Below are 71,682 nucleotides of genomic sequence, written 5' to 3'. Positions count from 1 at the left end.
CGTGAGTTCAATGAGGAAGATTTCTATCCTCACACTCTGCTGTAAATATCATGGGTAAATGTTGCTATTTCCTTCCCCTCTATTTTCTCATCACTTCCACTTTCCCACGCTGCCAAAATCCCCTCATTCTAATCATGAGACCGTAACTGGGAGACTACTCCATTTTTGTGGGTTTCCAAAACAGAAAATTCAGCAATCAGGCACACTTAATGCAGCGACAGGCCAGATATGAGGAGGTTTGAACTTTCTTTACATAACAACATCAAAAACTTTGTGTGTGCGCAATCAAGTGGAAGACCATGAATGCCTTCAAGAAGAGGGCATCAGTTTGATGATGGGCTTTTGTATGTGATCATTTAAAGCAGTGTTTGCCTTTAAATGTGGTTCTCATTCAAGCCTTCCTTTACTACTTAGCTATGATCTATGCATTGACTAAAACAGGTTTTTATAATGATGAATCCATTTTAAAGCTATAAAAATAACGTCTTACTATAAAAGTCAACATTTGAACAGTGGCTTCAGTCATGTAAAATGCATTATAAATGGGATCTGTTAAACCTTGAGCCCCTTTATTCTCCTATCTCCTGCATGTCTTCATCTCTCTCCAAACTGTGACTTACTCTGATTTACTCTCGAGAGTGAGTTAAGTCTTAGCAAGTTAAAGAGCACAACAAACTCTATGAGGGAAACTTTGTACTTGTGGGCTCAATGCCAGTGTGTGAATGTGGAAGTAAGTGAGACGGGTCTTTATATAGCAGCACTATAGAATGAACTTCTCTCAGATTTACGAGGGCTGCCCCGGGATCTGGAGGGGCACAAATGAAAGGAGCCATTTTTCACCTCATGTATGTGTGACTGTGTGTTAATGTGTGTGTGTGTGTGTGTGTGTGTGTTTGTGTGCGCGTGTGTGTGTGTGTGTGCTCATTTATGTTAGAAAAAAAGAAGAAAAAACAGTTTGAGACTCAAATCTCAGCACTCGCCTCACCTGCATGTGCTCGGGTGAATGTGTGGAATGCACACAAAGCCCTGAAGTGAATGTAAATAAATAACCGCAAGTTTAATAATTACTGACACACACACACACACACACAAACGCAGTCTGACTTGCCAGATTGGATGTGTGTTAGCTAAAAAAAGCTCTCAACTTTTGGCTTAGAAGCCAGTGTAGTAGTGATAATGATAGCTGTAGTAAAAGTGGCGGTGGTTTTAATAATAGCTCTGACTGCAGAAATAACAGTACTAGTAATATAATATGTATCATAAAATAAGCAGCAGTAGTAACAGTATGAGTAGCAAAGTATTAGAAGAAGAGGCAGCAGCAGTAGTAGTAGTGGTAACTGTGTTATGAATCAAGGAAAGAAAAGAGTGTTTTTACTGAAGTGCTTGGCACCAAAACTATTTTATGATACTAGTACTTTACTTGAGTATATCCATGATGTGAGTTTTACTACATTACTTGCTGCTGGACACTTAAAAGCTGCTCACAAATGAATACATCAATAATTGAACACTATAAAAGCAAAGCAACAGTCTGTTAGCATTAAAACCTCACAGTTGTATGCCTCCACCAACCAGTGGAGCTGCAGTTTAGATCCATGTCTGTCCACACTTATGTAATGTTTGTAGTGTAGACTTGTGAAGAAATGTAATAAAAAGGTATTAAGTGCATTTTTCCGTGTGTGTGTTCCCAGGTTTTTCCAATAAAGCTGATTGTGACTGAACACAAAGTTGTAGTCGTGACAGTAGATGACAAACATCTTCAATTCAGCAGCACAGAAGAGTCACAGTTTCAATGTGGGCAGCAAGATTAGTGTCACCAAATGTGTGATATGGTCACAGTTATGCTGTTGAATAATTACCAGAAAATAGCTCCTGCGGAACATAGGGTTATCACAACGATGCTGACCTTTGACCTCTTTGATATAACATCTCAGCACTTCCTTATTTTATCCTGTTAGATATCTGTGTGAAACTTTGTCATCACTCGCTCATGAATGTGTTCACTGTAATGATAGTAGACGTTTAATTAGAACTATTATTAAATGGATGAAGGTTCAAGGATTCAGGATAGAATTTCTTAACATTCTCTCTGTATACAATATTCAGTTTACAAGGGAACAAATTGGTGAATACATTAAAGGTAAAGAAAATAATAAACAGACTACAAGTAAAAAGACAATAAGGTGTGAGTAATACTGAAAGAAATTAGAGACTGCTTAATGAAATGTGCTTTTAATATTATTAATTATAGTATTGTAGTGATAACAGCAATAGTCATAGCTGTAAATGGTAAGTAGCAGCAATGATACCCAACTTCTCACTGAAGTTGTTTAAGCGTTTCCAAAAATGTATAATCTAATAATGATAATGTATGTTTCTCACCACATCATTGGAGGCTTCGTTCTCTGGCGTCTGGGCCGGTTCGGCGGCAGCAGGACTGTTGGACGGCATGGCAAGGAGCGGCTCGGTCAAACCAAGTTTAGAAAGTTTTTTTTTTTTTAAATGGAGGAAATCAAAACATGGGAAAGGCCCTCAGAAGCACCAGGTGCAGCTTCATTCAATCTGTCTGTCTGTCCGTCAGTCGCTGAGTCGGTCGGACGATCACACGCTCAGTCAGTCCTCTCCCTCTCCTGAGAGTAGAAAGAGAAAACACACAAACACACACACACACCGTGACATGCGTGAATATGAGAGGACATTTGTAAAGTCTGAGTGAGATAGCATTCTCAGTATGAGGCCGACATTTTGCTATCCTGTTTTTTTCCCTCCTCCTCCTCCTTTCTTTGATCTCTCTTTCTTTTGTTCACCCTTCACACACACACACACACACACACACACACACACACAGCACTGAGGTTAAAGCTGTACTACAGGTGTGTGTGTCCATTGACTGTACTGTATGATGGATGGGACTCCTGCACATAACGTAAAACAGAAAATATTTCAGTTCTGAGCTGTAGCAGGTTAACACACACACACACACACACACAAACATGCAGGTGTCCTCAAAGGAATCTGCACAAATCAGGGCAGCTTTCAACATGGCTGTCACAGTGTGATTGATGGAGCCGGATAAAACTGTCCCGTTTCATTAGACAAGATGGCTTACGTTCAGGCTGCAGGTGAACATGAACAAAATACATTTTCCCTCAAATGTGACACAGATTTGTTTTTAATAATCACATCACATAAAAAATGAGTTTTTAATCCTGATTTTGGCCACTTTCATTTATGCTCCTAAATCTGTTAAAGCTATCAGATTTTTTTTGGGTGAAGCAGCTTCAGTATGATGAGTGTGATAATTATGTTCTTTTAGGTTTTTGATTAATTATTGAATCATTTAATCTAAAAAACATAAAACCATAGTCAATAAATCTCCACCACGAGAGTTCAAACACACACTGTTAGTGGTGTATCACCTGCTGGGATTTCATTTACACTCATATTTTTTTCAACACCTTTGAGGAAGTGTGACCAACAGATGTTTTGCTTTTTTTCTTACATGATAGGCGATTAATCAAAATGATTGTCGATTTTTTTTTTTTGCCAATAGAAAAATTCAAGAAATATCAGAATATGCAAATACTCAGTTATTTTCTTTATTAATAAATGAATCATTTGTTCTATAAAATGTCAGAGACCAACAGTCAAAAACTCAAATAATTTCAGTTTATGATCACATAAGGAAGGCTAATCTTTAAAGTGTGCATTTAAAATACTCTACTTTGATTCATAATTTGTGTCTAATCTCGTTTTCCCACACAAAAAATCTAATTACCTCATTAAAATAATTAAAATGACATCTCCTTCTTCTTCCTCATTAAAAATCCAGAATCTATGAATATGTAAATATATGTATTTTTAAACGTTTTGTCTCATTCTTCACTGTACAGTTCATTCTCAGTGTTTGTGCTCTAAAGGCTTCCAGCTTTCACATCAAACTCATATATGTTGAATACTGTACCAGGATTGGCTCAAAACTAGTTGTGATGTCACAAATAATGCTAGTAGGACCGCCCCCTACAAATAGGAATTTTTAATGAGCTCAGAGAAACTTGAATGTGGAAACAGACTTCTAGTGTCAAACATTCAACCGAAGGAACAAGTGGAAGGGGGATTTTAAACTATTCATCAATTATCAAAAATAATTAATTCATGGACTAATTGTTTCTTCAGATCAGAATTAGACACTTGAATGTAAGTCCATGCTGCTGACCTCATGCTGCTGATGGAGACACTGAGACTTAATGAAGGAGCTGTGAGGGAGGTGTTCAGTGTTGAGCCAGCCATGTGTGACCTTGTAAGTACTTGGGACTCATCTTGGCTCTCGTTTGTCTCATGGCTCTCATTAACATTTACTTGTTATATTTAACTTAATTAATGATGTAACTATTGAGCCGACACAAAGGAAATTTAAGCTATAATCATTTATCAAAAGGGCACGGGGACATATTCCTAAACTGAGAACGAGTCTTGAGAGTAAAATAGTGATTTGGTGAAGGTTCAGTTGGAAAATCTGCTTTGTTGTTTTTGAACGCTGTTTTTTTTGGGAAGATTCTGCACGCTTGAGAGAGTTCGAGGGCGTTTACTAATAAATTTTGGCAGACAAGCTTCGACAGATAATCCTCATTTCTGGCTATTAAGCTCATATCTGTTCACAGTTTAAGTCTTTTTGATAAAATAATAAGCTGACGGATTGCACTGGAAAGCAGCCTGATGTTACTTAGAGGATGGAGCCTGCTTTCCTAATCAATACAGTTTGCACTACTATAAATCTGAGTTTGCACGGAAGGCAAAAAAGAAGAAAAGGGAGAGCTGATTTAGAGATTGTGAGCAAATGAAGCACGACTGCTCACTCAATCTATACACACTACACCTCCTGAGAGCTTTCTATCACCTGATTGGTGTTTCTCTGACCTTTTCCCTTACTGTCATCTAACCGCATGAGGATCTTGTCAAGACTGAAATTCACAAACTGGTGCTTTGTGCTCATTGAATAGTATTAACATGAAAAACTAGTACTGGATAAAACAACAAGATGTCTTAATATTAGAAAACAATTAGTTGATTAATCAATTAATTGATAGACAGAAAATGAATCATGACCTATTCTGATTATAGTTTTGAGTCATTTACTTGTTGATATTCTCTGGTTTCTTTAGTCTTCTATGATAATAAACTGAATACCTTTGGGTTGTGGACTGTTGGTTGACTGACACTTTTCACCCATTTACAGACAAAGATCAATTCATCTGAGTAAATAATCAACAGAATAATCAATAATGAAAAGAATTGTTAGTTGCAGCCCTATAATATATACGAACATAATACACAAGGTTCATACTGCAACCTTAACCTCTTATTATCTACGTCAGGATATCTTAGAGTGTATTATCAACCCAACTCATCAATTATGTATTAACATATCATAGCTAGGTGACCTTCAGTGAGCTTTATTAACTGGTAATATATTATCAAGCATATGTACTGTTTAAATAATTCATCTCAATTTAATATATATCTACAGCTGGAATTAGATTAGCTGATAAATTATTGGAGGCTGTTGCCCATTTGGTGACCAAAATTGCAGTTTCAAGTATTCTTCAGTACAAACACATTACAAGATGCCTGATCACTAATCATGCTTTGGTTCAGCCTGATTCTTTCCTTATCTATCTATCCAGTCAAAAAACAAGGTACATTTAACAAACTTAAAGTCACCCTCCAGTCAAAAAATATGTTTTTCTTCTTGTTCCTTCAGTTGGATGTTTGAGCCTCACTGTGCTGAATGATGTATGTGCAGAGTTTGACACTTGAAGACTGTTTTAACAATTATCTGCTGGAAGTGGAAAGTTTCTCTGCGCTCACCAAAAATCTCAGTTTAAGCACGGAGCATGATTTGTGACATCACAACTAGTTTGGATCCAATCGTGGTCTGGTATTAAACTTACACAAAGTGTGATGTGGAAGCCTGAAGCCTCCAGTGAACAAACACTGAGAACGGACAGAAGTCATATTTACAATTCTAAGACTCTGACATTTTTAATGGAGGGAGGAGGAGGAGATGTCATTTTGAGGATTTTTACCTGGTAATTCAACTTTTTTTGGTGGAAAAAACATATCAGACACAAAATATTACTTTAAGAAGAATCTTAAAAAATGTTTGGAGTGGATCTTTAACTTTATTTGGTCCGTATCTTATCGTGTTTGCTTTCTAACCTCCAAAAACTCTGAGCCACTCATGTAGTGTACTGCTGCATGCCGACGTGTCGCTGCTCACGACACACAAAGCTGCACAAAATGTACAAGAGTGATTTAACTGTTGGCCTGATCTTTGTCTGAGGTGTCCTGTTTCTATTTAACAGGCAGGTGTCTGCCAGTTAAATAGAAACAAATATTTTCCTTTGCCATGGCAGTGTTGACATGATTGCATTTGTCAAAGGAGCCTCCATGTCATTTTTTTTTCTCTTCTGCGTGAGCACGTGATGTGTATTGTTTTTGTTACTGTCAGTTAAGAGTGTGATCTGTTCAGACTGGTGTCAGATATTGATATCCATCTGACCACAAAAGGAGCAGAAAATTTAGGGCTTGTATGTGCCCAACAAAAAAAAAAAAAAACCCTGGATCTCAGCAGTGATTTGTATTTAAGCACAGTGTGACTGCAGCCAATGTGTCTGGCTTTCCTCGAGATGTATTGTACAGTATGTCACTCCTCACGCTGTGGCCTTACATCATCTACTGTAAAGACAACAGGCAGCAGGCCAGCGGAAAGACAGGGGTGGAAAACTTTGCAGAAATGGGTGCACAGTATCCACCCCACACCCCTCAGGGCTCCCAGCACGAGCTCCAGGCTGCAGGCCAACGAACTCCTCCAAGTTAGTCGTATTTAGGTCACACACACACCTCACACTCCTATAGTAAAGTCTATATACACTGATTTAAATTGTTCCAGTCTTTATGCCAGCAGTGTTTTAAATTAAGTCAAAGGCCCAAGCAGAAGCCTGAACTGGTGGGAGGAGAAATGGTTGCGCAGAGAAAAAGCTTCAGAGGTGAGTCAAGGTAGCGAGAGTCAGACGGTGAATAACGGGGAAGTAGGTGATTTGTTTTCACAATAAAAGCATATCCTATATAACCTCCATTCACTTCTTTTGTTTACATTTGATTTAAATTTTTAAATTGGTCTTCATCCGTCTTTTTCTGCTGCTGCAGGATGTGGATTTCCCTCCTGGTGATCATTAAGTGGTAATTACAGAGCTGGATATTTTCACTGACATTTTGACAGATAACGAGGTGTTTGGTGACTTATCTTTAATCTTGAGGAAACTCAATCTTAAAGGCAATTAACACCGTCTTCTAATTGGAACTCCCACTTTTGAATACTTTTCAAGGTGTCCACATTCATAGAAATCCAAGTCATAGTAACTCCACAACATCTGAATACACTCAAACCAATAAGATTAATTGAAAGGTGTTTAGAAATGACACTGTACAAGTTTATGTGTCTGTCAGATGTCCTGATATCTATTTATCTTTAAACTTTAGAGCTTTGCAAAAAATCCTATAAAAGATAAAACAATCATCAAAAATGTTTATTTTATGTGTTTATGTAAAATAAAACTTTAGACCAGAATATAATTAACAGATTTTAAAAACTCATGATTAAATGCTCTTGAAAGTGTTGAAAAAATGAGGGAACAGCTAGAAAGTGGGAGTTGAGTAATGGGCAACCTTAAACTTTCAAGGTCAAGAATCAATTTTTATGCTCAAATGTATTGATCAATTCCACAATAATTATGTAATCGATTTAATTGATATCGTTTTATATGATTACAATAAACAAACGTGAGTCTACCTCAGTTTGCGATTTTTTACTTTCAAAGTGCTCGCCGGAAACACCCAGATTCCTCGCGCTGGCTTGACGTAGCCCAGCTTTATGACAATTAATATTGGGAGCGACCTCACGCGGCCTTTACCGGACGGCCTCTCATAAACGGTGTAAAATCCCGGTGGGGGTGTGCGCGAGACGGGTAGCCGGTGAGAGACACGTGTCTTGAGTGTGTAGCAGCGATAAGCTTTACTGGGTCAGGTAAAAAACACACACGGGGGCGCGTTTCAGACCGAATGCACCCGTTAACCCCGGCATGCGCGTGCCCGTCGGCCCGCTCGCTCCCTCGCTCTCCTCGGAGGCGACGGTTCCGCGCGCTGATGTGTCTGTCTGCATCTGGTGGGTGAAGAGGACGGTGCGCTCTGGTTTAACGTTACCTGCTCGGTACGCTTGAGGGGAGGGGGGGTGGGGGGGTGCACGCTCCACCGGACAACGTTTAGCACACAGTCGTTGCACAGGCTAACGGGAGCCCGGTTGCCGTGCTTTCCTCCCCACCGTACAGAAACAACTCAAGTTCACTCGCACCGACCCGCTCCGTCTTCACGCGCACATCATCTGCTAAAACGGAACCAACGGTTTCGGCTGCGGAGCGCGCGCCAGCGATGACTTCAGGAGATGACTACTGACGCTAACTTAACGGCTGTAACGGGGTGCCGGTGTGCGTTCACGAGCTAAAATGGAATGTTTATATTTACCGTGTCGTCCGTCCCTCAGGCACCCGGACCCTGACGGTCGTCGCTCTCTCTCTCCTCTCGTTCACTCTCTCTCTCTCTCACTCTCTCTCTCTCCCCCTCTCTCTCTCTCTCTCCCTCCTCGCGCTCTACCGGGTCTTCTCTCTCCGTTGCTGGCTCGCGCTCCCCCGCCTGCCTCTCTCTCTCTCTTTCGCTCTCTCTCTCTCCTCTCAAACCGGCCTGCTCGCTCTGTCACGAGCCGCAGAGGCTGCAGCACCGGAGAGAAAAGTTTCCGCGCGGTCCTAAAGTCTACAGCCGATCACACTGACACACGCGCGCGCGCACGTGCACACACACACAGGACAGGTGTACTCAAACTGTACAAACAGCTCGAGCAGCGTCCGCACAGTGAACAGAGAGGCTGAGCTCAGGTGTGATTTACAAGCATGAAGAGTGTCTGACAGCAGGTGTAGTGACATCATGAGGAGTGTTTTATATCTCCTGTTGAATCTGCACCAACTAAAGGTCACTTCTTACATAGTTTTATATATTTTAAATAGGTATTTTTGCCTTTATTAAATAGTACACCATTGGTGAAAAGTACTTTGACTCAAGTACAATTTTGAAGTACTTGAGAGTTTTCATATGGTGCTGCTTGACTTCAACTCCACTACATTTCAGAGGGAAATATTGTAGCTACTTTCTACTCCACTACATCTCTTTGAAAGCTTTAGTTACTTTTCAAATGAAGATTTGACACAATGGATAATATAACAAGCTTTTAAAATACAACAACAAATATGTGTTTCCAACCTTTTTGGCTTTTGACTTACAAAAAGCAGCGTGTCGTCGGGCTCACATTTCAGTTGTCTATGAGTTGTTAACAGCTCCACCAAATAATGATTTATCCCTCTAAACTTCTCACATGGTTTCATTTTAACTAATGTTCAAATGATCCAATATTTCAGCAAAAAATCAACGATTAGAGAAAGTCCAAAAACTGAAAACACATTTGTGTATCAGAACTTTTTTCTTCTTTCCTCTCCCATCATCCATCTCACCACCCCTCACATTTAGTTGGTGATAATTTTTGAGGGGCACAAACCCAAGATTGGGAACCACTGGACTAAACTCACTAACTGTATATAAAGTACATCACTCATAATACTGCAGTACTTTTACTGTAATACTGCATACTACATCACTCATAATACTGCAGTACCTTTACTGTAATACTGCATACTACATCACTCATAATACTGCAGTACTTCTACTGTAATACTGCATACTACATCACTCATAATACTGCAGTACTTTTACTGTAATACTGCATACTGCATCACTCATAATATACTGCAGTATTTTTACTGTAATACTACATCACTCATAATACTGCAGTATTTTTACTGCAATACTACATACTACATCACTCATAATACTGCAGTATTTTTACTGTAATACTGCATACTACATCATTCATAATACATATGTACTTTTACTGTAATACTGCATACTACATCACTCATAATACATACAGTATGTACTTTTACTGTAATACTACATACTACATCACTCATAATACTGCAGTACTTTTACTGTAATACTACATACTACATCACTCATAATAAATTTTTGATGTCATACTTTAACTACATCAAGCTCATGATACTTATGTATTTTTACCTGAGTAGGATTTTTCTTTTTTTCTTCTAAAGGGTTTGGACACTTTTTCCAGCAATGGCAATAACATGTAATAGAGTACCCAGGCTGGACTCAAACTAGGGACATAGGCGTCACATGTTGTGTTTTTTTGATTAGTTTTTTCAGCAACACCCTGATCACATTCACACAGTTACACAGTCATACCTGGAAGCTGCCCAGTACAACCACAGTCTGGCCACTGAGCAGCTCCACTGGAGCAGTTGGGGTCAAGGGCCTTGCTCAAAGTTACATCAGTGGTGGTAATAAGGGAGGGGCAAGCACTGCTTCCTTACTTTCCCCACTCAGATTGATCCTACTGGATCCTTTAGGCAACCACTGCCCACCTTGCCACCTTCCCGGCTCCTGAGGCGACTGCCCTGAGCTCCCAGAGCTTCAGGGACCTGAAGGCCACAGCTGGACTATCTTTGCATGATTTACAGTTAAAAAGAAAACCTCCGTATTTAACTTTTATTGTCTCTTTGTGCAGCCCCTCAGTTCAGCCTCTGTCTGAAACAGGCTGCTCCTGTCTCATTAAGCCCCCCCCCCCCCCTCCCAATGAGCCCACTCTGTTCTGATTGGCTGGCTCCAAGAAGCTTCTACATAAACAAACTGTGGCAGTACAATTTTACTTCTTATTCTCTTTTTTTTAAAACCCGAAATAGACTACATCTGGGTATCCTCAAACCCAAATCTGATCTGAAATTTGCGAACGGACAACGTGAACAACCTTAGCGACGAAGTCTATACGAACAATCCGACGTAAGCACTCAGAACAGGTTGAAGTCCTGACTTTTGAGGTTCATCTCAAATCAATCAAAGAACCAAACAGCTAACCTAGTGTGTGAAGGCCCAAACGCACTGAAGGTTTCTAATATGCTTGCTTTAAAATACACCTATTGTTTTAAATGACCAAATACATTCCACAAGCACTACGAGGCACGCCAAACGGCCTTGACGCCTCTACTCCAACCTTGCTTTGAGAGAGAGAGAAACAGCATGGCGGTGGTCGAGCGAGGAGAGGAAGCAGTAGAGTAAAGCAGCAAATGAGAAAAATAAATGTTATTTTCTGATTATGTCACAGCGGTTACATTCTAACGCTCAAATAACCATCAAACACTCAACAGATGATTTACTGTGGAAACAGTCGCTCTTAGTTACATTTTTCCTGCATTTTTCCTCCTTGTCATACATTCATTACATCCAAGTTATGCAGCAGTAAATACAGAGTACACCAGCACAAATCTGTGCTGGTTCTGTGGTGTTGACATTTTCAAATCCGTCACCATAGGAGCATCAATTGAAGCACATCAAATGAGGCACATTAGTTATTGTTTCCAATGCATTTAGGCCTAATAGTGAGGGTAATGGCGGCCCAGCTGCTCATTTCTGACCCAGGTGTATGTTTAGACATGCTCATAATTATTGGAGAGGGTAACCCTTCCCTCATGACCTCATTGTAACAATATACGGTATGTTTGATGTCAGTGTGTAACTGCCTAAGGCAAACTGTTATATATATCTACTAGAGATCCAAGTCTAAGCTTTACATTACAGCCTTTAAACACCAATCATTCTGATTTGAGCCCAACTTTTATGATTGTGCAGCTCTTTGGTTTTGGCTTTACAGGATTCATTTTGTTTCTTCTGTTCAATTTTTTTTTTCCTTTTAGTTATGTTTTAGGTTATCTTGTCTCCACCTACACAGGTGAATGACACATGGTTACCTGTTTGTTTCTTCTGGTTGTTAACTGCTCGTTTGTCCACGTTTTTCAACAGGTGAAGTTGAAGCCTGCTGCAGCAAGTCGGAGCATGCTCTCCAATTGGCGTGGAAAGGTGTTCTGAGAAACATGTGAGAAACAGTAAATGTTGTTGAATGAGCAGATGAAGCAGAGTGAAGGAGGAGTGGAGAAACAAGTGATTTAGAGCAGCATAAGTGGGTACAACGAGTGGGTTTCCGGCTTAAAAGGAAGCAAATAAAATAAATAATGAGTTAAAGCTCTGGGAATCAAAAGGACTACAATTAGACAACTACATTTGATTCATTGTTACTTAAACTGTCAATCAAGACTTCACACTAAATTTTCACAAGATAATAAATGTTTGAGTTCTGCAATTGCTGCCAAAGAAGAGATGTTAAACTCAGTTTGACCCTATAGGGTCATAACTGCACTGGGTGGTGTGGGGGTTATTTATAGCAGTCAGTGAGGTGGCAAACAACAGACAACCTCAATGAGCTTTATTCAGTCTATAGTTGACACCCCCACCTTGCACAGACAGTCATGACCTCTGAACGAAGCTCATGGGAAAAGTGAGAACTGCTCATCCATACTAATGAGGACATTAAATCAGGGAGGAAGTTGAAAAGTCTTTCACGTGGAAGAAAAATTGGGTGTGTCTTTGAAGTCGATGCTGCCAGTGTTTATTTTTAGAAAATGGGTTATTATGACCCGAACTCTAGATCACAGGCAAGATGAGGCGGGGGAAAAATATCTCACCCCAGATTATTCTGATCAGTTTTGTTGTCAGGGTTCTGCCCTTGTAATCCCTGTTCATTCCTAACAATCCTAACATGGTGAAATTTTCTAGGCTAGTAGGTTACAGTTTAAAAATAGGTGGCAAATTGTTCAGATGAGGCTCCTTTTCACAACCAGCCCAAAACTTTACACCAACTGTTTAGTGTAATGGTACTGTAGAAGCAGTGTTTCAATACTAAAGTAAAACCATCATACGTCCAGTATTAAAAAAACATAGAGGAGTGAAAGTATTATCAGAAAAAGTAACTTCTGGTCAAAGCCAAGCAAATTCTAACTATGTATTAGCCTGTTTGGTAGTTTACAACAAGGCTATAATGCAACTGTTTAAATAAGAAATAAAATAATCCTCTTAGAACTGAAACAGTGAATCCATGAGCAAATAAATAAACCAGTGCTGAGCCTTTTTTTTTCTTACCTCAGAACAGTCTTTTTTGGTTTTTTATGACCAGTGTCTTCTGGTGACTAATGTTAGGATATGTAGATAGACATTGCTACATTATAAGTCCTTTTTGCTACTGTTACATTATAAGGTCACAAATTAAAGATTGTAAGGAAGACTACTGAAAATTCAGTCTTTCATTATCTTGGAACTACCACTTGAGGCCACAATGCTTAGCAGAAGTTACGTAGTCACACGTTAGCCAATAATAATCCATCAAATACACCACCAGTCAAAAGTTTGGACACACCTTCCCATTCCCTTGAAGGAGAAAGTGTGTCCAAACTTTTGATTGGTGCTGTGTTTTAGATGTAAAATGTTAAAGCTTCCATAGATCAGGTGTTTTCATTTACACTGCCCACACCCATTCTTAGCTCCCTCTGGTTCCATAGTCCCTGAAACTGAGGTTTAGAGTGGAACAGCTTGCCTGTTATCATTCCAACATCACCCAACTATATACCCAGGGGTGCATAGTTTGGTATACGTTACACCTGACTAGAGGTCTTATCAGCCACTGTGATTGGAAACACCTGTGCAGGTGTGCCCAGCCTGCAAAGTAACGATTAACTATAGCTGTCAAAGCTAGCGGAGTAGATTAATTTCTTTTGATATGTAGTGAATAACATTGCATAACATCAACATACTTAAACATGCCTTAACCAATTTTCTGGCCACTTAAGGGCATTGGAAACTTGCCATATCATCAAATTTTATGCACATAGGTTTCATTTGTCAGCAAGCAGTTTATTTCAACATCCAGCAGTTAAGGAGTGACATTATGATTTATTTGGAAATCGTGTTTCGGCCCACCTGGTGAATTCAAGTCCAATATTCACTCTCTCTTAGCCGTGTTTTTGCTCTCTACCAACTCCTGAGGGAAATAGCTGGCTCTTACGCTGCTAAATGCTCCACTATGTTCACCAGCTAGTCTCTAACTGTGTCTGTGAAGCTGTTCTGAGCTGAGCAGGTAGTGTACAGAGGGGTTTTTAACAGCTTTTTCTCCTAATAACAGCTGCAGCCAAAAAATGCACTTTCAGAGCTAGTGAGAGTTGCAGCCGAACAAGCGAAACAATGAGTCGAAACTCAGTGTAAAGCTCCGTAAAGCCGAGGGGAGCCTCAGAGTCAAGACTGTACAGTATTTGAGTGAAATTAGTTACATTTCATCACTGGTTTAGTCATGCCCTCATTTTCCATGTGCTGCACATCTCTGAATTGTCAGCCTCTAGCTTCTCTGTCTTCGGGGCTCCTGGTGTTGAAATGGTTATAATACGGTGGAATTTAGAAAAACTGTAATCCAGACATTCAAAGTCAAGTACGTTTACAAATGGGTCACTTTCCAAGAATATAGCAGACTGTAGTTTTCCAACTTGTTCCACATTATTTATTGCATCAGAATGCCTGTGGCCAGACTGAAGAGTAAAACAAACGTTAAAGGAACAAGAACAAACCAAGAGGGAATAAAATGTTGAAGTCATGACATATTATAGTAGAGGAAATTCATGGAAAAATGATTGAATTATACATTACATACCCCTGTGATTATATTGCCGCCAACAAGTTTTATGCGTCCTGCCGATTAAGACAAAACCAGTCACAGACACAGAACTCTTGAGTTTGATGTTAAATATTATTTATTGCAGATAAAACACAAATCAACACAGTCACACCGTCAGCTCCGGCTGGTTCAGAGCCGAAGGTGTTTACAGATTCATGTCAGGACGCGTCTGTCCCGTCAGTCTTGATTTCTCTCGCTCTCTTTCACACATACACACTGAAAATGTGGACTCACTCATTTCCTAAATCACTCATACTGCGAGTCAAGTCATTCGCTGACTGAAAATGGGAATCTCAATCGCAAGCAGTCAGTCAAACATAGAGGAGGGCTGGTGAAAAAAAAACTGTCCGATTTAGAAATGTACAACACAGTAAAGTACAGCTTCCTATGAGCACAAACAAAAACCCTGAAAATGTTGAATACATTACTGATAAAAAATATATCTCAAAGCTGACTGATCATTAAAAAAAACTATTTTATCACAAGCTCAGTAAGTCACTTTGGTTCATGCTTGATTTGCACACAGATTTCAGTCTGAAGATGTTTGGGTGGCTTACATTTGACTATGACACACAGAGAACACTAATTCCCAAAGTAAAATGTATTTTTTACTTTTTTTGCATAGACTTTTTTGGTGACTGGCAGTTGGAAGACTTTCAAGGCTTGAATCAACTCTTGGTTGAATCATTGGTTAAACAATGGGTTAGAAATATGTGATTCTTTAATAAAAAGCCAGAAAGATGTCAACTACAACTCCCAGGGAACATTGCAGTGACAAACATCCAATCACAGGGCTGAACATCTCAGTTGAATTCTTTCTTATAGAAGAAATCTGGGCCAAATGTAGATATTTGTTTCAGATTATAACAATGGAGCGTTTTGAATTTCCTATAGCTCTGATTCACATCTCTGGCAGGTTTCACCTAGACTGCTGAGGCTCATGGGTAACGTAGTATTAAAACTATGAGATATTCTCCATACCGAGAAGATGATAAAGAATATAATTCCTCTGTTACAACAATAAAATGTTTACAACTTATCATCCTATACAACTGCATCCAATGAAAACCAGTGAAGCTGTTGAGGTTATTATTAAAGGATCAGTTCACCCAAATCATGAAGCAAACTGATTTTTGGGCACCATTTGTTCAATAAACAGTAGTTCCAGTAAAAACTGTTCACTGTGTGATTGGTGGACAGTGTTTCTGGAAAAAGTTTTTTTTTTATTGTTTTATAGTTTTATTCTTGTGAGCGCCACAAACAAATATCATTCACCATCTTCATATTACTGAGGTGGAGGCAGAAACCTTAGGAGATGAACTCCAGACAAATAAACGCCAAGCTATCTGCATGACTTAACATGTCTACAGAAGTGATTTGCCTTGTGACCCCTCAAAATAAAGCACTTGAGACCCTTCATCACATTGCAGGTTACAACTTGAATGTAGACATAGCTATAGTCAAGTCATTATAGTCAAGACTTCTTAAGAGGTAAAAGTATCCAATATTTCACAAGAAAAATAGAGTTTTTGGAATTTGGGTGAACTGACTCTTTAAAAGAAAATGTTTAAATGTGAGTTTGAGGGGGTAAATACCTCCAAAACACACTTTACTGTTGAAGAAAATTGTTTTATATTTCCACTTTTTCCATACACTCATTCTTACACACACACACACACACACACACACACACACAGACACACACACACACACACACACACACACACCGCAGTAATCAGATATCTCCTCTTTGACTGTAGCCCCACTGCAGTACCAGGATAAACGGAGGCCGGGACAACCTGAGCTGCTATCATACTGGCACTAATCTCATCCAGGTCTCAGACACCAGGGGCCTCATTTAAAGCTAGTATGATGCTGTGCATCACTGGCTATGATTTTACTTGTCATATAGTTTTTGTGTGTAAAATCACTGCAGTGAACTTTATTCTCAAACTTTGCTCTGTTAAAGTTCTCCAACAAAGGAACAACACGTATATCAATAGTCATGAATCCTTTTGTATTGACCATTTATGCTTAATTGTGGGAGTGAAATGGGTGTGAGGTTCATCCACATGCGCACATTTTCAAGGTGATTGTGATTCATGAATGGAAACATGATTGCATTCTTGCGTACACACAGTTTTAATAAATATGATTAGTTTTTGGAGCAAAGCTACTTTCGGTTTTTTTATGTGCACAATCACTTTTGGTACAGATCCTGCAGGCTGTTTTACAAATGAGGCCCCTGGACTTGGATGAAGACTTTCCATTCTGCATCTTGAAGGAGTCCTAAAGTGTTGGGGTGTGTGGGAAGGGGGGAAGGAGGGTGGGGGGGGGGGGCTGGTTTGGTACAGCAGGAAATGTCCCATTAAAGCTTATCGTCTCAGCAGGGCCTGACCACACTCACGTACACGTAAAACACTCAAACCAAATGAATAAATGGCCAAAAAAATAAGAAAAATCAAATCAAAGCAAAACAATAAATACTAAGCACACAGTGCCGAAACTTAAAACGTTACAACTCGCTTCTTATCTTTTTAACATCTGTCCCTCTTTTGTTTTTCCTTCGCTTTTTCCTCTCTCACATCCACTATCTCCATCCTCCAGTATCTCCATTCTTACACTTTTCTGTTTTGTAAATTTCTTTTAAAAAAAAACACAAAAACGTCTTTCTGTCTCTTCACGATGTCCCTCTCACTTGCTCGTCCCTCTCGCACCTCGAAAACGCAGAGCACACACACACATGCGCACACGCTACAGTACAAATCAGTAGGCTTCGGATTCCTCGTTTAGCTACGCGCGATCAAATCTAAAACAAACGTTAAAAACCACAGTGACAAGACAGACACAGAATCACAGCTATACATCAGTAGGGACCCAGCGGTCATTTTGGTGTCCAGCATCGTGATTGGTTGATTGACAAGTGGAGCTCTAATCCTCCAATTGGCTAACGATGAATATTAGAAGATACGCTTGAATCCCGGCAGGGTCAGTCTTCTTTGGCCGTGATGAAACTGAAACATCACACTGTCTGAGGAGAGAGAGAAATTGTGAGACTATAGTTTTTATATTCATGTCATATAGAATTAAAGGAATAGTCTCATCTAAATCAGGTGAGTGTAAAAAAGGGGGATTACATGACATCACTTACTGTTTTTGTTTGTTCTGCCATCATTTTAACCTGCTAAAGAGAGAAAATAAGTGAGTGGAGGATTGTGCAATCTGAAGGTGAAACAAGTGCTACAACTTTCTGCCAGAAACTGTAATAAGAACCAGGCCAGTTTTTACCATAGAAACATGAAACAAGACTGTACTTGGCAGGTGCTACACAACCTGACCAACTCCAGAGAAAGAAAAAAAAACTATTGTTGGAAGCCTAGATGGAATTTTTTTCTTCTTCTATAAATTTAAAGACTTAACTGTGTTGGACTCGCGGGGCTGACCCCTGGCCTCCTGTCTGGCTGTCGAGGGGTCGGCAGGTTAGTAGTGCAGGTTAGTATTCTAATGAGGGATTTTAGTCTGAGCCCAGACTGCAGACCAGGAAGTAGTCTCACCGCTGCTTCTCTGCAGGCGGTCCTCTCGTAAAGAGGAGGGGCTCCATAAAGCGCGGCTAATGAGATGGCACGTTAATGAAGCTTGCTACAATAACGATGAGAGCACCTGGAGAATGAGCGGAGTTGTGCAGAGGGCTGTGTGCACGCGGTCGGACGTTAACAGTGAGATGGGTGGAGAAAAAACGCGAGTACGAGTGCAAGATGATATTATCCAGAGCGACTTTTAATGTGCGCTCGAGTAAAATAAGATTTGGATTCACTGCACTGAACTTTCTCTCTTTTTTTAAATAAACGATGGTCAGAACTTTCTCAGGTCTCACCATCGTATATTTAAAAATATACAGGACAAATCCCTCTAAAATTAGTTATTGTGGGAAAAAAGTTCTTTGTTTTTGCCAGTTTTTTTTATTCATGTTATATTATTGTTATTTTATTGTTTGCTGATGGTCTTACATGATAAGTTAACATTTAAAAAGCCTGATTATTAGAACAATCACTAGTTTTACATGCCCTAATTCAGCAACACTGATATCAGCTTTCAAAAAACCCATATCAGTGAATTCCCAAAGTCTTTAAAATGAGTGTGTTAGTAAAAGAAACAAAGAAAGGAAAGAACAAATGGATGGAGTAGGTAGAAGATCACTTGATAAAGAGAAGAATTTACCTCGGTCCTTCCCGTTCAGCAACCTCTCCTCTTCCTCCCGACCATCATCTAGTCCCAAAGGAAGGTAAAAAGTCAACATATGAATGCATGCTCAGGCTGGATTTATTTTTTTAACCAGTTTCATATATACAGAGTGTCTTTGTGTGTGTGTGTGTGTGTGTGTGTGTGTGTGTGTGTGTGTGTGTGTGTGTGTGTGTACCAGAGTGGAGCTCTTTGACCAGTGAGGACACAGTGTTGGTGATGGAGTCGGCTGCTACCAGAAGGTCGTTCCTCAGGTTTCTTCTTGGGCCTGGAGTAAAGGAGATGCAAAAATAAAAGACCGACAAATTAAACACAATAATTTCTATCTAGTGTTGCACATTGTTGTATGAAACTTACAATACATCTTACATTAACTAACCGTGGCAACCATTGACTCAATATATTGATTGCTGAATTCTTGTGAGGCTTTATCATTGACTTCATCTCCATTCTCTAATCTAATCTCTGGTGACTTAATGTGAAAACAAAGAAGAATGCAATTTAAGTGATGAAGTAAAATCTTTGAGGTATTTCCTCTTTCTTACACATTTATTTTCTTAAAAGCTCATTTAAAATGAAACAGAACTCATCAAATTGCCTTACAGTTATATTAAAAAGCTGGAGGAGAACTGTGGGTATTATTTCATTGTGACAGAGCTCATTACATTCTCTTTGACAAACAAATCACTTCCTCGCTATTGCTTCTTGAGTGGTTTACATTGTAGACTTAACAAAGGTCTTCAGTAATTATATAGAACATTATATTTGTAGTGGATTAACATATAAACATTTTTGGACCATTTCCTACTAAATGGACTATGATGTAACAAATACAGTATAATGAAAGTTCATCAACCTACATTTCTCTCTTACCTTGAGCAAAGGCCTCCTGTACATCACCGCCCACCCCGGCCAAAGAGTCTTGAGGGGGGGACATGTGCATCTGGGGAGACGCGGTGCCTACTGAGCGGACGGTTGACGGGCTCGGCCGAGAAGGAGAGGCGTGAGAAGAGCCAGCTGCCTGCGCCTAAGAGATGGATTTGTGGATGTTACAAAAACCTCTAAATTCACATGATCAGATTTTATTCTCTATTCTATAATAAAGAGCTGACATCATCTCCACAATGTATAGAATGTTCTGGTGACTGCTAGAAAAAGGCAAGTCCAATTAAACACAAAGCTGCACATTGCTGCAAGAACATAACTTGGGAGATAGACTTACTGCCTGACGCTGTTCCTCATCCTACAGGGCCACAACGCGGACAGTCAGAAAATAAACAGGGAGGGAAAGGATGGAAAAGAAGAGGTCAGATACAGTCGGGAGTGAGAAAAGGTGAAATTATAAAAAGGAGGAAACAGCAGAAGGGGAAAGTGAGGACGGATAGTGTGCAGGAAGAGAGAGGTGCCCTCTACACCAACGCTGAAGACTATTGTTTGTGTGTGTGTGTTTGTGTGTCACCTTGAGCAGCTTCATCAGCCCCTCCAGCTGTACCATCAGCTCCCTCCTGCTCTCTTGCAGAGACGACATCCTCTGCTCCAGCTCGTCTTTCCTCTGTCTGCAACGCACACACCGAACCCCCTCCATTACTGTCACATTAGAAAGTATATCGGGAGGCAGAAATACAGCAACAGAGGATTCACAGAGGACACAAGCTGCAGTCAAACTGGCATAATATGAAGTCAAAAATGTACTAGAATACAGGAAAGGAAATTGGATAACGAGGCCCATTTACACTTCTCATACTGCATGTCTGAGTACAGTGTGCATCTCTTTTTGGCACGTCGCAAATCTGTAAAGTGGTCTTCCTGTGCAAAATGTGATTATAGGTATGCCCTTTAGTCCTGGCTGCATGGGATGAGGCTGACAAATGAATGGGAAACAGCTGGGAAACTGCCAAAACTCCTCTCTTCCTCCTACACTTATGGCCAGATTAGCCAAATGAGAGAATGATGTTACTCAAGCGTGTTTTTGAAGCACAGTATCATCCTTAAAAGACTCCTAAGAGAGCGAAGTAGCTGGAGAAGGATAAAAAAAAAAAGAAACCAGGTCAGACATAAACCTGGATTGCAGCGGATCAAAGGAGGGAACACTAGGTCAAACATTCTTGACTTTTTCCTGGGTTATCGTTTGTTTCAGAGCTGCAAAAGGAGACTCGGAGAGCCAGCTGACCAAAAAATGGAGCGCTGGGACCAAAAAACAACAACCTTGAAACCAAATGTTGAAACCTTGAAAACATAATCAATACTGACATATACCAGTCCTCCGATGACAGAAACACTGTGCACTGAACGCTGTGGAAATGCTCTAGACCGGGTCAGGCTTTCCAAGTACTTAAAGCGATACAAAACACTGGATCCAAACTGCAACCAAAGACCATCACCGCAGAACAAAAAAGACAAACAAAAAATATGAGATAGGTGTTTACAATCTGTTTCCCAAGCTTTATGCGGTCTGGACGGGAGTTTAAAGCGGGGACACACACAACTCCTCTCTTTCCTGCTTGGCTTCCCTTCACTTGGTAGGAAGAAAGAGTAAATAAACATAGAAAACAAGAGTCTGAGTCATACAGGACGATTTCAGATTCGAGTCATTACATCTGAAGTAAAGATTCAACAGTGGTATCAACACAAAAGTTACAAAAATACTTTCTGTATTATAACAGAGTTTCTAATCATTTGGTGTTGCTGCGTTTCTGGTGGATTCAAACTGAGACCTACTGCTAGATATTTGTCTTGCACATGCACACAGATACATAGGGGAAATTTCTCATTAATGTCAAATGTGGGTTGGTGCTAATGAGAAAGATTCCTGTGATAATGAGCTGCAAGATGCTGCACCATTGCACAACTCTACATAGCCATATAACGGATGATAACAGCAGATAATAGAGATGCAGTATTTATGATGAGATGTGAGGAAGGAAGAAAGAGTTAAGTGTATTTATCAGAACATAAAGAAAGATTGCAATATCCCTAAATGACGGTCATTGAGTGAGTCATTAATGTTATCGAACTGTTTTAAACACATGCATGTTGATTAATCCACCTATCATAGAATTCAGAATAGGGATGACTTCAAATATATAACAAAGTAAATATATAAAAATTTTAATATTCTTATCAAAAAACTGACCAAAAACTAAGTTGTAAATACTGTCATTTGCAAAAAAACTTAAAGCCACTATGTGTAAAATTTTAACATTTTTGACTTGGGGGCGCCCCCCAGTGGTCGTATCAGAGAAGACACTGTAGCAGACAGCTATGTATACTGGCTGCTACCATCACAACTGAAAGCAGCTATAATTCTATACAGTATATAAAGAATTGTAGCACTTACTGCCCTAACCTTCTATGATCATGGCATTCAGATAATGTTAGCAGGATTGTTATTGTTCTAGATCAACACCGCATAAACACCATCAATTCTAACTGCCCCTCCTCCTACTTGGGAGTTTTTTTGTTTTTACTGAAAAGCATAAACATGTTGGAGCCGATTTTTTTTACGTTGGCTTTTTCCAAAATTCCACCATCTGTCACTGCCATCTGCCATAAAGCACTTTCCCTCTGTGCTGCAGAGCAACGCAGCAGGTTTCCCGCCAAATCTGACGCTGTGGCACATAATGCTGAAAAAGCAATGAAGAAATGAGGAGGATGGAAAAGTTCAAACTATGTTAATGCTTCACTTCTGTGGGTGTGACTTGTAAGAGCTTGGGTCAAACCTCAAGTGGAAAACAAAAAAAAACAACTAACGACTACTTCTATGCTTTAAATGTGTATATAGATGTCAATGCAGCTCCTGGGCAGCTTGATCTCTGGCTGAGTCTGTGTTTACCTGAGCAGCCGAAGCTCAGCCAGCAGAGTTGGGTTGGTGCTGCCCTTCTCCGGGCTGGGCTGGCACGCCGCGTCATGTTCTGCTCGGAGACGTTTGATCTCTGCCAAGATCTCTCTGGGAAATGAAAAACATACTGGTCAAGCTAAGGCAGGGGAGGCATAGCATGACTGAACACATAACAGTTCTGCAGGAGTTTTTTTTTTTTGCAGATTTTTGGAGGAAAGTAACACTTTAACTAAAGTTTAATTTAGAGAATATAAACCTCACAAGCTGTCAAACACATGCATACAGCTATATTGTCGACATATAGATAAGCAGAAAAATTCAACACACGGATGGAGCACTTTCAGTAGGAAGGGAAATACTTTCCTGTCAGCAAACACAAGTGCTGAGGTGTAGAATGTAGAGGCTTTAGAGGTGTTTACCTCAACATTTTAACCTTTAGTTAAGGTACAGGTATCATTTAGTCATTTAGTGCAACTTTGTAAACACTAAAACACTACCGTTTTGCATATTTTAGTGGGGAGACTAGCTAGTCATAACGAGACAGAAAGACTGGAAATCCTGGTTTAGTAAAGCTTCAGTATGCAAATTTATAGAGTCACAAATACACCTAAAAAAAGAGACAGTTTTAACACATTTCTACCTGTTTTTACACTCCAGCTGAGCAATGAGCTCCCTCTTCTGTTTGTTCACATCAAAGTTGATGCTCCGGTTAGGAATCACCTGAAAACACACACACACACAAACACACACACACACACATTGGGTTAGCTCATTGATTTTTACACCTACTGTTCTATATTTAATGACAAAAAGAAGATTTAGTAAAAGCTCCTTTAAGATCAGAGAGACAACTCTCCATTGTGTGTTAAAATGCTATGTAAATCTAACATAAGCGTGTAATTGTGTATTATTATATCTGAGGTTTACAGCGTGTGAGATAATGAGGTGTTTCGGACTCACTCCTGCGCTGTCGGTGTCTGCCAGTCGGGAGGCGTAGCGCGCGATCAGTTTGTGCTCCTCGTCTTGCCTGCTGGGACTGTCCACGCTGCTGACACACAGAGCAAGAGCAATATACACTAGTTATGATTGATATGCTTATTTTAGTTGATATGGCTATTTCAATGATCTATAAACAGTTTTTTCTGATGTTGTACAAATATTAACTTTTAGCTACTGGAGGAGACAAATAGGAGCCTATATCATAATTGGCAACAGGTTCCAGCACATTAGGAAAAAATGAAACTAATCACAAATCAGAAATAGAGGAGCAACCTTAGATAAATCCAAGATGAAAAACTTAACATTTGAGGGGGAGGATAGATTTCGGCAGTGATACAAACAAGTGAAATGTAATTGAATATAAATATGCAATTTAAATGTAACTTTTCAATATGATTACCTTCCACAAAATGACTATAATCACGATTTAGAGGACAAATGTTTCCTTTAATCTCTGGTTTGGCATCTTCAGTCATACTAGCTGACCCTCTAGTTACTGTAATAGGCTCTGATAGGCTTTTGATGAATTATATATACACTGAACTGACATCTGATGACTAGAAAAACTAATTGACACTGACTTGAAGGTAGTCATGTTTTTTCATATTTTTGATGGGGGAATTTTTCCTTATCAGAATCAAAGGTCTAAAAATAAAGGATGTGTTGCTGTACAGATTGAGGCAAATTTGTGACTTGTGATATTTGGTTTTACAAAATAAAATTACTCGTCAAAAAATGCGTAAAAATTGACTTTACTTGACTTAATTAAACTAAACAAATACTGGTCACAGCCATTACATTAAAGTAGTAGTCATAACTTTAACACATGACTGGCTACTGAGTGTAAATGTTGCAGAAGAAGCTGATTGTGAGCAGCAGTTTTTAACACACTGCAGAAATGGAAACCAACCAGCCAACAAACAGCTTGGAGAGTTTAGTTGATCCTAAAATAGAATAGATTCTGTGTAAGATTTTGCTCTTCATTGTAAAAGATTCAGTCTGACTCAGCTAAATTCTTACTGTACTGCACCTTACATCCCCCCTCCTTATTCTCTTATGTAACCAACCCCCCGCTGAGTCCCTGCACCCCTCTCACCGCGGGCTGCTCTGGAGGCGATTCACATAGGCGGCGATCAGAGCGTGTTCCTCGTTCATACGCTGAGCCCCTGCCAGACTGGATGACCGAAAAAAACACACACAAAAAAAGAAAAAGAAATTTAAAAACAGACAGGAAATAAACAACAAGGAATCACGCTGACAGCCATACATTTTTGATGAGTATATGTAATTGAGTGTATTGTCAATACAGCACTGATTCTTCACATCTACCATATGTATTTTATTTTTTTAGATCATTATATATTCTTATTTACTATACAGTCTATATACAATTTACTGTATCACATCTATCTTGACATATTTAATTCATTTCTTCATTCATTGTCACTGTTTTCATACAATAAAAGGTCATTTCTCTCATTCTAACATTTTTTTTTGCATGTCTCAACACATTGCATTGCTGTTATTTCGCAGACTCGGCATCTCTCTGCTTTAATAATAATATGTTATGTAATATATTGGCAATACCACATATCAGAGTTTGTAAGGGATACAATGATAAGGTCCCTAGACTACAGACCTTTTCTCAAGATCCAGACCATTTTCAATGTTTGACTTATGTAGAAATATTAAAGAATAGGAGCTAGAAACAGGAAAATATGATCATATAAGCAAATAGTAACATAGATAAAAAGGTATTGTAGATAACTATAAAATCACAGCATGATATAAATGTGCATATTTTCTGCTGAACCTGTACATTATTTTCTTTTCAGATGTCTTTATTACCATAGAGACTTATTTTTATCAAATCTAATCAGATAAATGAAATAGGTAATTCAAAGTTTAAAGTTAATGTAGAAGCAACAAGCTATTAAAAAGCCCAGCGCTGTTGACTCAAGTCATTTCCAATGTAACCGGTGGCGTCGAGCTTCAGAAAAAAAGTGCAAGCTTGTAATCAGACAGAAAACAACGACAAACACTAAACTGGCATTTTTCAACTCTTAATGTCAGTCTTTACCTCTTGGATGACTCTGGCACTGACGGAGACAGCAACATGGCCTCACTGCTGTTTCCAGTGGGTTGAGAGGGGCTGCACGCACACACACACACACACACACACACACACAGAAATAATGATTCAGACCCGTATGATCAACTGTGCAAACACCTAGTAAGGGTAACAACATAAAATCATTAAGACACAAAGGACTGCCTATCACGTACTCACACACTCTCACATGCTTTTGAGTGCATTCATGCAATAGTGAATTGAACGGGTCTGAGCAAACACAGACAGGGCAAAGATCACAAGAGCGAGAAAAAGACAGAGAGAGAGAGAGACAGAGAGAGAGAGAGAGAGAGAGAGAGACAGAGAGAGAGAGAGACAGAGAGAGAGAGAGACAGAGAGACTAAATAAAGTGGGGAAACTAAAAAGAAAAATAAGTTTGGAGGTAAAAGAGTCGGACGCAGCCTCATTGTAAGCATACTCACATCTGTGCTAAGTGCAGTTCCTGGGTGCTAATACAAGCCTAATGCTTTGGAGGTCTGTAATGATTCAGTATGCCAATGTTTGGAAAATCAAACACTGTGGATCGCACCACGAGGGGTGGAGCCACCAAAATGGTTGGCTGCAGAGCTGGAACTTTTTTTTTTTTTCTTTCTCTCATGTCATCTGCACTTTCTGTGTAAATGTAATTCTGCAGGTTTTAACCAAAAGACATGAAACAGGAGTCTGCTACTAGGTACTTTCACGCTGTATAATATTTCACACTCTGTTATGAAAACTCTGTTATGAAAACACTCAGCTTTTGGCTGTTACTGATATGCTACAAAGCTCTTCAACAGTGACAGCGACTGACTGAACACTAACTAGTGTTTCATGCAGCACTAACATGGCATTATTTAAGCAGAAATGCTTCATAAATGTGATGATTTAATGCTTTTCATTTTCATACATGACAATAAACTGAATATGTTTGAGTTTTGGACTGCTGGTCGGACAAAACTAAACATATGAAGAAATGATCAACGTATTACACCCTTCTTGCAGTGGAATTGTATTGTGATGATAATATTAAAATAATTAAATTCTGTAGTCTAAATGAATGATTTCTCCTTTTGTAATTTTGAATAAATCTACCATGCTGGAATATCTATCTAAATGTATCCATAGCAGAAAAATAGTGTTATTAATATCATTCTTATTCATTCAACTTTACATTTACATGAGATCAGATTTTCATCTCAAGGTTGAACAGGCTTGATTCCCAAACGTGTGTGTGTGTGTGTGTGTGTGTGTGTGTGTGTGTGTGTGTGTGTGTGTGTGTGTGTGTGTGTGTGTGTGTGTGTTGTGAGGTCTTACACTATGTTGGAGAGGTTTAGGGTCCTCACAGGTTCTTCTGAGTAAACGGGGTGGGGGGGCTCCCTGGACGATACGCAGCCCAGAGTCCTGCTCAGGGCTCGGCCCAGCTTAGTCGCCGGCGACTTCTAAACACAGTTAAACAAATGTCAAAGTCAGTGTTCAAAAAACTGAGTGAGCTTTTTCATCCAGAAATGTACGTAAGCAATGTTTCTTTGACGTCTAGGTCTAGGTTGTTGCATGCAAACTGTGGCAATTGTAGAACATTCACTGTGTCACTCTGTGTCATGTCTTTTACAGTATTACACCTTTTCTAATTGACTTCAAATTGATCTTGGTAGGGTTTTTGTTTTGTCTCCCTCTGACACCCTTTCAAACGCGTGTGATTAAGTATTATAAAATCCAATACAGCTGGCTGAGTGAAGTCAAATTCATTCCTGACTTCAGAGGGAGATCTTCCTGTACATTTTCTCTCAGGTGGATAAATGACTTTGTCATTCTGGTATTAATCACGTAGTGGCTTTAGTTTGTGATTTTGCAGAGAACTCAGGAGCATGGAGCACACTTCACCAAAACAAATCATTTAGATAGACAGATATTAGACAGGTATTAACTGTAAAAATAAGCACCAGTATACTGAAGTGAAGGAGGTCATCAAATAAATGAAATGTAGCCTAAAACTGACTTCTGTAGGAAATGATATGTTAAGTTTGCTGAGGATAATTAGAGTGGCTTTATTGACGTTGTTGGACAGGCAGGAGCTGAACTACTGAACTAATGAGTTTTATCCCTGAAACATTAATAAGATAACTTATGCCAAGCTTTAGTGATGAATAATTCAGCCGCTCTTTTTCCATGTATTAATACATCATTTCTTCACTGAAAACATTTTCCTCTTCAGGCTAGTGTGACTTTTCTTTAATATTATGGTAAATGTATGGGATTATGACATTTCCATTCAGATTTTGAACCTCAGTACATCATAATTACCAAAACATCATTTTTGGATTAACTATCTGAGTGTATTAAATGAAACTTGCAAGTTTGGGATATGCTGTGATGATCTGTCATGAATTAACTTAACACACAAATACACACACACACAAAACAGAGGTAAGTCCCCATAATGTGACAGCTTTAACAGACTTATGTTCCCGAAACTTAAATAAGTACACGTACACACACAAACATTAACATACACAGTGCCCCCTAGTGTGATGATACAGTAGTCAATAGTCAGTAGTCAGTAGTCAGCAGTGACTCACCCATGATGAGTGCTCCTTCATCTGATGCTGGTTGCTGTGAGAGCCGCTGGCGTTGCCACGCCAGAAACAATTCTGGCAGAGCTGGTAGCCACGGCAACGGAGGCAGCGATAACGGAAGCCCATCATACCGTTGCCACGACAGTAAGAGCACGTCACTGGATGACTGACTGAGAGAAAGAAAGAAGAGACAGAATATGTAGTTGATAGTCTCACAAAAAGTCAGTTTATCAAGAGGAGATTAAAAAAATGTGTACAAATTAAACTTTATTTTAGAAAAATGAATGCTGAATATGTAAAAAAGCAGAGTTGATGTTTATGTATGTTCTGACAGTGTGTGTGAGAGTGTGTATGTGTGTGTGTGTGTGTGTGTGTGTGTTTGTTTACCGTGTTCTACATTGGCCATGCGGTGCATGAGAGGCAGCCAGACAAGACACTGAGGAGGTTCAGCTATGATGTCCAGGAACATGTTGAGCATCACCCTTTTCTACACAACAACAACAATAATAACACAGTCTTCAGATACACACAAAAAGTCACAATACAAGCTCCAAAATGAAAAGAAAAAGAAAAAGATTAAAATAAGATTCAGCTCTTTTGATCCTGTGTGGAAAATTAATGTTGTCACAGAATCACAAAAAAATCCAGTTGACTATGAACAGTGTAATAAGTGTGCGTATGTGTGTGTGTGTGTGTGTGTGTGTGTACCTGTTGTGGAAAGCATGAGCGCGCTAAGGTGTGTGTGTAGCCAAAGGACGGTCCTTCATGCAGAGCAGTGGGCAGCTTGAGAGTCTCCCTCAAAAAATTGTCAAATTTTGACATTACCAACACACCGTGTGAGTCCGATACCTGAGAAAACACATCTACACACACATTGTTTTTGTCAATAAAAATGAAGATGACATTATTATTAGTTATTCATTGACTTTAACAATAACCCCAACTCCAACTGGTCTCCATAATGTGACATATTTTTCTTCTCACAACAGCATAGATAAAAGTAAGTTATATTAAGTTAACATGAGCAATCTGCAGCAGTGACACATATTCTCCACAAGGTGGCATAGTAACATGTATACATCTCCATACATCTCTCAACACTAAAATGACAATTCACTGCTTTAATGCTGCAGCCTGTACTACATTTTTAAATACTCAACTATATATTACACACTGCTGGAATTTCATACTCCACTTTATCCAGTCACTGCATGCCACTGTTCAGATCAAGTCTGGATAAAAGCAATCATCTCCATCTCCAACCAGATTGGCTGATACAGTTGGAAATTTGGCAGTTCAGACCTGAACGGTGCATCACTATTTGGCATATTTGAAGTGCAGCTCATCTAAAATATCACAGCTGCACATCTGGATTTGGTGACAGACATAAGATAAAAAAGTGTTTTTTCTTCCACTGTCAGTAACCCAACATGAATGTGTGTTTGTTTGTTTGTTTGTTTGTTTGTCAGACAGCTAATAAACAGCATGTGTCTTGTTTTTAGCAGTTTCATTATGTAACTTTTGTAATATGTATCATAGTGTAACATAGTTTCTATCAAAGTGAGATTTTTTTGCACATACTATAATTCTATTTAACATTCGACTAAGGCACTGCAGGATCCTGCTTGTGCATATTAACATTATAATTAATGTTGGTTACAGTGAACTGCCGTGAACATATAAACAAAATACCAAATATTCAAAACAATGTATTCTTGCTGCTGTAATGCTACCAATATTTCTATCTCTGTGTTTACACAAGGCCCACATGTGAAGTCAACAAGCTCGTGCCAGTGTTACTGAGAAATGCCGAATAATTGATCTGTATCAGACAGATGTCAGACGTGATGGTGTCTGCTGGTACTTACAGCGAAGTTTATCTACAAGTTTCCCACCGCAAAGTGTGGCCAGCATCGCCTTGACTGAGAGCACTGTCAGTCGGCTGTGTGGATCACTGGAACGCAAACACACACACACACACACACACACACACACACTACATTACGGTATATGTCTCTTTCAATTTCACTTAAAAAAACAGGACGTGGAAGTTAACAAATGAAATCTTCATACAGTGACTTCTCTAAATTTACCTGTCGATGGCAGCCAGGAGGAATCCGACCAGCAGCACGGTACTCTCTCGTGGGTTGATGGTGTGTGTGGTGGGCATGCGCTTGCTGAGCTGGTTGAACAGGGAGGACACCAGGTTCTCCAGCCTGGTCACAGAGATGCCAGCGTTCAGCTCCACGGCGTTCAGACCAGCGTCCCGCACCGCCTCGATCACGTTGTAAATGTCGATCAGATGCACTTGAATGAAAAAAAAAACAGTGGGTAGTTGGGTTAAAAGGTAATTGAGTCTTGAAGCATATCTACATTTATTCATTCTATTGATTTCATTCTGAAAAAGGAGAGCAGTGGGGACTCACAGTTGCATCTCTTTTGTACATATCTCAGTTTGCATGCTGTTCGGTATGTAGAGCGACAAATGGCGTCAAAGTTCTTCTCCGCTGAAACAAAGAAGAAGAAGATACTCAGAAACCCTGCTGTCATTATGCATCAGTAAAGAAACTAAATCTCATGAATGTCAGATCATATCCAATTTGTCAGCATTATAAACATTTTCCATTAAAGACACCAAATAGGAAGACAAAATCTCAAAAACTGAAAGTTAAAAAAGTCTTTTCTTGCATTTTGAGGCACACAACAAACACAACAAATACCACATAGCTGAAAATAAAACTCTGTCCAGGGTGCAGTACAGTACAGCCATGTAACTGGTCAAAGGTCACTTACCAATCTCATTCAGGATTTGCCTTCCATCTGCCCCTGGTGTGGCTGGATCCCCCCTCCCTCTGTCTCTCTGGTCCCCCTCCTCCATCACCATCCTGCATGAAAACACAACACAGCATGACCCTCTGTTTTAATGCTCAATTTAGGGGAAAAAAAGACTTGTGCCTGTAAAGTAATAAAGCAAAATACAATTATGGAAACATTTATATCAAATAAATGACGATGCAATGATCAAACTGATGAATAATAAAAATTATTGCAGCTCAAAAGGTATGTGTGGTTATGACCACTGATGCACTGCACTCAACTATTATAGGTGTTATTATACATCATTTGATTTATTTGTAAGGGAACATGTTAAAAATTAAATAGAACGGTTACTATCTAGTGTGGTGCACAGTTATCTTAAACCTATTCTTCATCTGCAGCTCCTAACATAAACATTGTTTGTTTTGTGTGAGTCATGCTATGTTTGTGCAGCACATTTCCGTTTTGGTCTATAGCAGGAAATACATCAAAGACCACAGGCAATTCGTTCTTGAAATGGTCTTCATGTTTCTTGTGGATGAGACTCGTACAACATTTTGACAAGAGGCTTTAAATTTAGATGACAGCTAGATGAGAAGCTCACAAGACGACAGAAAATATACAACCTCATTCATGCAACAAAAGACACCCAAGACAAACTACTGTAAACATGCTGCAACTGTACACTTTATATTTAAACACAGATGTACTGTACTTGTTAAATACACACACACACACACACACACACATACACATACAGAGGCTTAGTGAGAGTCAAATTCATGGCCACCAGAGGATGAGTTGAGTGCTTGGTAAATAAACACATTAATGAGAGCAGCTGATGAAATCTGAGCTGTAGGCTGGCATTTAGAAAAAGTTAACAAGGGTGCAGAGAAAGAGAGAGAAGGGAGGGGGAGGTGAAAAAGAAAGCAAAAAAGACAGCAAGAAAGAAAGAAGAGCGAGAGAGAGAGCGAGAGAGCGAGAGAGCGAGAGAGAGAGAGAGAGAGAGAGAGAGAGAGAACAGGACACGTTAGCTAGTTGAACTGTCAAACACTGATGTCAGGTGACAGAAAAACCAGAGGGTATCAGTCGCCATGGTAACAGTTATGCTACCCCACCAAAGTGAAACACCCACACACACAAATATTTGCATTCCTTGTATAAATGTGGTGACAGGCCAGCCCCCTAATACACACACACACACACACACACACACACACATCTTAAGAAACTGGTGATGTCCTTACACATGCACACACACAAACTCAATGTTGTTTTGTCCTAGGTCATTTTTGGGGACATTGCATAGACTTACATTCATTTTCTGTAGACTTACCCTAACCTTAACTACTCACCCAAAATTTCTGTCCCCAATTGGAAGAGCTGTACACAATCAACTGGTCTGAAGTCTGAAATTAGTCCCCAAAAGTAGCCTAGGACAGTCACTCTCACACACACACATTCCAGAGAGGATTTGAAAGCTTCCCAGGAGACTTCATGCTTCATGCAGACAAAAGAAGGATTCCTCCTTTCAGTCACACTCTTTCTCTCTCACACTCACTCTCTCTCGCTCACACACAGTGTCATGCATCTCTATACAGCTGCTTCACTGCTTTTTCTTTTCCTCTCATCTCTCTCGCACACTCACACACTCAAGAGGCGGTTAATCCCAGCTAATCAAGTGTGTTTTCTAGACCACTTTCAGTACAGTAAACAGTTCTTGTTCTTCAATGTGCCCTTGAGTTAAAGACACCAAATACACACTACAAGGTACCTTCTGTCAAAGAACGTCTCATATTACTCCACTGCGATTTCCACCTTGACAGCTCGTGCTACAGGTTTCGACTGTGTTTAATAAAAAACGTCCTACAGAACATGAAGAGGGTCAAACAGCAAGTACAATAATGCTGCGTTCAGACGTGAGGATAAAGAGGAGGAACTGACACATGAGCAGCTCTGATTGGACTCTCATTTCTTGTTGCTGCTTGACTAATATGTTTGTTTTGGGCCGTTTTTCAGTTTTGTTTTGAAGGAAGTAAAAAGGTGCAGTGTGCAATAGATTTTTTTGGCCACTTGGGGGCAGCAGAAACAAGTAGTGATCACAACCCTGACATATCAACTCCATGCTCGCAAAATAAGGTGCAAAGCAAAATTAGTGAAATCTTCCTCTAACAGACTAGTATCCTGCTTTTTTTGGATCTATATGTCTAAATGTATCATATCATAAACACAAGAAATGCAGATCCTGCAATAAGGCTATAAAATGAGCCTGCTGTCCTCCAAATAGGCCGCTCCATCATCTAGCCAGGCCTTAACTTATATCTACTCCATGTGAGTAAGTAAGTAAATCTTTATTCATGTAACACAAAACCTGGATTGCTCAGTCAGGATCCAAAATTAACACCCACCAAGTGCCTAATATGTTTAGATTTTCTGTTTGGTGAGTAAATCTTCAGAGGCGATCCACCACACTGGTGGGTAAATGTCAAAATAGTCATGTAATAAAATATCTGGCATGATGGCTCAGAAGGAATTACTCATGTTTGTCCCGATAAACTGTAGATAAGCCTGACGTGTTTTTACGTGCCTCTAAACAGTCTCACATTGTGTATCCACAGGAGGCGTTTAGGTACAGTATTGAGTGTAGGTCACCTGTATTTTGTAAGTGTTCAGGGTGTAAACCTTTCAACAGAACTTTGGTCAACTAGTGTTTCATGGGGTGCTACTAAAAACTTACAATAATTCAATGAAAGACAGATAAAAATGTGCAGTTTGAGTGTAATGTGGAGTGGTTGAATGTCCTACAGTGGTATAATACTGAATAGTTGGTGAATTAGATGTATTTTTTCAATCTGGGAGTAATTTGTCCGAGAAAAAAAAAGAGGAACAAGCAGTCAAACCTTTCTACTGTCTAATTTCTGCAGTAGTGGATATTGGAACAACTACATAGATTTCGAGAAGGCTTTTTTCTGTGTTTAATAATGGTCCGACTCAAAGGAAAGTATTATTTCTTTTACATTCAAGTTTCCTACAATGCAGCATGAGTCATTATTTCCCAAATATCTACAACTAAGGTAGTGAATAAAATGTTGTTATGACCAATAGTCATATCGGATTAAACTTCCCTATAAGAGACCCAGAAAAGCTGTTAGAGACTATCAGCCACCAAAATAGATATGACTGCTTCCAAAATATCTCACTTGCTCACCAGTTACTGCACTGGTCTCCTATGGTGAGTAAATCGTTATTTCCAGCTCGGCCTTGGTGATAACTACACCCTGTCTGTCTGTCGGTCTGTCTGTCTATGACATGAAGGAACATTTGGTCCATGAGGTTTGCTTCCTATTTTAACTCTGAAAGCTTTAAACCATCGTAGATATAATTACCCTTCCCGCAATTACCCCCAACTATGTCAGAGAGCCAGGAACAGCTCAGTTGCTATTTTCCCAATCACTGAGTCAGAGCACAAAGGTTGCTGACAGGAAATGCAAATCCAAGAAAAACAAGAAAAAGAAAAAGAAACATCGAAAAACTTTCATAGAATCTAATTTCCGATTCGTCCATCCATTCAAGGTCACTTATAATACAGGCTGAATCAAACTTGGTAAGATGGTAGTAGATTAACACATATCGGAATATAGATACAGTATTTCATTAACATACAATATCCTGTTGAATCAGTTTGCACTAACAATACAATTCATTCACAAGTCAGAGTGCTTTGAAAGTGTTACAACACTTGGCACATATCTAATACACACACAATAAAACGCCCATAAAATGTGTTAATCATTCGAGATAGAGATAACATTATTACAGTAGTTATTACAGGATGAGGGCAGAAATGTGTCGCCTCTTATGATCTATTATCTTATTATTGCTCTTATCTTATATTAAAAAAACATCATGATAGCCTTAATGTGGGTGAATAGGAAACCAAAGGGTGGGTCAGAAAGTTGTGCCATTTCTCATCAATCTTAGTGTAAGAGGATAATGAAAAATCGAAAGCTGTTTTGCAATTGCAATCAGATTTTTTCAAGAAGGCTATAAAAACACTTTAAAAGGCAACTGTCAAATTGTTACTGCTATTAAAAGAAATGAAAAACAATGTGTTTGTCGGAAAGTAATGACGAAACAACACACTGCTTAGAAAATGATGCTGTGTTGGATATGAACTCACAATGGATTGTTATTGGAGTGATAATGACATTGAAGGCTTTGAATCATGAGCAGTGACCATGTATGTATGTTTCCAGTGGAAATAAAAGCCCCCACATAATCAGTGGAAACTCTACAGCTAATATAACTGGTGACTGTCACAGATGTGTTCTATTGTACCCTGTTGGTTAAAGAGCTCAGATATAGAGATTTAAGTAAAGAGGGAAGGGAAAAAAAGAAAGAGGAAGAAGGTGGAGAGACATATAGAGTACAGCTGACTGCATGTGTTTTGCTTTTTTGTGTTTGTGTGGGGGGGCAACACACGCACCGCTGTTACACCATGGTGTTTTATTATTGCTGATATTTGCTGAGCTTGACGGAAACAAACACACAAACAACACACACACGCCGCTCTGAATACACACACTTTGAAGACGCAGACACATTTGGGGTCTTCGGTTAGCTTCTGGTTTGAGAAAATATAGTTGAATGCTGAACTTCAGTGAATGCACTGAGCTGCTGCATTCCTATGTAAGATTATGTGTGTGTGCATGCGTGTGTGTGGTCATACCTCTCTGTGCAGGGGGGGGGGGGGGGTCACACAGGACAGAGGAGCCTCAATAATAGGACGTCTAGCAGAGAGACACAGAGAGAAGAGAAAGGCAATTTGAAAAGTCTTTTCAGTCTGGAGACAATAATGGTCAAAGGCTCTCTGGGGTCAGTAGAGACACACACTGAACACAACCCACATCTCTATACACTGGTAAGACTGGTTAAAAAGTGTCTCTGTGCTCACTGACAATCAGCACAGACCTTTTACCAGGATCTGTGACATCACAACTAGTTTGACAGCTTTTGGTGGTCCAGTATTCAACTTACACAGTGCGATGTGGAAAATTACAGCTTTTAGTGCACATAGACTTTCCAGTGAAGCAGGAGACGTCTTGTGTGCAGCAATTAAAATTTTGCATATTTATAGATTTTTTTTTTTTTTCAATGAGTGACTTGGAGATATCATTTTAAGAATTTTAAACTGTTTTCAAACATGTCTGGAGAAGATCTTTAACATCAACCACAGTTTAAGCCTGGCCGTACAGGTGTTAACAGGTTGCCCTGCTTTAAAGAGCCTAATTGGTGGTATTTGTGGTGTGAAAGTAGAGTGCATCAGTTGCTGCTCTACGCCCAAAATTTGTGGCTCATTTGAGGTTATTCACACTGAAAATGTAATCTATATTATCACTATTTCCCCTATTCTTTCTGGAGCAGCACACCACCACTGCAGAATTACAAGCACCGCTACTAAAATTTCACACCATCATTAATATCAACGGGTGACTAATGAATTTCACTTGAACACTGTGTGACTATGATAATATTATAATGTTATTGTGGAATTGTTTTGAGTCATCCCTCTCCTCATTCTTTAAAGCACATCTACTTATAAGGTGCTGTTATAAGAGTAGCCAAGCTTCATTAAAGAACAGGGCGTTAATGTGTGTTAATGTGTGTGGTTGAGCGAGTGGCGGTAAAGTGAGGGTGACTGCGAGCAAAGATTAGCAGCAACTTTTCAACGCGGCAGTAAATGTACAATACAGACGACAGTGTGTCAGTTGATGAATGCTGCAGCCTCTCAAGACAAAGAAAGGTCCCGTCTGTCGCTTCGAGGAGGTCGTGCAACTTCCAGCCTGCAGCCACAAAGCTTTCGCAGAGTCTCCCAATAAGCATGAGGTCCTTGGATACTGTGGATTGTATATTTTATCTGCTGTCTTTGTTTTTATTTATCTTTATATGATTGTAGTTGATTTGATTTATTGTGTTAGCACTTTTTGACTGTTGTCTGTGAAAGGTGCTATATAAATAAACTTTACTTGCTTACTTCCTCAACTGCTGAAAAAGTAAAGCGGGTTAGCCCTGAATCTAGGGTTAGGGTTAGGACTAGACAATGGGTTAGCCTAACCTGACCAGGCTCACTTATGGCGGACTGACCTTTAAGGTGGACCAGATATTCTCATTTTAGTGTAAATCTCAGCTGCTCTTAAACTGAGAAACGTTTGGCTGCTGAGTCTTTCAAAGCAGTCAATCCAGAGCAAACACTGACCATACTGTATTTAACTTGACATGCAGTGTGTATTCTATAAAAGCTGGAAACAAATCACAGCCAAGCTCCCTGCTGAGAGCTTCTGTTCCAGCAGTCTCTGTGTAGCTGACAGATATTTAATAAGACAAGCAAATGTGGCAAAGCTCCAAGACACTTCAACCCGAGCAGAATATATCACGATTTAACGTGTCATTAAGATCTGTTCGACAAGCTCTCACTGCAGCAGAGTGGGCAACACTCCCACAACAAAAGACTCAAGATATTGACCCACCAACACCAGTCTAAGTGAAGCTTTATGGATTTTATGACCACGAAACATGAGATGCGTTATATTTCTGTGCATGTACTGCATATTAATGAAGCTAGAAACCTGCAGAGAGATGGGTGTCAACTACATTTAGTATTGATAAAGAAGAAACTATAATAGATAGACTTAAGGATACCACACACACATAGATGGAAATTCAAATGCGACTGTAAAACAAAAGCAGTGAGGATAAATGCTACAACAAAAGTCAACAGGATCTGATTACCAACCACAAATGGCTACAACTGATCTCAATCGCTGCATTAAACATTATCAACCTGTCGCTACATTTTCAAAAGTAGCAGTAGCACCAGTGTGTCAGTGTGGCTGATGATTCAGACAAGATACTGAGCTAAGATATTTTTTGAGTATTGACTAAAATGTGTACAGTAGCACTAAGTATCGAAAACTGCCAGGTTGACTGGTCAGATTCTTTGTCTCGCTTACTCATTCTTTGACCATTTCTAACTTTAGACTGTTATTTGAACTAAGTCTGTTATTTAACACTGATTGGTTGAGCATTAGCAAAAGGTCCAAACATGTTTATACAATGTATTCAACAATCTCTGCTATTGGAAGAAGTATTGTTTCCACCAATATCGAAATCTAATTAAAGGATATCATGTTGATAATAAATAAGGTCAACTATGGTGCTCTGATATGTAACTAGTGCACATATACATACACATAAGAAATCATGCATGACTACAGGCTGTTTGTGTGGGTGTGGTGTCATGTGTGGAAGTGGGGTGTTACATCAATGCAGACCACCCAACCAGTGCACCTGTGTATTTACAGCCACCACACACACACACACACACACACACACACACACACACACACAGAAATTGTGCTTATACAGGCCCAGCACCTGATCGGGACAAACAGTCCTGAAAACAAACACCCACACTGTCTTCCCGCTCACAAACATCACTCTCTCTTTTGCACACATTACACACACAAATACGTACACACCTGTTAGAAGGAGTCAGTCGCTCTCCGTCTAAAAACAGGTTCCAGATTACAAGTCTGTAGTTTTTGTATCCTCACTGGACTCAGCGCTGATGTGTCCTGGAGGTGAATCCACAGACTTAACCCTTGAGAGTGGGGAGCGACGAAGAGGCGATACGACGATGACACCGTCGCAGAAACAGGCGTCAGAGAGGCGAGCGGGCACTAAAGAGGGGCGAGAGGGTGTTTACCACCCTCTGTACACCACACACACACCATGCATGACACCACATTACCACTTGCAGCTGCTCTCTATGCTCAACGTCTGCCCTGACAGGACCTGACACTGTGTGTGTGTGTGTGTGTGTGTGTGTGTGTGTGTGTGTGTGTGTGTGTGACATGATATATATACAGTATGCTGCAACTTTAGACACCGACGTTGCTGGAATACCTGCGAGCTCCATTTATTTTCTAAACCGCCCTTTACTGTAACACATGAAACAAATGAGGCTCCTTTGCCAGAGCCACAAATCCCTCCAAAAGCTCTGTGGCGACTTTCTAAATTAATTTTAGGGGTTTTTAGGAAATTGAGAAACTTGGGATGTTTATGCTTCTTTGTAGGGGTTGGTTGCATTAGCGGTGGCTTGGCTCAGTCTCAAAGGTCCTAAAACATTTTAGACAGAATTGATAAACTGTCATTTGTCGTAAAACAAAAAAGTGGAATATTTCATCTGAGGTTTGTACAGGAGGAGGAATGCAGTTTGTGTCCCTGATGAATCAGATCTGGTCCAGAAGTGTACTGAAAAGATATGATGCAGTTTGTCTAGATGTCTATGTATTGATTGATTGGACACTTCTGGGTTTGACTAGAAGGCTTCAACCTGAACTGCTTCTAATTGTGTAGTAGTTGTAATTTTACTGTTGGTATCAATGCAAGATTCAGCAACTTACGTTTTTACCAATTAAAACATTACTTTGGTTCATTGGTTCATAGAGTCCAACAATTAAACCTAATAATATTGCTCCCATACAAAAGGCAGTAAAATCCACAAATGTGGAAAAGAAAACCAGCAAATATTTGACATTTTTTTCTAGTACATACAAAGTAAGAAGTGGAAAGAATAGTAGACAGAATTACACAGAAATACCACGCTGAAATCTGTTGGTCTATAAAAACCTGCGTTGATTAAACCCTATAAGAAGAAGAACTAAAACCCACTGATCAAAATCTAGATCCGGCGAGGAGCAGGTTGAATCGAAAGCAAAACTCGACCACCTCCCCCCTCCTCTCCCCATCTCTCGCTCCTGCCCTCTGACCCCCGGCACTGGCATAGAGACAGCCCGGCCGACCCGGCACGACCTTGAGGTTGTCACCAGGCAGGTAAAAACAGAAGCAACGCATCTCTGGTTACACACTTTTTAAAAGATGGACGGCTAACATGCTAGAGCTGCTTAGAGAAGTTATGCAGAGGCCGTAGTGTTCTGAGTTGGAGGCACGGACGCTGGAGTCTATTCCACAAGTCCAAAAAGTTGTATCAAATCCAAAAAAAACTGTGCCTAAGCTTACGAAAACACAAAATGGACATAAAACCAAGAATTAATTGACCAACTCTACACAAACTGGGCTCATGATGGTGTTTTTAAGTGATTCTGATTTCCTCGAATTGGGAAAACTTGCCTTGTTCAAACAGAAACAAACATTGCTTGAAAAAAACACAGACCACTCATTCACTTCAATGGAAAGTCAATGAGTTCTGGCACAGAGGAGGGCTTCGGCAAACAGTTGCAGGGTCATTCGGAGAAAAAGTTGAACCAGGTTAACCCCAACAAGAATCTACTACACTCATTCCTGGTTGGTTACTAGTATCTGGTGATTAAAACATTTGCTACTATGATTACTTATTATGAGTCACTCTACAGTACAGTGTAGCATCTCATAAGCCTTAAAACCTCACAGATCTGTTACTCAAACTGGATCGTATTTCATCGCCTCACCGGTACCTGAAACAACACACCCACACACACAAGTCAGACCCTGGAGGTGTTTCAACACTGTGACTGATTGTGACCAAAAGACCCCCACGGCTGGAACCAAAGTAGTCTAAACTGTACTCGAGCCAGGTCCAAAGAAAGAGAGGAAGAAAATAAAGAGAGACATAGCAATGCATAGACAGAGAAATAAGGAAACACAGTAGGGAAGTGAGATGAACTTATAAGATGGGAGGAAATGCAACAAGAAAATCAAGATGTTCTTATGAGCCGGAAGGAAAGGGTGACAAAGTAACAGGAAGGCAAAAGAGAAAAACAAAGACATAATGTAGGAACTGAAAGTTGGGTGTGTAATCTGTACTGAAGGAGAAAAAGAGAGAACATGACAGAGTAGAGATGTTCAATCAGCTGTAAATCAAACCTGCAGCTCTGACGGTGATATCCTCTGTGCATTCATATAAAGAAAGTTCAGATGTACCAATTCAGTTCAACTCTTCACCACAAGTCGATGCTTTAAAGTATCGAGTACCGATACCGAGCCCTAGCTGCAACTAACAATTATTATAATCACTGTTCATTAATTCAATTCTCTATTGATCATTTCGCCTAAAATAATGTCAGAAAATGTGTTTTTAAAAAATGGAGGTTTTAATATCCCAGAGTCAAAGCGGATTTCCACATGTGTCTCGATTTGTTCAACCAAAAGTCCAAAACCCGATAACTGGTCATAATAATAATTATAATAATAATAATATTGGATGAGAGGGTGAAACCAGCTAAAAAAATGACAATGACAAAAACAATCCTCTGAATCAGGGTCTCAGCCACAGACCTAAATAAGTCTTTTTTTGTCTTTTTCTTTTTCCTAGAGGAAGACGTTTTCAAATACTATTATTATTATTCTGGCACCGCAATCCAACTGTAATAATCCACTGATTTTGTACTGGATTTTGTCACCTAGCAGATCAATGAACACAGTATCAGTCCCCGTAGAACACAATGGTACACAAACACACTGTTGAGTAATGACTTAGCTCTTTGTTTCAGGTTAACTGGCTCCACTATTACACTGGATTTTACTGCACAGCTCCAAACTATCTGAGCTTTAACTGAGGAGCTCTGTGAGTCCTCAGGAGTGTAGGAGGCCCGTTCAACTGCTCCTGCATGCAACATGAGGAATACTTATATTTCACTATAATTTAATTCTGCAGAAATTATATAAAGTAGAGGCTGGATAGGCATAACTGTTCATCTAATCATAGGTTTCACCCTCACCGCTATTATCTCCCCACCCACAGTGGAGACAGTAACACAATTCAGCAGTAAATCAACAACAACTACAATCTTTCTGTTTACAACTGAATCACTCAGATGAGATGTTAGGAAGTGGGAATGGTGAAGGAGCTTCTGCTCATATTCAGGTGAAGCATCAAGCTTATCCAAAAGCTTGCTGTGTATTGTTTAGACTGCAGATGTGAGGGAGGGGAAAGAGGGTTAATTCTCGTTTCCCCCTCTCATTTCACCCGGTTAAAGATGTAAACAAATCGCCCACTAGTGAATTAAAGTACCCACTAAGCTTTATACTGTTGCTAGGAGAGAGGAAAAAAAAGTTTTGTCTTCAGGGGGAAATTTGGGTCAGATCCCATCAGTGGGGTGATCCCTCTCTTTTTAGTTTCCTCCACAGGGAGCAACACTTTGGAAAAATATGCAACCTGCCTGCTCACACTATTTTTTAACATTCCACAGTGTTTCTGTGGAAGTCTAAACTGCCCTGTTTGTTCGTGAACTTGACCATTATTTAAATGTTTGATCAGCAGCCGCAGGTGTAACAAAGACATTATTAAAGAGATGATAAGTTAGAATGATAATGGCAGAGATTTAAAAAAAACCCAGGTTGGGATTTAATAGAGATACAGAAACATGGATACAATTTTAAACATCCTTGTTGGATTACCAGTCATATAACCAAAATGTAACTTTACCTTTGGAGCTGACTCTCTCTCTTTCAGTCGATCAACAGAAAATTACAGTAATCAGCAGCTGTTTTGACACTCATTACAGTAATTTTTCAAGCAGGAATGACAAAACACACTGATTCCAGCTTCTCAAATGTCAAGATTGTATGTTTTTGCTGTCATGTGTGATAGTAAATTGAATATCTGTTGGTTTTGGACTTTGGTTAGATTAAAAAAAAAGTTTGAATATGCCCCAGTGTACTGTGGGAAATTTGAGTGGGCTTTTTTTTCCTGACTCATTTATGAAAAATGCAACTAATCTTTAGTTACAGCCTGACTGTGGTGGTCAAACATTCAGTTAGGTGATACAGGATGCAAATCTCCAACCTTTTAAAATCATATAATTGGTTTTGCATATTAATGGAATAAACAACAACAATAAATCTGTTGTTGTCTCTTTTCTTCTACTGACACCTGTTGACTGTGACTTGTCTTATATAAAGCATATCTACACTTTTGGATACTGTTTGTTATCATTATCAGTCATTCAAATCTCATCGAGATGACCTTGTTTTTCCTCTTTTAACATGTGCACTTTATATATGAACACATTTGTAGGTGTGGGGGTGGAGGGTTGGAGGGTTGGGGCTGTCAAATTCTGTTAGTGGCCAAAAAAAGTGCTCAGGACAGCTCTGGTAACACCTTTATGACAGGCTGTAGTAATAAATCATTGCATCTGACCCCACAGGTCTAGATTTATGAGCTTTTAACACTGGCATCCTTATGCTAACACTAATGCTATTTCCAGTCAGCTTGCTGCATTGTAACTGTACATAAATGCTGCTTAACTTTTATCACAGCTATTTCACATAACGTTGTGTATGCCGTACTGAACATTGGGCATTAAAGATTCCAAAAAAGTCTTAAGTCATGTTTCAGTGCGCCTGCAGGTTTGGCGATAGGCCAGGTAACGTAAAATTAGCAAGTTTTTGAATGAGGACTGGCTATCCTCTCATACAGGAGTAACAGTAACACTGATACGAGCTTAAGTCAAACACCAGTAGTAGTTTTGATTTGAAAAGTGGGCTTAACTGTTCAATACACACGGGAGGTAGGGTTTGGACAAAGTTGTACAAGTTTACAATATTAAAAACATATTCAAATCTGGACTCTCTTTCATTTCAAATAGACTTGAGTCAAAGCTACTTAGTTCTGACTAACTTTACTTCTGGGAAGCTGTGTGACATCTGAGCGGCCATATTGCAGAAAAAGTTTAACTCCCTGTTCACCTTGTTCCCCCGAATGAATGTGGTCTTGAAATAGCCCAGTCTTAGGGGGAAACTTGCCATTAAAAGTCAGGTTTAAGTCGACCAAAACATACATTGACACTTCATTTAAACAGTTACCTTCGCTGACAGACTGTGTGAGACAAGCTCTACTCACCGGGACTATTTTCGCCAGGTATTCGTGGCCAAATACCAACATCAACACTGAAGCGTGCGGCACCGACTGCAGCTCTAACCCAGTTTTTTCTTCACTCTTGAAATATCCGCTTCCTGTTTTTCTTTCTATCTTTTTCTTTTCCTTTTTACCTTGTATTTTTTTATAGCTTAAATGATATGGTCCCGGTCCCGTTATTTATTTCCTTGGTGAGCCATGTTTCACACCCTCCATACCCGCCTGCCGCCACCACCGCCGCTGCTGCCGAAAGTCACTCCTCTCTCCGTCAGTCCAGTCCAGCCCCCTCCCCGGCTGTATGCTCACACAAAACCCATTCATAACTCAGTTGACTTCATGATAACGTGTGTGTAAAATGGAATTCCCCCTGGTTATACAGTAACTAGTCTATTTCACTTCGCACAGGAGGGATTAATGTTTTATTCACTGTTATAATTTATAACTGCGAACGTTTTCTCTCAGTCACTGGCACCGGTTGATCCTCTCCGGTAATGCTGTTCAAATGTGAAAGTAATATCATTAAAGGATAAGTTCACACTTTTTCAAGTGTCTTAAAACAACGGTCAGGTATCAATGAACAGTAATCGCTGTAATAACTCCTACTGTGATACTGACTATTACAAGATCCCCTTCAAATGTGCTTTCAGTGTATGGCCAAAAGTGTGTCCATGAAGTCATTTATTGCAAAAATGAATTCAAAGGATCATTTGAAACTTATATGAGGCTTCAGCAGTCTGAGTTAGTCATATCAAATGGATATCTGCCACATTTACAGTCTTTTTTGCATCAAATTCCCTCCTTGTGTTTCCTCGGACAGTGTTGGAACTATGTGGTGGAACTATGTGGTGGAACTATAGTAATAGAATGACTGATAGAATGACTGGTTTGACTCATTTGGACAACTGAAGCTTCATATTAGCTTCAGATCAACTTTTAAATGCATTTTTTTTCATAGAAGGAGGACTGTGGATGTTGGTCTCCAACACTTACATTGTAAGTGCATTATGCAGGGATCTGCTATTGGTCAGTATGTACACGAGGAATGATAACAGCAAGAAAAGAAAAAAATACCTAAATACAGTTTTGATGTGCTTTCTAAGGTAGACTGTCGCCTGTGGTACAAAGCATTCCACCACTTCAGTATTACAAGTACACTGAAGTGGTGGAAGAAGTTGCAGTGTGTAGGATTTAGTGATATCTAGTGGTGAAGTTGCAGATTGCAACCAACTGACCCTAACCCGCTGCTTAAATAATGTGTAAAAATTATAGGGAGTATTTTGCATAAAATGTACCTTTACTATTTATACTATACTTACTGCTCTGATTTTTCAGCTGACCAGTTTCATCTCTACATGCAGGACTACAACAGCTGATTACAATATCAATGGTGTATTTGACATAAGTAAAAGTACCAAAGTGTAAAAATACTCCATTCCAAGTCAAAGTACTTAATTCACATTTGTACATGCCACAAACTTGTACTTTTGTTTTTCAATTAAATGTATTTAGTTACATTCCACTACTCTATATTATAATAGCTGTTATTCCTCAATTGTAGGTAATGATTAGTTGTGGTCCTTACTTGGAGAAGCTGTAACATTCCAGCCACTTTGCCAGTTAATCTCTTTCACCCTGTATTGTATTTGTCAAACCTTCATTCTCCAGAGGTTGTGAAATTCACCAGCCCCATGTGATTAAACTACACTCTCGCACCACAATGCCCCTGTACTTTTCAGTGTTTTAGGAAGATTAGAGTGAAAATGAATCATCGACCAAATTATGTAGGCAATCCAATTTAGAGATTAATTGGCTAGTTGAATGAAATTTGAAAGTAATTACTCGATTACCACATGTCATGTTGATGTTAGACAGTTCAATACCATCCTCTCCATCCCCCACTAAGAACATCTGTAAAGAGTTTGCTGTATTTAATCCAAATACTGCAATTCATTTTTTGACTGTAAATTGAAGGTCACATTGGGTTTGATTTTTTTTTTTATTTTGATTTTTATTGGTAGGTATGGGATTTACAAAAGGCCATTTCAAATATTTCACAGCAATTACTGATAAAAATAAACAAACCACGATAAAAAACTAGCAATGTCCTATCAAGTTTGATTCTTTACTACAGTATATGGTAACAGACAACTTTACAGACAGAACAGGTGACAAGAGGAAGAGTGGTTAGGAAATTGTGGAAAGATTATGCAACCATTGCTTGTATATGAGGACCAGATGTTTTCCAACATATCCTGTGACCAAACAATTTCCCCTCAAATCCATGTGTGTGCAAGGACGAGCTGATACCCTGTTGTAATTGAATTTTATACATAATTTCATTGCTTGCATGCAGATACACTGAATACCAAAGCATTACTGGTATAGGATAATTTTTACATACATTGTACACTAAAAAACTTTTTTTTTTTGCCAATTCTTTAAAATTTTGTTTTTCAAGTGGAAGCAACAATACAATGTAATTAGATCTTGTTCTTACATCGTGCAAATACTTTTTAAAGCCAGAGTAGCATCTAGTAATGAATAATAAAATAAAAAAGTTGAAAAACCCTTCTGAAAGTATCAGCAAATGTATTCATTAATAATAATTACATTGTCAATTAAATTTCATTTCTCTAACATGTCTTCAGTATGACCTTTTATTATTATAGTGTTGTGCAAAACTCAGTCATGTTTTGCACAACACAAATCTAGCAACAAGAGATTTTTTTGCTAAACAACCACATTTTTAAACCAATGTGTCAGCCTAACCCCAATACACAACAAACATGTATACATAGCAACAAAGGACTGGAAGTATGTAAACGTACTTCCCTGCCTCATGTAAATCTGGACTCTGAAAAAAAGGGGAAATCCCATTCAGCGTCATGTTTACGCTGCAGGGTTAATGCAATTCAGAGCGCAAGTGACGCAAACAGTTATAGATAAAAATACTGCACAAAGAAATCACTGCAGTGTGGAGCTCAGATTTTACACTGCAGAGACTGAATCATTTTTTCATCAAAGATTCAGAGTTGGATTTCTTCTGGAAATCAGTGTGACAATGTGGATGTTTGCTCTTCAGGTGGTTGTCATCTGTGTTTTACTGCAGGTATGTAAACATTTATTATTGTAAATTAACAAGTTTATAACTTCCTTGTAAATTGAAAATTATACTGATTTTATTTGTTTTATTGCCCCTGTCAAACACAGGCAATTTACGGGGCTTTACAAAAAGGCAAATTATGCATTAGGGCAAATTTTAAAAAAGTAAATAAAGGAGAAAATAAAATAAGTGATCATAAAATGAAGTGAATTAAAATTAAAATAAAGAATACTCCATAGGGATTACAGTTTCTGTGTGGTTACAGTGCATCAAAAGCTTTTTAAAGGAAACCGTGTCAAAAATAGCGGAGCAGGTGGACCCAAATACAGGGACTGAAGGCAAAAACAAGGCTGAACAAATCAGTCGACACAGGGCTGCCTGAGCTGAGCAAGAACTAAATGCATGCCTGGGCTAGGCTGGGCTGGGCTGAACAGAGGATCCAACAAAACTGAACTGCAAACCAAGAGTTAAATACAGACAGAACTAATAAGTCAATGGGGAACTGGTGACTGAACAAGGGCAGTCTAGGAGGACCACTGGAGACAGAGCAGGGCTGACAAGACTAATACATGACAGGTGTGAACGCTGGGGGGAAAAAACACTGAGGGTAGGGCTATCGAACCTGATGCAGGTCAGGTGTGTGGGCTGGGGAGGAGTGCAGGAACACGAAAGAGAAACAGAGAAAACCAAAAATCAAAATCCAGAAAACACACTCTTACGCAACCCAGTATACATTGAACCGTCCAAGAAAAACCCACGAACATAAACCCAAGTAAACATCATCTAACAAATAATGCAATGCAGTCCTTCAAACAACCCAAATGTAAATAAGTAAAACCAAATGACCCAAAGGAACTGATCAACAGAAGTATAACCCCAGAAACCAAGTAAACAAACATAAGCAGTCCAAAAACCATGAGGCCATGACAAACAGTGTAAAAATAGTTAGAGGCACAGGAAAACAAGAGGTTTTTTTAAATTGGTTGTAAATTTAGAATTTGTGAGATTTTGATTTAGTTCTCTATATTTGTCTGTTTGTTCAAATATTAGTGTTGCCTCGTGTCTCAAAACATAAGAAGAAGAGTACCATTCAATGATTAGAGGAAAAGCATTCTTCTTGTGCAATTATCTAATTTTTCATTTTATTTGAGGATGTTTCTATTAAACATTGAAAACAAATTGGACAGATGATACACAATGATACTTTAATAAAACATTTTTATATCTCCACTTGCAGGTGCCAGGCTGCTTCCCATCATGCCTCATAATAGGTTCTGAGGCCAACTGCGCCTTCAAAAACCTCCGCTGGGTTCCTGCTCTGCCTCCCAACATCACCCACCTGTACCTGGGGATGAACCGCATTGGGGAGATCAATGCTACCTCTCTGTCAGGCCTCGAGGAGCTACAGGAGCTGGACCTCGGGCAGCAGTATTCGCTACTCAGGATTAGGAACAACGCCTTTACCAGACAAAGACAACTGAAGAGGCTGGTGCTTGTCTATAATGTCGGCCTTCAGCTAGAGCCACAGGCCTTTGCAGGACTGTCCAATTTGCAAAGTCTCCACCTGGATTACTGTTCACTTCAAGAATCCATCCTGAAGGAGAAGTATTTGGAGCCACTGTCCTCCTTGGAGACTCTCAATCTTTTTGGAAACAAGATAAAGAAACTCCAGCCTTCAATGTACTTTTCAAACATGACTCATTTGAAAAATCTGAATCTCAAGCTGAACAAAATTGACAAAATATGTGAGTCTGATCTGGTTGGTTTCCAGGGCAAGCATTTCCAGGTCCTGAATTTGGACTCTGTCCACCTTAAGGACATGACTAGTGAAAGCTTTGACTGGCAGAAATGTGGGAACCCTTTCAGAGGAATGTCCTTTCAGACCCTTGACTTGTCCTACAATGGGTTCAGCGTGAAGAAATCAAAGCAGTTTTTCAGAGCCATCAAGGGTACTAAGATCTCCCATCTCAGATTGTCAGGGCCCATGGGTAAAGGATTTTCATTTAACAATCTCCCTGATCCAGACCACAGCACTTTTGAAGGCCTGAGGAGCAGTTCAGTCCTCACTTTGGATCTGTCTAAAAACAAGATATTTGCATTGCAACCAGGGGTTTTTAGTCCATTTAAAGATGTTGCAATCATTGACATTTCCCAAAACAGAGTAAATCAGATACACAGAAATGCCTTTGAAGGTCTTCAGAGACATTTAAAAATGCTCAACCTGTCACATAACCTGCTTGGTGAAATATATTCCCACACATTTGCTTCTTTAACAAACCTGAAAGTGTTAGATTTGTCTTACAATCACATTGGTGCACTGGGATATGGCTCATTTCGTGGACTTCCCAAACTAAAAGCGTTATATCTAAGTGGAAACTCACTGCGAGAACTTGGGTTCCCTGCATCTCTACCAAACTTAGATTATCTCCAGTTGAATGACAATAAGTTGATGCCCTCATCTGTGAACAGTATCACACGTTTTGCCACTAATGTAATTCATTTGAACATTCAGGACAACAGATTAACAAACTTGGGAGATGTTTACACCTTCTTGACTCAGCTGAAACGCCTCCAGCATCTCTTCTATGGAGGAAACCCCATCAGGTGGTGCACACTCAGCAGACAAATTTCAGAAATGGATGGTTTGAATAATTTGCAAGTCCTGGATCTTCATGGCATCAATCTGCAGTCCATTTGGTCTCAAGAGAAATGCCTCGATCTGTTTCACAATCTTGGGCAATTGATCGGTCTCAACTTGAGCTTTAACGCCTTACAGTCTCTTCCTCAAGGCATTTTTAAGAATCTCACCTCCCTCTTGGAAATAGACCTTTCATCCAACACCCTGACATATCTCCAGCCTGACATGTTTCCACAAAGTCTTGAAGTACTCAACCTCTCCAACAACTTCATAGCCTCCCCTGACCCCGTTGTTTTCCGCTCTCTCAGCGTCCTCGACCTAAAAATGAACCGATTCCACTGTGACCCAAACCTAAAGAATTTCCTAACTTGGGTGAAAGACACAAACGTAACATTTATGAATCCTGTTGCAGAGCTCAGATGTGAATTTCCTTCTGGTTTCTATAACGTTCCTCTCTTAGATTACTCTGCTCAGCTTACAAAGCAGTGAAAGCACTTGGAAGTGAGCAAATGTGTATTTCACTTATTAACGGAATGGTGTATTACTGCCACATATTGTTGATTTAGGGTGTGCACTCTATGGTCAGTTAATTACATGGTGTGCCCAGTGATATCTGAATTATTAATAGATACCAGGCATTTGTCCCAATCTAATCAAAAAAAATCCTTGAAATGGGATAAAATTGTAATAAAATCTGCAATGTATTATGAAAACATAATTGAGCATAAAAGTAAATTCTTCTGGCTTTCAACTGCATCTTTAGATCTCAAGATGCTAGTAAGTGGATCTTCTTACTGTATATGATGTCAGACAGATAAAATCATATGTGAAAATCTGTTATTTTCACTGATTGGACAGGTAAAACATTCACTACTTTCACAATTGTGTATTTTTAATATAATGTAATCATGACATCTAAGGAACGTGGAATCATTGATAAATGGCAAATGGACTGTACTTATATAGCGCTTTTCTTGTCTTTTTGACCACTCAAACACTTTTACACTACATATCACATTCACCCATTCACACACATTCATACACTGATAACATGGTCTACCACTCAGGGTGCCAACCTGCCCATCAGATGGAGACTAATATTCACACACATTCATACACCATTGGTACAGCCATTGGGAGCAATTTTGGGTTAAGTATCCTGCCCAAGGACACATCAACATGGGACTGGAGGAGCTGGGAATTGAAGCCCTGATCTTCCGATTGGTTGTCGACCGCTCTTATATCCTCTTGCAGTTCTATCTGAGCATCAACAACATTTGGAGCAGGTGGCATCAAAGGACAAGATTAGACTATATTCAATCAGAAGAGGTTTTGTTAACATTTTTTGCATGGTTGGTTTGTGCTGAAGTTCACTGACCTAATAAAATACCTTATAAACCTTACTACAAAATTGTGTAGTGTGTGTGTGTGTGTGTGTGTGTGTGTGTGTGTGTGTGTGTGTGTGTGTGTGTGTGTGTGTGTGTGTGTCTTTTACAACAAGCTGATTGAGCTCCAAAGTTATCCACGTAGAAAGCTTTTGGCTTTGGTAAAACATGGCACCCTTTTTAGAATGGGGGGTAAACCCTGTTTCTGCAAATACATGCTGGATCAAGTCCCCATTATCCAGAACAACAACATATAGGTAATAAATAAATGAATGAATAATTGGATGGATGTATAAAATAGAAGGCCAGATATAAACAAATTTGCTGTTTTCTTGACCAAAATAATATTTATAGTACCACAGACAACCATACCATTGACATACATTTGTACAGCTGGAGGTAAAAACGTGTGACTAATATCAAAGACAAACTTAATGGTCCCAATGTTTTTATCCTGTTCCAAGTAAGTGTTTCAATGCCTTGCTGTATTTTCCCAATTGAAATAATGTCAACTTCTAATTGCTACAGGAGCTTCATGATAAGGAATTTGTCTCCTCTTCCAACAGAGGGCAGTATCAGCTCAGTAAGCAACTCCTGACTTGGTCTCTATGCTGCATTGGAACAGTGTGACCAGTTGTAAGACAAAACCAACATTTTTCCCAGCTGGTATGCTCTTCTGTAAACAGCAGCATTCATTTGCATAATCTGAAGCTGGTGAAAATGGGTAATCCATAAATGAATAAAAGTTATTAAAAAAAGGGATATTAAACAATGATGGATATTTAAATTATTGATTTAAATTAAAGATAAATTAGGGTCAATAAAAAATACACATACACAACTTAGTTTAAAGCAGGATTCTATTTTGTGGTTATTTTCAAATTAAATTGGTAAATATTAACAGTTCTATAGTACAACATTAATAACTATGTATGACTGTGTGTATTTGCTGCTTTATGTTTGTTGTGTGCTTGTAAGTATAGTTTGTGTATACTGTGAGCATGAGTATGGCTTACTTGGTATTTATTTAATTTATTAACATTTATTTTACTTAGTATTTATTTATTTATTCAAGTATTCTACTTGTATTACAACAAACATGAACGTCACAGAAACCCTACAATGCTGTTTAATACTGTGGTACAAAAAATGTATATATTTTTGGCCACATTTGACCTTGAATTTGATTGAATGTTGTTTTTCCTCCAAGTAGCAGCCTTTTATCTTACGCTAAGGGAGGCAAAAAAGACTCCCCCGCCTGTGATGTACCCACAGACGGGCAGAGCAGCGCCTTTTAATCTCTTATCAAGTCTTATTAAATTTCAGGGAATGACTGGGACTAAAAAAACGACCTTGGACTTTCTCCCTACTAGGTCCACCACCTGGCCGCATACAAACAATAACTAACAGGGTTGTCCTGATATGTCCTCACAATATTATACCAAATTACTAATTAATTGCACGATTCCACTGAGATTAACAACTATCAATTTCTTCCTTATAATATTGTAGCTGTATACAACCAGACTCAAGGCTTATAGCCTATGTCAGCTCATAGCTCACCATGCAAATGACTGAGAAACAAACAGCACTCAGATGGAAGATGAGATTTTAACTCCCCAAACGTTTGGTTAAATCTATTTCCCCACTCTCTAGCATATTAAGAGTGATATCAATGCTTTAGGTCCACTTTCATTCATCAACACCATGGTCTTCTATCTACCTGCAGAAGTGAGCTCGCTATAATTACCTTGACAGCAAGATTTAACACCTTAATTTTAACAGCACTAAACGGCATGATATTTTTTTATCATCATAATCTGTATGCAGAATAATGCAATGATGATTTGCAAATCTCGAATCCATATTTTATTCACAATAGATCATAGAAAACATATCAAATGTTGAAAGTGAAAAACTGTACCAACACGTCTCATTTGGACAGGACCATGTTTACCACTGTATAGTATACCCTCTACTTTTAACAACAGTCTGTCATCATCTGGGAACTAACAAGACCAGTGGCAGGAGTTTTGGAAAGGAATGTTGTCCCATTCTTGTCTGATATAGGATTCTAGCTGCTCAACAGTCCCGGATCTCCTTTGTCAAATTTTGCATTTCACGATGCACCAAATGTTTTCAAATGGTGAAAGGTCTGGACAGCAGGCAGGTCAGCCCTGGTCTCTTCTACTACACAGCCATGCTGATGTAATTAGATGCAGTATGCGGTATAGCATTATCTTGCTGAAATATACAAGGCCTTCCATGAAAAAGGTGTTGCATTGATGCAAGCATATGTTGCTCTAAAACCTGTGTGCACCTTTCAGCATTGATGGCGCCTTTCCAGATGTGCAAGCTGCCCATGCCATAGGCAGTAATGCACCCCTATACCATCAGAGATATAGGCTTTTTGACTGAGCACTGATAACAAGCCGAATGGTGCCCCTCCTCTTTAGTCTGGAGTATGCAGCGTCCATGATTTCCCAAAACAATTTTAAATTTCAATTCATCTGACCACAAAACAGTGTTCCACTTTGCCTCATTCGGAGTGCCTTTCCATTTTTGATTTCTGCAAGTGTTCCTGAGCCCATGCAGTGATTTCCGTTACAGAATCATGTCTGTTTATAATGCATCCAAAGATCACGGGCATGCAATATAGATTTTCAGCCATGTCCCTTGCACACAGAGATTTCTCCAGATTCTCAGAATCTTTTGATAATATTATGTACTGTAGATGATGATGATTCAAAGTCACTGCAATTTTACAATGAGGAATGTTTTTCTGAAATTGTTCCACAATTTGTAGATGTAGTTTTTCACAGATTGGTGAACCTCTGCCCATCTTTACTTCTGACAGACTCTGCCTGTCTAAGATGCTGCTTTTATACTCAGTCATGTTACTGACCTGTTGCCTAATTAAACCTAATTAGTTGCTAAATTTTCTTCAAGCTGTCTCTTTTTAGTAACACTTACTTTTCCAGCCCTTTGTTGCCCCCGTCCCAACTTTTTTGAGACATGTTGCAAATTCAAAATGAGCTAATATTTTTCATGAAACAGTAAAATGTCTCACATTCAACATTTGATATGTTTTCTATGTTCTATTATAATATGGTTTTATGAGATTTGTAAATCATTGCATTCTGATTTTATTTACATTTTACACAGCGTCCCAACTTTTTTGGAATTGGAATTGTACAAACCCAGATGATAAAAGCAGAAGAACATTCCAGAACTGTGCACGTTTTTTTTTTTTTTTTTTTAAGATAAAAACATTTCGCCATGTGTTTCAGCTTCTGTCAAAGATAGCTTCCGGTGTAAGCCTTCAAAATAAAACATTTGTTATTAACAAACCAATTTGGGGCATGTAAATTACGGGAGATTCCCGGGAAAAAAGACAAAACGAGAGGGCGGCGGGAGATAGATAGCTATGGAACAATAACTATAACTATAAAGATAATGATGTGAGCGTCCAGTCCAGGTCCAGTCACACTTATGAACTATAGATAACTTTATTCTCTACCGCATGTGGGTGTTATGGGTAGTGGACTTTATTATTTCCGGCAAAGACAGTGATAGGTTGAAACCTTCGTGAGGAAAAGGAGCGAGTATTCGAAGGAGGGCAGAGAGTGATAGTCACATTATCAAGTTATAGATGCCTTTTTATTCAAATTAAAAAGTTTAGAAAGCATCGTGCCAAAGAGGATACTTCAAAGTTAAGTAAGCATGAATGATCATTTATTTCTATCCTATTTTTTCCTATGTGCCGTAATTTCAGGAAGTTGCAGTTCAGCATGCCAGTTTCGTGCCTGATGCGCTATTTAATCCTCCAGTGAGTACATCACGATACACTCAGCTGGGGAGAGGGGTTTTCCCAATAGACATACATGTATCTATAGGCATGTCTACATATATATGTATATATGTCTATGGTTCTCCCTACTATCTACATTAGGTAAATGACTTATGCATGACAAGATCATATATGATGTTGTTGGCGGCATTGAGCTGGAGTCCCTGACAGTGGCAGAAAACCACCAGTAAACCAGATGCGGCCAGTTATGAAATATGACCTCGCCGCAACCCCCGTACAGAACTCCCCCTCCCCCCTCTTTTTTCTTTTTTTTTCTTCAAAACTTTTTATACAGTACTGTAACTGGACTGGACAGAGGAGCATGTTAGGTCATGTTTGATGGACAGGTGGAGGAGGCCCTTCCTCCTCAGGGCCATCCATCTTTATAACTCCACCATGTAGGAGAGGGATGACGCAGTGTTGGTTCTAGCTTGAATGACGCCCTGCCTTTTTGTCTTTCCACAGATACTCAACAAAATGGGGAACTTGCTGAGCTCATATGCCAAAACTGCAAATATTTGCAGATGGGTTAAAATCAGCATCAGGTGGAGGGAAAAATATGGGGAGTTTGTTAGGGCTGATATCAGTAGAATTACAAAGGTTGGAAGCCTTTGTTATTGGAATGATGCAGACTTCTGCATTGCAAAGGGAATTGATGGCTCTGATATCTTCCTAGGGCTGAGAACTGATGGCACTGAAGTGGCTATAAAGAGAATTTCTAAATTGAATAACTATCAGTGCCTTAAGAACGAGGAAGACATTCTGAGACTTCCAGGGTTAGATTATCCATGTATCACACGATACATTGAATTTGTCGAGGACGACAAGTTTGGTTATCTTTGTGTTCAACTGTTTGAACACACACTGGATGAATACATCAGGGATTGTCCAGAGTACCAGCTATGTAAAATTGTGTGCTCCATCCTCAAATCTCTGGAAGTACTTCATGATCAGGGAATTTTCCACTGGGATCTCAAGCCACAGAATTTTTGGATTGGTAAGACAAGTTCATAAATAAACATTGAAATTCTGAAAGTGTATAACAACATTTTAATTGATTTTGTTAACTGTCTTTTTCCCCCACTGGTTGTGCTCTTCATTATCTTGCAGATGTTACTGGAAGGGTGCGACTGGCTGGCTTTGGTTTATGTCGCTGGTCACCTGATGAAGAAACAACCTTGTACACAGGCCGCGCAGAACCACAAAACTGTATGGCCAGTGAGACTTTGACCGGAGAAGACAACGGACCGCTCAACTGTACCACTGATATAAAGGTTAGTTGTTTTTTTTTTTTATTTCTATCAGTGATTAGGCTACATGAAAACATCATCTAATAATAAAACTGTTCTGCTCCCTCTTAAGGCTGCCGGGATGCTGGTTGATTATGTCCTCTCCAGAGGACAACATCAATTTAATATCAGTATTCATGAAAGGAAATACAATTTGGACCAGGATTTTGAAGGTGTGCTGGCTAAGGACCTTATTGAGTGGATGACTGACAAGAATCCAAACAACAGACCTGGAGTGCAAAACTGCTTGAACCATCCCTTCCTCTGGTCCCCTAAAAAGTTAAGTCTCTCATTTACAATGAATTCAGAACAATTAAACAGTTTTTTTTACAATCATTTTTTAATCATACTTTTTCCTCAATTTGCTGAGTTTTCTCTATAACATAGCTCCATAGTATTTTCATTATACTATTTCTCAATCAATAAGATATCACAAAAATATTTGAGTTGCTTAAATATCTTAAAAGTCTTAAATGTATTTTCAGGAAACTGGAGTACCTGATAAATATTGGAAAGATGGAAGATGTGGCAATGTTTAAAGGAGCCTCCCAGACCTTAATTTCTTCACTGGAGGCTTACGCTCCGCTTGGATACTTCAGAGGATGGAAAAATAAGGTGATATTAAGAATCCCACTAGTTTGTATTTCTGAAGTTCACTTTATCAGTTTTATAATCTCAACTATCATTTGGCATTATAGTTTCCAGCGGACTTGGTCGAGCTGATGGATGGCAAGAAGAAAGAGCCCTGTTACACTGACAATGCGTTCGGATTGCTGCGCTTCATACGAAACGCCCAAGAGCACTAGTAAGTTAAATGAAAAAAAGGATGAATTGCCTTTAATATAGCAAGAATAAACTCCCTCTAAACAGCAAAGGTCATCCCATATTTACGGATTCTCTTGCTATTCTTTTTGTTGAAAGAATAAAACGTTTTCACAGTGATTATAGGAGCACTAAAAACTAATTTCCATTCACCTTCAAGGATTTTTTAAATATATAAATAAACCTTTTTTTCAGATTTTTTGATTTTACTTACTTCACTTACTTTTTTCAACTAACTTTAGTCCCTTTTGTTGTTATAATGCTTAATATAAATATACAAAGATTGTGTTTGTAATACAGTTTTATTTCTCTTTACAGTCTGAAGTACATCGAAAAAGTTGACGTGATCTCGGCGTTCCCTCCTCTCTTTGGATGCGCTTACAAATTTGCCAAAAGCCAAAGGTGGAATTTGGATCCACGTCTGAAGCAAATGTTTATAACAGAAGATGCCTTCTATTCCCCTCCAGCAACCTCTGAGGAGAATCTCAGCACCCCAGTTCAAGAATCTCAGCAGGTTTTTACAGTGCCATTTACCCTGCTGCAATGAGTACACCACTACTATTGTTTTGATTTGCACACCATAGGATACGACTGTCCACCCCATCTTTCTCACCTGCAGTATGCTGAAGTCTGTGTGAAAGGGGGGGTCGGGTAACAATAGGTCCCTCGTCCCCGGAGCACAGCATGAAGCATAAGCCTGCTGCAATTAGGAGAGGAAGGGGAGGACTAGTCCAATTCTGGGTAGTGAAAATCTGTCACTCTTGCTTGGCTTCAAAATCTGTCGTCTACTTGGACCATTTATGCCTGATATCTGATAAATTTGCTGATGGCTGTTAGTCTTAAAGTATAATTACCGTTGATGATGCCAGATCAGAGGTTATCTATGAGAGGTTAGCAGGTCAACCTACAGACCCCAGAAGTTGATAACATGCCACCACGGGCTCAGAGGGGAATAGCACTAACGTATCATAACTAAATATTGGTGAAATGAACTAGTTTAGTGGCAGATAATGTCATATAGAGGCTGCGCTTCGATGCCCCGTGTACTCACATTATATGGATATACGCAGCGCTCCACTGTAGCTAATTTGAGTATTTCGTCCGAACGACTCCAAATGACACCAAAGTTGTCTGGGTGAGTAAATGATCATATTTTATGCTAGAAATGAGGTCCATGTTGTAAAAAACGGTAATTATTCTTTAATTTATTTTTGTATTTTATATCTAATTTTGTACCTCATGTGAGCTGGTCTGTCTTTTATTTATGATGCCATTTATTTATTCTTCTGTACAGAACTTTTGCCCACTGTGGTTGTTTTAAAGTTGGATACATTGGCTGTTATCATGTCATGATAATAAATGTGTTTAACTAGAAATGCTGACTCATTCTTAAATTGTGTTTTCTCACATGCTTAACTTTATACACATCAACTTTTAATCATGGGTGCCCCACTTAATTTAGGTCTCCCTCAACCAGACAGTTGCACCTCAAAAGGAGACATCAGGTGTTTTCTATGCAGATTTAACTTTAAGAATACAATTTTGAACTCATTTAAATGCAGGTAAAAAACATGACTGACTTCGTCTGATGATCTAAATAATGACAACCTCTGGCTATATCAAGCTATTATCCCAAATTTCATAATTGTGTGTTTTTATTTCTTCACTTATATCCCAAAAATTCTGAAAAGAAGGGAGGCTTCTATATTGACCTCTACTAAGTTAATATATTTGGACAGAAAGAGAAGACCTCACAAGAGCAAATACAGAGGGTTCACCTCAAGCTGCAAACTATTCATAAGCCTCAAGAATAGAAAGGCTGGATTAGAACTTGAGAAAAAAGACATCTAAAAATCACTATAGTTCAGGAAGAGCAGTCTTTGAACAGATGGAACTCTGATCATCAACCTGTACCAGAATGATGGGAAGAAAAAAGTGTGGGCAAGGCTTGTAAAACCTAAAGCATACCATATTATCTGTAACACAAGGTGGAGACAGTGTGATGTTTTAAGGCATGCATGGCTTCTAATGGCAATAGGTCATTAGTGTTTATTGAGGATGTGAGAGGACAGAAGCAGCCCGATGAATTCTGAGGTGTATAGGAATATACTTTCTGCTCACTTACTGCTTACTTCAGCATTCATTTAGTTTTACTTTCATTCGGTGGAATTTAGAATTAAATAGGTGTTGTTGCTCATCAATGTAGCCTACCACTTGGGCCTCATATCCTGTTATGCTTCATTATCTGTGCTGACATTCTGTGTGATTTAATAGAATGTCGTAAAACCAGTAACTACTAGGGTACCAAAGCACTCCAAGTTTATTTATATTTATATTTCTGGCAACGACAACAGTGATAGGTCCAAACATGTCACGTGAAACACGTGAATATTTTTGTTAACCATAAACGCGGAAGTAGAACCTTCTTGTTACAGCGGCGCCATACTGGTACGGTGTGTTTTCTACCTGTTTGGTTATTAAAGTGTATTCAACGCTGTGCCAAAGAAAATACTTCTACTATTAAGTTAAGCAGGTAATTTAACTTTACGTTCCAAGTTTTAATACAGACAATAGCATTTGTTCAGGTCCTATTTTTTGATGTAATCCACTTGCCGTAACTTTCAGGGAGTTAGCTTTCAGTTTAGCATGCTAGTTTTGTCTGTGTTGAATTTAACCTGATTAAGATTTGATTTTATCAGCTTTAGTTGACATTTAAATTGGCTTTCTTATGTCCAAGAGTCACTGGAAACAAACTAACGCTATACTTGCTAAGCATTTTGAATGAAAAAGAAGTACAACATGTACGACGTTCGTGACTGCACATTTTACCAGTCAGTTATTACGTGACACTCAGGTTGGGGGAGAGGTTCTCCCTAATCTCTACATTGGGACACTACTTAATGCAAAGGAATTTGGTGTAATTGTTATTACATTTATTAGTATTGAATGCAGAAACATTGCCTCAGATGTGATTTTGCCATGATTCAGTACTTTGATAGAACTGGTTATACTAGTGGGCACAGTGGTGCAGTGGTTAGCACAGTCGCATCACAGTAAGAGGGTTCTGGGTTTGAATCCACCAGGTGGCTGGTGCCCTTCTGTGTGGAGTTTGCATGTTCTCCTTGTGCCTGTGTAGGTTCTCTCTGGCTCCCTCCCACAGACCAAAAACATGCAGGTTAGGTTAATTGGAGACTCTAAATTGCCCGCAGGTGTGAATGTGAGTGTAAATGGTTGTTTGTCTCTAGATATGTGTACCCTGCCTCTCGCCCAATGACAGCCCAGCCACCCACCCCACTACCCACAACCCTATGTTTCAATTGGGACATTTTTGTCCCTAAGGAACACACAGGGACCTTTTAGTTTTTAGTTTTAGTTTTAAATCTGACACTGAACAAAAAAGAATGCATCAAAATCAATGTTTGTTGCTAATCATTGACATATTTTGTATGGCATCAAATATGTTTTTGTCTTTCCACAGATTCTGACAACAAGATGGCAAACGAGCAGAACTCATACACCATCAACCGCAGATGGGTTAAAATCAGTAACAGGTGGGGGGGAAAATTAGAAAAGATTTTTAGGGCTGGTAAAGCTACAAAAACGATCGAAGGTATTAATTATATTGATGATGCAGAATTCTGCATCGCTAAGGGAATAGATGGCTCTGAAATCTTCCTAGGGCTGAGAACTGATGGCACGGAAGTGGCTATAAAGAGAATTTCTAAATTGAATAACTATCAGTGTCTTAAGAACGAGGCAGACATTCTGAGACTTCCAGGGTTAGATTATCCATGTATTACACGATACATTGAATTTGTAGAGGATGACCAGTTTGGTTATCTTTGTGTTCAACTGTTTGAACACACACTGGATGAATACATCAGGGTTTGTCCAGAGTATCAGCTATATCAAATTGTGTGCTCCATCCTCAAATCTCTGAAAGTACTTCATGATCAGGGAATTTTCCACTGGGATCTCAAGCCACAGAATTTTTGGATTGGTAAGACAAGTTAATAAATAAACGTTGAAATTCTGAAAGTGTATAACAACATTTTAATTAATTTTGTTAACTGTCTTTTTCCCCACTGGTTGTGCTCTTCATTATCTTGCAGATGTTACCGGAAGGGTGCGACTGGCTGGCTTTGGCTTATGTCGCTGGTCACCTGATGAAGAAACAACCTTGTACACAGGCCGCGCAGAACCAAAAAACTGGATGGCCAACGAGACTTTGACCGGAGAAGACAACAGACCGCTCAACTGGAGCACTGATATAAAGGTTAGTTTTTCTGCTTTACAGATTTTTATCAGTGATTACATGAAAAAATCATCTAATAATAAAACTGTTCTGCTCCCTCTTAAGGCTGCCGGGATACTGATTGATTATGTCCTCTCCAGAGGACAACATCAATTTCATATCAGTATTCATGAAAATAAGTACAATTTGGACGAGCTGGCTAAGGACCTTATTGAGTGGATGATTGACATGAATCCAAACAACAGACCTGGAGTGCAAGACTGCTTGAACCATCCCTTCCTCTGGTCCCCTAAAAAGTGAATGAATTCAGATAAATTAAAAAGTTTTTTTTTGGTTTTTTTTTTACAGTTTTTGAGTTACTTTTTTTTTCTTCTTAAATGTACAAATTCTTTTCAGGAAACTGGAGTACCTGATAAATATTGGAAAGATGGACAAGGTGGCAACGTATAAAAGAGCTTCCCAGGCCTCCATCTCTTCACTGGAGGCTTATGCTCCGCTTGGATACTTTAGAGGATGGAAAATGAAGGTGATATTAAGAATCCCACTAGTTTGTATTTCTGAAGTTCACTTTATCAGTTTTATAATCTCAACTATCATTTGGCATTATAGTTTCCAGCGGACTTGGTCGAGCTTGTAGGCGCAGGGGATGAACTTGGTCAGCATGCCTGTCACTTGGTCACCGGTAGTAGTGAGGGTGTGTGTGTGGGTGTGTGTGTGTGTGGGTGTGTCTATGCGTCACTGGGGGTGGCGCAGTAGTAATTTAGATCATCTTCTGCACCTGCTGGGTTTTCACCTTTTGTTTTGTAACAGAGTGGGTGAGTAGGGTGCCGTAACTTCTGTTGACCGCTACATCTACACTCTTTGTGTCCAAAAATACCATCTCAACAGAGGATTTAGGTCGTCACAGTGTTTTTTGATCACCGGTAAAATAATAATAATAAAACATCTTTAAAACGCAGCAACAGACCTCATGCCTTTGTTTTGGACACAGCGCGTCAGACAGATTACCCTACATCATTCATTCAGCGGCCAATGGTAAAGTTTTTGACATGGGATGGCCGCGACAACATTGTCAACAGAAGAGGCTAAGGATCTCACACGTGTAGCCAACTGTCAACTTCGCTTTACCTGTGCACTATAAACGATGGACCACTCAGCCCCTGTGGAAGCGGACTGTGAGTAAATTTTATGAATGAATCTATGGATGGGCCGCAGCGCACAGCAACTACGGTATGTGTAACTTGTTCATACTGTACGTTTCATCTTGCTTGGATTTTGGACGCAGTTTGAATGTGATTTCTGCTGCATATATTGGATGGAGAGCATGCTGTGTTTGCTGATTGATGCACTTATTGTCTGGCTCAAGTTGGAAATTAACCTGTGGAAAGAGTGGATCGCTCGTTTATGCCTGTTAAGTGGCGAAGTTGGATGTGGAGGATTTATGTGGAGGTGGATTGTGCCGCATGTTTTCTGATGTTTTAACGGATGCGCACTGTTGTTGATTGATGTCAATATGAGTGGATCAAATGCTGGTTCGACAGTAAATGACGGAAAAGTCAAAAGAAAAGTCACTCTCTCTGAAAAGGGCTTGGCATGTAAAATTGAGAGACTTCATAAAGATCGCCAATCCATAGTGAACAAAATTAAAAGTGTAATCGCAGCATTGAAAAGGCTGATGGAAAATGACGACAATGCTACACAAGTACAAAATCAGCTGGGGGTTTTGGTGCAGTTGCGGGAGGATGCAATGGCACTGCACGAGTCACTGATGCCTTTAATACCTCAGGAGGAGCAGCATAAACAAAACGAGTGGATCACAAGCATCAATAAATATAATCAAGGGTTTATTATGGATGTGGAACAATGGCTATCTGAAAGTGACAGGCTGGTCTCAAGACAAGAAAGCTTGGGAGAACTGCCTAATACAGATTTTGAAACTCTTCCAAGCGTGGTGTTGGATGAGATACATCTTAATAATAAACTTCATTCAGATGAGCAACATGATGCTTTGCCTGGACCGACACAGGATGAAATTAAGCCTGGTGACAGCATCTCAAATGTAAGCAGCAAAAAGCATGGTTCAAAATCTCAAACTTCACGCACCTCAACTTCCTCTGCCCGTGTTAAAGCAGAGGCTGACATGGCTGCTCTTCTTGCTCGTCAAAGATTACTTCAGGAAAAACATGACCTGGAAAAACAAGAGGAGGAAATAAGAAAAAGGAAGGAGCGACTTGCGCTTGAAGTGGAGATAGCCGCATCAAAGGCTAAGGTGGATGTCTTAAGAGCCTCAAGTAGTGTGAAAGGTGGCACATCAAATAAATCTGATGGTATGCAATCCTACATGGAGAGAGGACTCCACACTGTTCTTAAAGCTGATGCTGATTCATTTGTGCCTCATGGCCAAGAAGATCATGGGAATCCAGTCTCAGTCAGAAGTGTTCCTCAGTCTTATGTGACCAAATCAATGGAAATGAAACGACCTGAGAATATTAAGTCTCAAATACACCAGCAGAGACAGACCAAGCTCGGGGTGGTTCATAATGCACAGCCAAATTTCTCAATGTCTCAGCAAAGCAGTACACAGGCTCCTATAATGGCCACAGGTGATGACAACAATTTGGTATCTATAATGACAAGGCAAAATGAGATAACTGCAATGTTGGTGCAGCAACAAAGTCTCTCATCTTTGCCAAATCGGGAGATTCAAGTGTTTGATGGAGATCCTCTACTGTATCATGCCTTTATGAGAGCCTTTGAGCACAATGTAGAAGAGAAGACAAGCGATGCAAGAGATTGCCTGCACTTCTTGGTGCAATACACCAGGGGTCAGCCAAGAGAGCTGGTGAGAAGCTGTCAACAAATGGCTGCAGATAGAGGATATTACAAAGCAAAGTCTTTGTTGGAAGAACATTTTGGAAATGAACAAAGGATTGCATCAGCTTATATGGACAAAGCACTTTCATGGCCAGTGATTAAAGCAGAGGATATCAAAGCTCTTCAAGCTTATGGACTTTTTCTAAGAGGATGTTGCAATGCAATGGATGAGATACAGTACATGTCTGAGCTCAATATGCCGGCAAATATGCTGACAATAGTAAAAAAGTTGCCATACAAGTTAAGAGATAAATGGAGAACGGTGGCTTGTGATATACATGAAAGAAGTCATCACAGAGCTACTTTCCCTGATATTGTGGATTTTGTTGAACGTCAGGTGAAAATTACAGCTGACCCTGTGTTTGGTAATATACAAGATACTCCAAAATTAGTGCAAAGCAAAAGTGGCAAAAGGGAGAATTGTCAAAACTATAGCCACAAAAAAGGAAGTAGCTTTGCAACTACAGCCACTTCTGTGGATGAAAAGACCCATAAGAGAAAGGGAGGAAGTCTACTGGATAAAGGGGTTTGCCTGTACTGCAAGGGTGAACATGCACTGGAGTTGTGCTCTCTATTGGAAAAGAAAGCACATAATGACAAGATTGCCTTCCTGAAGGAGCATGGAATTTGTTTTGGCTGTTTGTGCATAGGGCACATGAGTAAGGACTGCAGGAGGCGACTGTCATGTAAAATATGTGGATCCAGACATCCTAGCATGCTTCATATTCACCCGAAGGACAAGGAAAATGAGAAGAATCAGATAGTTGCAGCTCATACCAACGCAGCAGTGGGCAGTGCTTTCGTTGCAGTACAGACTAGTGGTCTTACTGGGGCCGGTGAGCAGGATTGTAAACTCTCTATTGTTCCAGTTAAAGTCAAGTCTAAGAAAGGCCAAAACATTGTGGAGACTTATGCCTTTCTGGACCAAGGGAGTTCAGCCTCATTCTGTACCACCAGTCTGATGAATCGGCTGGGTATCTCAGGAAGAGGAACCAGGATTCTGTTACGCACTATGGGTCATGAAAATATTGTGCTAAGTTGCATCGTATCAGATCTGGAGATAGCTGGCCTGGACAGTGGTCTTTACTGTGATTTGCCAGATATTTTTACACAGCAAAGGATGCCTGTGAGTGAGAGAAATATACCACGACAGCAGGATCTGGTCAGATGGCCACACTTGCATGAAGTAAATCTTCCTGAAATTGATTCAGGTGTTGAACTTTTGATCGGCTTGAATGTACCTAGAGCTCTTGAGCCCACAAAGGTGATTCCAAGTGAGAATGGAGGACCATATGCAATCCAGACTATTTTGGGATGGACTGTTAATGGGCCGTTGGGCACTGGTGGAGCTGACTGTGAACAACTTAGCATCACTGCTAATCGTATCTCAGTTGTGAGATTGGATGAGTTGTGGCAGCAGCAATTTCAACTGGACTTTCCAGAATGCATACAGGATGAACAGCTGGGTCTGTCAAGAGAAGATTGTCAGTTTATGGAAATGGTTGAAAGCTCCATTAAGCTAGAAGATGGCCACTATAGCATTGCATTACCTCTAAAGAAAAGAGATGTGTGCATGCCTGATAACCGCAAGCTAGCAGAACAACGTATTCTGAGTTTAAAAAGGAGGTTTGAGAAAAATGATGCATTTCATGCAGACTATGCTAACTTCGTGCAAGATGTCATTTCCTGTGGTTATGCTGAAAAGGTGCCTGCCAGAGATCTTCTATACAGTCGTGGCAACATATGGTACATACCGCATCATGGTGTATACCACCCAACAAAGAAGAAGATCAGAGTGGTGTTTGACTGTGCTGCATCATTTCAAGGCACATCATTGAATGCACAACTGCTGCAAGGACCTGATCTGACTAGCTCTTTGATTGGAGTCATAACCAGGTTCAGAAAGGAACCTGTTGTGTTGATGGCAGATATTGAGGCCATGTATCATCAGGTGCGGGTGCCAGCTAAAGATTCCAACCTGCTAAGGTTCCTCTGGTGGCCTGGTGGGGATTTCTCTCAACCCTTAGAAGAGTACAGGATGCTTGTCCATCTCTTTGGAGCGACTTCCTCACCAAGTTGTGCAAACTTTGCTCTTCGAAGGTGTGCAGAAGACAATAAGGACTCCTTTAGTCCGCAAATAGTGGATACCATCATGAACAATTTTTATGTGGATGATTGTCTTGCTTCAGTGCCTTCTGAGTCTCAAGCTGTAGCTCTCTATCGTGATCTACGAGCCATTTGTGCCAGAGGAGGCTTTCAGCTGAAGAAGTGGATAAGCAACAGTCGGAAGGTGCTGGCTGCTATACCTGAAGGAGAGAGGGCAAAAGAAGTGAAAGAGCTGGATTTGAACTATGACACACTCCCTGTTGAGAGGGCACTAGGAGTACAGTGGTGTGTTCAGTCTGATACTTTTAAGTTCAAGATAAAGGTTCAAGATCGACCTTTGACTCGTAGAGGGATCCTGTCTGTGCTCAGCTCTATTTATGACCCACTTGGAGTGTTGGTGCCAGTGGTGCTAAAGGCCAAACTCATTTTGCAAGATCTATGTAGGAAAGGCCATGGATGGGATGACACAATACCTGCATCCATTGCAATGGAGTGGACAAAATGGATACAGGATCTCCACCTGCTGGAAAATTTCAAGATTAGCAGATGTTTTAAGCCTGTGGATTTTGGAACTGTGGCCTCTGCCCAATTACATCATTTTTCAGATGCAAGTGAGGTGGGTTATGGGACAGTCACCTACTTGCTTTTGCGCAATACAACTGCACAGCCATGTAGTGTCCTTATTATGGGAAAAGCAAGGGTGGCTCCCTTAAAACCGATTACCATTCCTAGACTAGAGCTAACAGCAGCAGTAGTTGCATCACGCATGGACAGATTGTGGAGGAAGGAATTGCAGATGCAGCTGCTTGACTCTGTATTCTGGACTGACAGCACCTCAGTGCTGAAATACATTAAAAACGAGACGTCAAGATTTCGAGCATTTGTGGCCAATAGAGTGTCTGCAATCCTTGAAACATCTCATGCAGGTCAGTGGAGATATGTGAACACCTCATGCAATCCAGCAGATCTTGCCTCTAGGGGACTTGGTGTGGAGTCATTCCTTAAGGATGCAAATTGGATATCTGGCCCACAATTTCTGATGTGGCCAGAGGAGCAGTGGCCCACAAATCCAGATGGTTTGAAAATGATACCAGGACAAAATGACCCTGAGGTCAAAACAAGCATCTTGGTTCATGCTGTATGTGCCACAGAGGAGTGTGACTCAGTGTCTCAGTTGATCAATTGTACCTCATCCTGGAACCATCTAAAACGGGTGATGGGTTGGATCTTACGATTCAAGAACAGACTCCTAAGTATCTGGAAGAAGAGGAAGAAGGTCAATTCATTACTAGCTCACTCCAGTACAGATGAGAGAAAACAGACATGTCTTCTGATAAATGAGCTACCAAGTGTCAAAGATGCATTTTGTGTTTCTCTAACTGTGGAGGAGATGAAGGAGGCTGAGATGGAAATCATCAGAATCTGTCAAAGGAAAAGATTCCCAGAGGAATTTTCTAGCCTGGAAAAGGGAGAGCATGTGAGAAGGACAAGCCACATATACAAACTGAATCCGGTGCTTGATGATGGTGTCTTGAGAGTCGGGGGACGACTCAGTCGGGCAGCCATGCCTGAAGAGGCAAAGCATCCAGCTATATTGACCAAAGATCAACATATCTCTGATATTATCTTAAGACAAGTTCATGAAGAAGTCGGCCACAGTGGTAGAGCCCATGTGTTGGCGAGGCTACGCCAGAGATATTGGATTACTGGCGCTAGTGTGGCTGTAAGAAAGATATTGGGAAAGTGTGTTGTGTGCCGACGGGTACAAGGAGTTCCTGGTAGTCAACAGATGGCAGATCTGCCACGCAACAGGATATCTCCAGATGAACCACCTTTTACTTCAGTGGGAGTGGATTGCTTTGGCCCATTTAATGTAAAACGTGGAAGATGTAATGTGAAAAGGTATGGAGTTCTATTCACTTGCTTAGCTTTAAGAGCCGTACATCTTGAAATAGCAGCGTCAATGGATACCGATTCCTTCATTAATGCCTTACGTCGCTTTATAGCAAGACGAGGCCAAGTCAAGGAAATCTGCTCAGACAATGGAACAAACTTTGTCGGCGCTGATCGAGAGCTGAAAAAATGTATTCAACAATGGAATCATTCTCAGATCCATGAGGAACTCCTACAGCGAGGGATTAAATGGACATTCAATCCTCCAACTGGCTCCCATCATGGAGGAGTATGGGAGAGACTAATCCGTTCCATTAGAAAGGTACTCAACTCCATTTTAAAAATACAAACTCTTGACGAGGAAGGTCTTCACACTGTCTTCTGTGAAGTCGAAGCTATTCTTAACAGCAGACCAATAACAAAGGCGTCCACTGATCCTAATGATCTAGAGGCTCTGACTCCCAACCATCTTCTGCTTCTCAAAGGTCAACCATCTTTGCCACCTGGTCTCTTTGAAAAACAGGACTTGTATGCTGTCCGCAGATGGAAACAAATACAGTACATATCCAATTTATTTTGGAAAAGATGGACAATGGAATACCTGCCGCAGCTTCAGGAACGTCAAAAGTGGAACAGAGTCAAGCGCAACTTCATTCCTGGAGACATTGTGCTCATCGTGGACGACACAGCACCTCGTAACTCTTGGATCATGGGGAGAGTTATTGAGGCTGTTCAAGACAAGAAAGGACTTGTGCGACAAGTAAAGATCAAGACCAAGACTAGCTGTCTGGACAGGCCAGTCACAAAGATTTGTCTTCTTCAAGAAACTGGGGAGTCTTGATGGATACTTTGACATGACTTGTTTTGACATGACTTGACTTTGAATGTGACTTTAAGAGTGATGGTAAAGATCACTCTCACACTAGGCTCCGTATGTTCTAGAACCTCTGGCCTAGAGACACTTGAAGACTGTAGAGTGAAGGACATTGAAATACTACGGACATTGAACTACATTGAATGCAAAAGGATGTATATCGATATGAATTGTTTACCTTGATTATTGTGTTTTCATGTTGAATATTCAGTGTTGTAATTATTCTGTTATAATAATTAGGGGCCGGAATGTAGGCGCAGGGGATGAACTTGGTCAGCATGCCTGTCACTTGGTCACCGGTAGTAGTGAGGGTGTGTGTGTGGGTGTGTGTGTGTGTGGGTGTGTCTATGCGTCACTGGGGGTGGCGCAGTAGTAATTTAGATCATCTTCTGCACCTGCTGGGTTTTCACCTTTTGTTTTGTAACAGAGTGGGTGAGTAGGGTGCCGTAACTTCTGTTGACCGCTACATCTACACTCTTTGTGTCCAAAAATACCATCTCAACAGAGGATTTAGGTCGTCACAGTGTTTTTTGATCACCGGTAAAATAATAATAATAAAACATCTTTAAAACGCAGCAACAGACCTCATGCCTTTGTTTTGGACACAGCGCGTCAGACAGATTACCCTACATCATTCATTCAGCGGCCAATGGTAAAGTTTTTGACATGGGATGGCCGCGACAACAGAGCTGATGGATGGCAAGAAGAAAGAGCCCTGTTACACTGACAATGCGTTTGCATTACTGCGCTTCATACGAAACGCCCAAGAGCATTAGTAAGTTAAATGAAAAAAAAGATGAATTGCCTTTAATATAGCAAGAATAAACTCTGTCTAAAACAACAAAGGTCATCCCATATTTTCAGATTATCTTGCTATTCTTTTTATTGAAGTAAACACATTTTTTCACAGTGATTATTGTACTTTTTTTCTTAACACAAAGACAAATTTCCATTCATCTTCAAGGATTTGTTTTTAAATCTACCCCTCATTTTTACTGATTTCTTTGCACTTTTACTTACCTTACTTAAAAAAAAGAAAAAAAAACTTTCTTTAGTCCAATTTGTTGTTATTATTATTATTATTAATAATAATAATATGTTAGCTCTTAAAGATTTTGATTGTAATACAATTTTATTTCTCTTTACAGTCTAAAGCACTTTGAAGAAGTTGACGTGATCTCGGCGTTCCCTCCTCTCTTTGGATGTGCTTACAAATTTGCCAAAAGCCAAGGGTGGAATTTGGATCCACGTCTGAAGCAAATGTTTATAACAGAAGATGCCTTCTATTCCCCTCCAGCAACCTCTGAGGAGAATCTCAGCACCCCAGTTCAAGAATTTCAGCAGGTTTTTACAGTGCCATTTACCCTGCTGCAATGAGTACACCACTACACGACGACTGTCCACCCCATCTTTCTCACTTGCAGTATGCTGAAGTCTGTGTGAAAGGGGGGGTCGGGTAACAATAGGTCCCTCGTCCCCGGAGCACAGCATGAAGCATAAGCCTGCTGCAATTAGGAGAGGAAGGGGAGGACTAGTCCAAACCTCGGTAGTGGAAATCTGTCACTCTTGTCGTCTACTTGGACCATTTATGCCCGATATCTGATAAATGCCCATAATTTGCTGATGACTGTTAATCCATTTCATTTACATACATGCCAACAGTTTGTTTTTTTTTTGTTTTTTTTAAAGTATATTTTTTGGGTATATTTTTAATGTACAGGAAACAGGAGGCAGAGAGAGGGGGAATGACACGCAGGATAAGACCGCCCGGCTCAGAATTTGAACCAGGATCACCTGCAACGAGGACTGTAGCCTCAACACATGGGGCAGGCGCTCTACCCGCTGAGCTATGCTCAACAGTTTGATTGATTGTTGCATTTCATTCATAGATTATTGCTTTTGACACACTGTTAAGCTAAAAAGATCAATATCACTTTTATGCATAAATGTGATCTAACAGAGGCAAATGGCAAATATGAACCCTATATGTTGTCCATCCATGTTCATTGGCTGTTGTCATGTCATGATAATAAATGTGCTTGAAATGCTGACTCATTCTTAAATTGTTTTTTTCCCCTCACATGCTTAACTTTATACACATCCACTTTTAATCATGAGTGCCCCCCTTAATTTAGGTCTCCCTCAACCAGACAGTTGCACCTCAAAAGGAGACATCAGGTGTTTTCTATGCAGATTTAACTTTAAGAATACAATTTTGAACTCATTTAAATGCAGAGAAAAAACATGACTTCATCTGCTTTGATGAGATCTAACTAATAACCTCTGGCTATATCAAGCTATTATCCCAGATTTCAT

The 71,682-nt window shown here is 39.7% G+C and overlaps 5 protein-coding genes across 11 annotated transcripts in view; 3 read left to right on the top strand and 2 right to left on the bottom strand.

Annotated features, from left to right (window-relative positions):
• Nucleotides 1-8,722, bottom strand: part of LOC128376795 (DNA (cytosine-5)-methyltransferase 3A-like) — a 57,367-nt gene extending 48,645 nt beyond the window's left edge. For all 3 annotated transcript variants that reach the window (XM_053336648.1, XM_053336651.1, XM_053336650.1), the window contains exons 1-2: nt 8,581-8,722; nt 2,383-2,630 (exon numbers count right to left, since the gene is read on the bottom strand). In XM_053336648.1, the coding sequence (XP_053192623.1) occupies nt 2,383-2,451 (69 nt within the window). In that variant the 5' untranslated portion in view covers nt 2,452-2,630; nt 8,581-8,722. The remainder of the gene's footprint in view (nt 1-2,382; nt 2,631-8,580) is intronic.
• Nucleotides 8,723-17,313: 8,591 nt separating this feature from the next.
• dtnba (dystrobrevin, beta a) lies at nt 17,314-44,584 on the bottom strand. 5 transcript variants are annotated; one of them, XM_053336499.1, is made up of 21 exons: nt 44,263-44,584; nt 36,091-36,151; nt 31,338-31,429; nt 30,971-31,051; nt 30,638-30,851; nt 30,413-30,498; nt 29,253-29,407; nt 28,932-29,031; nt 28,548-28,714; nt 27,286-27,410; nt 25,942-26,013; nt 24,958-25,035; nt 23,823-23,910; nt 23,503-23,582; nt 22,857-22,970; nt 20,484-20,580; nt 19,898-20,051; nt 19,203-19,292; nt 19,004-19,051; nt 17,937-17,969; nt 17,314-17,816 (listed from the first exon to the last, which is right to left on the bottom strand). In XM_053336499.1, the coding sequence occupies exons 3-20, from the start codon at nt 31,426-31,428 to the stop codon at nt 17,962-17,964; spliced, it is 1,848 nt and encodes a 615-aa protein (XP_053192474.1). In that variant the 5' UTR covers nt 31,429; nt 36,091-36,151; nt 44,263-44,584; the 3' UTR covers nt 17,314-17,816; nt 17,937-17,961. The 5 variants fall into 5 exon arrangements, with proteins under 5 accessions (XP_053192474.1, XP_053192478.1, XP_053192477.1 ...); XM_053336503.1 differs by having other exon boundaries at nt 17,937-17,966; XM_053336502.1 differs by having other exon boundaries at nt 23,823-23,907; nt 44,263-44,582.
• A 2,685-nt stretch (nt 44,585-47,269) lies between these two features.
• Nucleotides 47,270-50,555, top strand: LOC128376950 (toll-like receptor 5). Its single transcript, XM_053336808.1, has 3 exons — nt 47,270-47,386; nt 48,618-49,848; nt 50,293-50,555. The coding sequence occupies exons 1-3, from the start codon at nt 47,339-47,341 to the stop codon at nt 50,505-50,507; spliced, it is 1,494 nt and encodes a 497-aa protein (XP_053192783.1). The 5' UTR covers nt 47,270-47,338; the 3' UTR covers nt 50,508-50,555.
• A 642-nt stretch (nt 50,556-51,197) lies between these two features.
• Nucleotides 51,198-58,178, top strand: LOC128376874 (serine/threonine-protein kinase/endoribonuclease IRE2-like). The gene is made up of 6 exons (XM_053336729.1): nt 51,198-51,300; nt 56,364-56,527; nt 56,616-56,821; nt 57,028-57,157; nt 57,241-57,347; nt 57,683-58,178. The coding sequence occupies exons 1-6, from the start codon at nt 51,198-51,200 to the stop codon at nt 57,909-57,911; spliced, it is 939 nt and encodes a 312-aa protein (XP_053192704.1). The 3' UTR covers nt 57,912-58,178.
• A 2,678-nt stretch (nt 58,179-60,856) lies between these two features.
• Nucleotides 60,857-61,919, top strand: LOC128376873 (serine/threonine-protein kinase/endoribonuclease IRE1-like). The gene is made up of 3 exons (XM_053336728.1): nt 60,857-61,364; nt 61,477-61,640; nt 61,725-61,919. Exons 1-3 carry the CDS (start codon nt 60,857-60,859, stop codon nt 61,917-61,919), a joined length of 867 nt encoding a protein of 288 aa, XP_053192703.1.
• Nucleotides 61,920-71,682: the final 9,763 nt, after the last annotated feature.

The sequence above is a fragment of the Scomber japonicus genome, chromosome 17, assembly GCF_027409825.1.
Source record: "Scomber japonicus isolate fScoJap1 chromosome 17, fScoJap1.pri, whole genome shotgun sequence".
Lineage (NCBI taxonomy): Eukaryota > Metazoa > Chordata > Actinopteri > Scombriformes > Scombridae > Scomber > Scomber japonicus.
This window is presented reverse-complemented; position numbering and strand designations above follow the sequence as displayed.

Excerpts from the sequence above, each read along its gene's own strand:
- LOC128376873 (XM_053336728.1), top strand. The coding sequence starts at position 60,857 with ATGGCAAACGAGCAGAACTCATACACCATCAACCGCAGATGGGTTAAA. Across the intron at positions 61,365-61,476 it reads GCCACAGAATTTTTGGATTG|ATGTTACCGGAAGGGTGCGA; the intron begins GTAAGACAAGTT and ends ATTATCTTGCAG. Across the intron at positions 61,641-61,724 it reads ACTGGAGCACTGATATAAAG|GCTGCCGGGATACTGATTGA; the intron begins GTTAGTTTTTCT and ends CTCCCTCTTAAG.
- LOC128376950 (XM_053336808.1), top strand. The coding sequence starts at position 47,339 with ATGTGGATGTTTGCTCTTCAGGTGGTTGTCATCTGTGTTTTACTGCAG. Across the intron at positions 47,387-48,617 it reads TCATCTGTGTTTTACTGCAG|GTGCCAGGCTGCTTCCCATC; the intron begins GTATGTAAACAT and ends CTCCACTTGCAG. Across the intron at positions 49,849-50,292 it reads GATGCCCTCATCTGTGAACA|CCTCCCCTGACCCCGTTGTT; the intron begins GTATCACACGTT and ends ACAACTTCATAG.
- dtnba (XM_053336499.1), bottom strand. The coding sequence starts at position 31,428 with ATGGTGATGGAGGAGGGGGACCAGAGAGACAGAGGGAGGGGGGATCCA. Across the intron at positions 23,583-23,822 it reads CAGACACCGACAGCGCAGGA|GTGATTCCTAACCGGAGCAT; the intron begins GTGAGTCCGAAA and ends GTGTGTTTTCAG. Across the intron at positions 22,971-23,502 it reads CAGCTGGAGTGTAAAAACAG|AGAGATCTTGGCAGAGATCA; the intron begins GTAGAAATGTGT and ends TTCATTTCCCAG.
- LOC128376874 (XM_053336729.1), top strand. The coding sequence starts at position 51,198 with ATGGGACTGGAGGAGCTGGGAATTGAAGCCCTGATCTTCCGATTGGTT. Across the intron at positions 57,158-57,240 it reads TCAGAGGATGGAAAAATAAG|TTTCCAGCGGACTTGGTCGA; the intron begins GTGATATTAAGA and ends TTGGCATTATAG. Across the intron at positions 57,348-57,682 it reads CGAAACGCCCAAGAGCACTA|TCTGAAGTACATCGAAAAAG; the intron begins GTAAGTTAAATG and ends TTCTCTTTACAG.